The sequence below is a fragment of the Pinus tabuliformis genome, chromosome 4_1, assembly GCF_031772625.1.
Source record: "Pinus tabuliformis cultivar Carrire ecotype Pingquan chromosome 4_1, CPIR1, whole genome shotgun sequence".
Taxonomy (NCBI): Eukaryota; Viridiplantae; Streptophyta; class Pinopsida; order Pinales; family Pinaceae; genus Pinus; species Pinus tabuliformis.
This window is the reverse complement of record NC_142303.1, coordinates 521,967,553-522,039,641: the sequence shown is the minus strand read 5'-3', so window position 1 is coordinate 522,039,641 and position 72,089 is coordinate 521,967,553. Positions and strand designations below refer to the sequence as shown.

Below are 72,089 nucleotides of genomic sequence, written 5' to 3'. Positions count from 1 at the left end.
GAGTTGGTGAGGGTGAAGATGGAGGTGAAGCTGGTTGTGGTGTGGGTGGAGGTGGTATTCGTGGAATTCTTTGTCTTATCAGATGAATAGCACTTCGCGAGCTCTTTGTCGTCTCCTTGCGGAGGTGAAATCAAGGGGATATTTTCTGGACCCTTATTTCCTTCATTCCTATAAACCTTTCTGCTTTGCATAGCCCCGAACATCAAGGTAACTGCATAACCTGCTTTTCACAGAACAATATTTTAATCCAAGTATTCAAAGACTTTACGTACTTACCTCGCGGTCCTTTGAGAAAGCGTCGCTCTGCCTCGCTATAGCTGACTGAGGTGTCAACCGCGAACTTAGTAACGAATCCTCCTATAATACCATCGAGCCAATGATCGACGATGTGTACGATCTTATCCTCCGATGCTTCCAATCTCCGCACTAGCTCTGGGGTCCACACAATATGACCGTCAAGTTTCCACCTTCTTTGGCTATCTTCTAGCTTAGCGGTCCACTCGTATAGCTCAGTAGGGAAGGACACAAAAAAGATTTTGTGGATATCTGTATATAGGTAGTTGTCTGGCCACTCTTCTTTTGATAGTCACGGGTTTTTGTTCTCCTGTGCCGCGAACTCATGAATTCTTCTATCCAACCAGCCTTCAATTTCTTTCTTAGTTGGATTCCAATGATACGAGATCACACATCTCTCATGCAGATTCTGGTCCCAACAACAGAACCATTTTTAAGCTTATGGGGGCCTGACCTAGGTTTAGATTTATTTAGCCAAACAAATACCTACACTACTGGCCCTTTCGGCATCAGCCCACGGAGAGTGGACTGAAGTCTCACCCAAAGCAGTATGGGGGGATGCTAGAACCAAGTTTTCATACCCTTGAGATGGATGCGATGTCAATTCAGTCCACGTTTAGTCCAACTAAACTTGCCATCTCGCATGTCGCTTTGTGCACCGTACTACCCTTCAGTACCTTCATGATTTATTATAATCGACTTTCATGCAAACCTAACCAGGGGATGAAGTCCTTCGTGCTACTAAGGTAGTGAACTGCAATATCTCCTAAACTACCCCAAGTATCTTACTTATCTTATTAACAAGTCTTGATTATCTTCGCATAAACATATATTCTATCTTGCATTCACTTAGCTAATACAGTTATACACATTCGCGCATCATATAAGCATTAAAAGTGAAATTCATACCCAATATAACAGAAGCATAAAACATGAAATAAAGACGTGGAATTGATAGAAATTTCTCTTTATTAATACTTCCACTATTTACAGACTCGACTCGCCCTACGCACTCAGTTGCAAGGGTTCGTGCACTCAGCTGCGGACTACTAGGCCTCTGTGCACTCAGCTGCGGAGCCTCTTCCTATGCTACTACCCAAAACTAGACTTTACACTTCACAGATCTATCTCGCATAAATCATTCTTCCTTAGAAATTCTATGATTGATGCCTTAACTACTTAGAGCTTCGCTCTATTTATACAATCCCATGGTTTGCGAACCATGGGTAGATCTTCTATAGCTGACATTACATTATCAAAATAAGGGCGCACAACCCTATGACTCTTTAACAAACTACGCGCTCCGCGCCCACAAAATGTAGAGACTTTACATTGGAATTACAAAATTGACCAAAATCTGGGCTCTAAGCCCCAAAACTTCCCTTGGGGGATCCCACACCCAACAGAAGGAAGAAAAAGAACCAAGGAAGTCGATAAATTAGTGCATGATGTGAGGGAGAATGTGAGAGCTCCAAATTTGCGCAGGAAAATGAGGTCACCTAAGAGATACACTGGCTACATGGCTCTAATGACTGAGCCATCCACCTTGGAGGAAGCAGTAGAGAAACATGTTTGGGTTGATGTAATGGAAGAAGAATACAAATCCATCTTGAAGAACTGTGTTTGGAATGTGGTCCCAAGATCAGCAGTTGAATCAGTTGTGGGTTTGAGATGGATCTTCAAGGTTAAGCATGCATCATGTAGAAGCGTGGAGAAGTATAAGGCCAAAAGGATTCTATCAAGTTGAGGGAATTGACTATGAGTAAACCTTTTCTCTTGTAGCAAAGTATTCATCCATTAGATCAATTCTTACATTGGCTGCATAGATGGGGTGGAAGATCCAGTGAATGGATGTAAAAACAACATTTCTCAATGGTGTTATTGAGGAGGAGGTGTACATCAAGAAACTAGAAGGTTTTGATACATATGAATGGGAGACTCGTGTGTGTAGACTCAGGAAAGCATTGTATGGTCTCAAACAGGAACCCTTAGCTAGGTACACTAGGATCGACAGTTATCTCATTGGTTTCGGCTCCACCAAAAGTGAAGAGGATGCGAAACTATACTTTTCTAGAAGGAAATTTCTTATTATTGTTTATATGATGATGATTTAATATTAAGAGGTGATGAGCAACTTATCATCTCTTACAAGGTGGATCTTGCAAGGGAATTTGAAATGAAGGACATGGGTCTCATGCACTACTTCCTCGGGTTGGAAGTATGGCAAGGCGATAGGGAATTTTTTGTGTCTCAAGGCAAGTATGCCAACGATATACTGGAGAGATTTGACATGGATATTTATAAACCCATGGAGACACATCTAATGACCAATTGGAGGAAGGAGGAAGCCACTTTAGGTGAAGGGGTTGATGCTACCATTTACTGATAACTATTGGGCTCACTGATGTATCTTGTGAAAACACGACCAGATATGTGCTATGCAGTCAACCATTTGAGCTAAGCTATGGTTAGGCCGGCCAAATTTTATTGGAAGGCAGCGAAGCATGTTTTACGGTACCTCAGAGGCACTACCCAATATGGATTATGGTACAGACGGACAAAGGGAGTGAAGTTGTGTGGATTCACAAATGCAGATTGGGCAGAGAATCCATCCAACTAAAAGAGTACATCAGGTGGAATTTTCAATGTTGGGTCAACAATAATTTCCTAGTACAACAGGAAGCAAAGATCTGTGGTGCTCCGCTCGACAGAAGCTGAATACATGGTTGTCATTCAAGCAATATGTGAGGCGATCTAGATGAGAAAGATACTTGCGAGATTGTTTTGTCATATGTTGGATCCAACTGTGATCTATTGTGATAATCAAAGTTTCATTCAGTTCTCTGAGAACTTGGTATTTCACGATCGAGACAAGCATATAGATATCCAATATCATCATATACAGGATTGCGTGTAGAGGCGGAAAATGTTGCTACAATACATTGTGATAGAGGAATAAGATGCTAACATCTTGACAAAGGCTTTGTCAAGAGGGAAGTTTGAATTCCATAGGTGCAAGATGGGGGTGGCTGATAATCCCTTTCTTGCTAAGAGAAAGTGTTGAGAAGTGTAGCAAGAAAGTATCAATTTGACTTTGCCTTTGTCAAATTGAGAAAATTTGAATTTCCACATCGACAAACAACTTGGAGGTAGTTAACTTGTGTGACATGGCTCTTGTCACTTAGTTAGCTTAGTAAATTCGAGTAGGAGGTCTTGGAGTTCAGTTAAGCATGCGTGATTGCTAAATTTTAGTAATCCAGTTCAGTTATATCCCATTGTATTCATTTAAACTAGTTCTAATAGTTAATGGAAATAGTGGAAGGTCAGTTGTGTAGTGGGATAGTAGTCTAACTCAATGATCATCTAGTTAACTAATCAATCATCTCAAAATAGCTAGTGTATGCTAGGAATTCAAGTTCCCCAGTTGTGGTGGAGATTCCAAGGCAATGTAACAAGCAGTTATAAACTAGTTTGAGTGTACAGGTGTTGCATGTAGCCAAATGATCAATCCTTGGGAATTTCACAATCAATTGGAGGAAAACTCCTAAAAATAGGTGCTAATCCCTCAAGATTTGCGCAAGGAAATAAGGGCTCAAGAAGAGGAAGAAATTGACTAAGTCTGGGTTAGAGCTTCTCATTAAGTAGAGACAGAGGTTATTCACTTGCAGGTTGTGCTTAGAGAGGGCAAGGAATTATAATACATCTCTAGTCCTCTGATTAATACAAAGAGTCTTGAGGAGTTTTTCCCAGTTCGGTTCCCCTAGAAAAAAATATTGTGCATGTGTGTTTTTTCTTATTGCATGTTTGTGAATGTTGTTCTAAATTGTGAATTAAATTCCACAGATTAGTAGAGTAGAATTATGTATCTTGATTTAGATTAAAATTTCTTAAGCATTTGCAATTCTATCACCATAATTATACAACTCAACCCATTATTGGGTGTGAGAGCCACCTTTCTCTTAGAACTATACCACTCCTTTGCGACTTCAAACTTGTTGATAGGGCATATTTATGAAGAAACTACTTTTCCATGTTTGAGCTGAGTGATCGATAAAGTAAATGCATGGAGTGGTTGGGGAAGGAGCATTTACAAACTAGGCACATTTGTGAGGATTGGAATAGGGAATACTAGAATATGTGAGATTGTGTGAGGAGTTAGAAGTAGAAAAATTCATAAGATGCAATTAGGGTGGTGGGAAATATGAGTTTGTGACATAGGGCAGAGAGGAATTTGTTGGACATTCGATAAACCAACGCTCCTTGAGTGTTCCATGACATGGACTAACAGCCTCTCGTGGATCCTTATCTCTGGTGATGCGATCTGACTAACACCTGCAGGTTTTGGTTTAACGACAATCGTGATTCCCAATAGAATTCCCCAATCCCAACCACATAATATTTCTAGACAATTGATGTGAAAAAGAAAAAGGGTTAATTGGTTTACCCAAAGAGATAGGGAAACAAAAATTCAAAATTATTAGAACTAGAAGATCTATAAAGGAAGTCTAAGGAACTACTTAATGTGGCACTGGCTATATAGAACTGAACCTTTTCATGAGGAACCATAAAACTCATTGTAAATCTCTTTCCATGTGAAAACAAGTTCTTCTCCTATGTAGGATGATAACACCATGTAGCATGAGTGTTTGCCACCTTCTAAAATGACTAATACATATGCGAAGGCTAGGCCAAACTGGGACATTTAGTGACCAAAAAAAACATAGCAATCCCAACCAAGATATGATAAATCCCTAAGTGAAATGTCACATTAAACCAATATCGAAATGAGCATCCTCCACCATCATAAAACAATTAAAAGCCATATAAAACCATGGGAGGGGCAGTAAATGTTTCATTTGGAAAGATGCATTTCCATGTCTACTCTCTTGAGTCTCTAGTAAGATAGCGATAATACAACATCCACTTATTGTGGATTATACAATCCATCCTAAAATAGTTATACAATAATTATACATAAAATAAATAGTAAAAATATGTTAAAGTTTTCAAAATAAATAAATTAAAATATCTAATATAAAAATATAAAATTATTAATTTTATCAAACAATACTTAACATAGATATAATTGAAAAATATTCCCAAAATATAAATAAAATAAACTTATAATTTCAATTATAGCTACAATACTTATTAATACTCAAGGAAAGTGTAAATAATATTTAATGGTTTAAATAATGTGGTACATGGAAATTTATTGTAAAAAACTTTTGAAGAAAGTGGTTTAAATAATGCGTAACATGGAAATTTAATGTAATCATTATCTTCTTTTTACATGAGTAAAATAACGAAAATCCTTTTGGGTAAAAGAGTATAACTTCTATTATTCGTAGATGGGTAAATGTGTTAATTTTTGTTTTTCCCTCCTTAAGATAGAGCATTATATTTTTGTAGTTAATTTAATTTGTTATAATATTGGTTTAAAAATAATTAAATAGTATTGATTTTCAATCAGTAATTTTTTTTATAGACAAATATGGATTTATGAAATAAATTAACAATGAATAATTATCGTATACAAAGAGTTTAGATTTTCCAATGATATTTTAAATTCAAAACTTTATATATATATATATATATATATATATATATATATATATATATATTATTTACAAAATAAACCACATAATTCTAAAATCTATAAATGAAAAATTAATTATGAATTTTCAAATTAATAATATTACATATGTACTTTTACTTAATTTTATATTATATTTTAAAATTCAATATTTTACCATTTTTAAATTTGATATTTATATTTTCAAATTGTAATTTCACACATTTTAAATTAATAATACAAGCTTTTCTTTATTAAAAAAATATGACTATAATTTTGTTTCTAAATTCTTTTGTATTAATATCTCCATTAAAGGGTAAATTCTTTTGTATTAATATCTCCATTAAAGGGTGAGATTTCAATATTTAACTCTACTCTTAATGGGTTCTTGTCAATTACATCTCCTTTAAAAGGTGAGATTTCAGTATTTAACACTGCTCTTAATGGGTTCTTGTCATTTACTGGTGTATTAACTTCAAAAATAGTTCTCTCTTAAGCATAACATCTTTGTCCACGACATTCTTTTTCTCCTTTGCGGAAACAAACTTTTCATTTCCTCCGACATTGTTAATTGGATGAGCTAAGAATGTACTTTTAAACGGATGATAAAAGAAAATTTTAATGTGATATTTTTATTGGTGTAACACAATAGTGAATAATGCTCGCGTAAATTTGTCAAATGGATGGTGTGACACTACTGATTATGTAAATAATAGTTATTTACTTTCTTTTATTATGCAAAGACATGGTAACTCGTTATAGGTTGGTAAACGAACTTGAAAACAAAAGTATATTTATCATTATTTCATTGTGTTGTTATTTTATAGGGGAAAAGATTTTAAAAGGAAAATCTTTAGTTCTAGGTAGTTAGACAGCTATCTTTTTCCTGGGATTAAAAAAATCTCTTAGGTGGATGAGGCCACAAGTGGCCCGAGGAAAGAGGAAAAATAAGTGCTTGTGACAAGACGTTGTTCAAGCTGCAGTTGTATTGCAACGGAGGTCTTCTTGAGTTGATTGTAGCTAGTGGAAACCTTATAAGAATTTCTGGATTGGACCTAGGTTGTTGACGTCATAAAACATTTGTTGTTTTTTATTACCTTGGAAACTAAAGAGATTTAGGGGCAGACTTGAGTTGATTGTAGCTAGTGGAAACCTTATAAGAATTTCTGTATTGGACCTAGGTTGTTGAGGTCATAAAACATTTGTTGTTTTTTATTATCTTGGAAACTAAAGAGATTTAGGGGCAGACTTGGACATAATTGCTAGTATCGTTGGTGGGGAGGATACTATAGTCCCACCTTGGTTCTCTTCTCTTACAGGCTAACGGAAACAAATAATTGGGAGGATACTAAAGTCCCACCTTGGTTCTATTATTTTAGAGGCTAACTGAAACTACTTTGATTTGAATTTTGTCATGATCTTTATATAATAATAATAATAATATCCATTTTTAAGGTCACAGCCGAGCCACACCAAATTGGGGGACCCACCTTCGTGTAGCGATTTGACTGCTTAAGTCTACGAAGGCATACATACTCTACCCCCCTCTGGTTTTGAACCGTGACCTCTTAGGAGGAAACACATGCTCTTAACCATTAGGCCCACTCAAGCTGTATCTACAAATGATAATCTATGTGTTATTCCTTGTAAAAGAAAGGAAGTCTAAACAGATTGGTATATTGTTTCTTATGACTATTAGGTAAACAAAAAGAAACCAAGTTGACTGTTGAGAATAAATGTTCACAAGGGTAAAGAATATGCCATAAACCCTTTCTGTATTTGCATATAAAATTTGGCGAGTAGACTTCTTTTGTGAGATATACTTCCTCTCTTCGGTAAAATTAACTCTCTATGTTGGTTGAGTTTCTGGATATTAAAAGAAAGAGTCGGTATTAAGAAGAACTTAGACTCAAGTAATGCAATATGAGGGAGACAAATCTCTGAAAATTAAAATAATAATCGTAATAACTAATTCTTGCATGTACCAGGATACATGACTTCCAAAATATGTTGAAAATAATTATAGAGGGTTTCGATGGTTAGTTTTCCGATGGTGAGCCAATGGATTCCTTGGAAAATAGTCCCTCTCCACGTTAATAAGTAACTACACCAGAGTCATGTGGAACCAAACTGAGGAAATGTATGTGGTTTTTTTCTGTAGCATCTATATAAGTAGAAGATTAAAACAATAACAATAATAAGAACAAACATGCAGGTGAATATTTCAAAAGAAACTCAGAGATCCAACACCCCGCATTGCGGGTAAAAAAAGCAACGAATTCCTAAAATATGTGCTAGCAAAACACACAATACGGAACAGAGAATGTTTGTAGCCAATATATAAACATATAACCCTAAGTGACAGAGAACAATGTCCTATGCAGTTACCAAAAAAAATTGTTGTTACCACAGAGAAGAATCATGGATGGGTAAAGAATCCCAAGTAAGGCCAAGATAGAAGACGGTGAACAATATTACCCTCGAACGAGTCTAGGGGAAACCCATCAAACTCAAAACAAGATGGTAACTATTTAAGAAGGAAAACAACTTAACCATTTACCAACAATATAAAATGGAAAGAGTACAAAATGCATGAATCATAAATAATATTCTTGATATGAACTTGATAATCCCAGTGCATATAATTCCTTAAGAAAAAAAATAGTTTCTTAACTAACAGGAAAGAGAACCTCTACTGCAAATACATTTTTTTAATCAAAACTTGAATACTAAGAATCCACATGAGTAAAATATATGTTGACTTCTGTAACAGTACCACATTTAAATACCCTAAAAAATTACTTAGACCGTGATAGAAACATTCAAGGGGAGTAAAAGTAAAAGAAACCCCAAGAGGGATTTTTGTATGGTTGTTAAAATTCAACCAAAAATATACATAATCCATTTAAGTAATTGGGAGATATATTTGATGGCCCATCAACCTAAGACTACATGCAGAGAGCCAGTAAACCATGCAAGTCAGGCTCCTAACCTAGAACAAGGAACATTTTGGAATTAATAGAGGACGGATTGAGCTGACCACTGGAAAATAAGAAGGAAAATCAAGAATCCTTCCAAACCTGCAAACAAATAAAGAGACATATTACAAATAATCTCAGAGCGTCCACCTGAAATACTTAACTTGGGAAATGTTAAAAGAGTAATACCTGTAAAGACTGAGAGAGGAACTATGTAGGGAAAGTTGAACCCTGACACCCTCAAGACCATTGAAAGCAAGAAAAATATTGAACACCTTGTCGAGATACAAGATAAAAAAAAAAAATTTAATTAATATTTACCTTTGTGGAAGGAATAACTTGCACCGTCGTTGAGTTACCATTGCCGAGAACGGCCATTGTGGCTATAGAATGATTACAATGAAATACTTCAGCAAAACCATAATGACACTAAACAACTGTGAACCAAGAAAAGCAGTAAGTGATCTTACCATTTAGACAAAGCTCACTGAAGAGGAAACCTAGCGAGACGTTGCAGAGTAGAACTTGATGGGAGGTAGAGGAACAGTGCATTCATGGGGCTGGAGGGAAGGATGGTTACCCTTAACTGTCCTAGAGAAACCTGGACCACACTATTGAAACCCTAGCATCAGACGATGTGGATCACAACAAGTGTGAGTCGGTGCATAAATGGCAGCAGAATGGAGTAACAGAATGAACCACGAGCCAAACAAACATGAACCACGAGCCAAAAAGCCGCCTTCTAACCAAATAAAATATGGACGGAACGAAATTACAAATTCAAAATTCAAATTTGAATTCCTTTAGCGCCTTTACTAAATTCAAAATAAAACGGAATTTGGAAAACGGTGGTAGACGAGGAAGCCAACGGAGGTTGCAGGAGGAGACGGGACAGGTCTGACAGTGGTCGCAGATACATTGAATACTGGAGCTTGCCGGAGGTAGGGTGATCGAGTTGCCGGAATATGCATGGAGATGTATGGCTTTCATGCATATGTAGCATGCCTTCAGATGCACGAATGTCCTGTCACAGGTACTTAGCGCTCATTTATGTTTCTATAAGGTCTGAAATAGGAACTGCCTTACCATCCTTACCTGTGACTCTTTCCTTCTTCTATTTTCACTTTTTATTCTTCTAGCTTCCCCTTCCCACTATTTGAACTGTTCAAGCAATCCAAATCCAACATTTTCTGTTTGAAACTCAATATTTCACAAGCTCAATGGACTCCACCAAAATCACTAAGGAAATCATATGAAGGGTTGTTGAAAATACAAGTACCCATAATACAGACCAAACATGCAAATTAGACTACATGGATTTTTGCCTTCATTATCGTATTCAATGATACGTCATTATAGCCTTCACCTACGCAATTTCTCCCTTTGAAAATATTCAAAGGTATAATTCCATGTACCTTCCACTTTATGACTCATGTAACACAAATAATGATTTTCTCAAGTATCTTCCACTTTATGACTCACCTAACACAAGTAATGATTTTCTCAAGTATCTTCCACTTTATGACTCACCTAACACAAGTAATGACTTTCCCAAGGTATTCATGTACCTTCCACTTTATGACTCACCTAACACAAGTAATGATTAACACAAGTAATGATTTTCCCAAGGTAGTTTTTGTGTTCATTGTGTGAATAGTTTGTTATTGCTTCTCTTTCATTTCAATTTCAACTTATTTGTTTAATTTCCATATTAAACTAATAATATTAAAATTATGCAATTTAAAATAAAAATAGTGTCAAATCAATTTTCTGAAATCAATTTTCTTTGGGCTTTTCTGGGAAGTCATAGGATCCAAGAATTGGCTTGAAGTATGAAAACCATATCCACATGGCAAATGAGTATGGTAACAATTCCGCATGGAAAATGAGTATAGTAAAAATCCACGTGATTAGTCCAAGGAGATATTTTCAAATTGGAATATGGCCATTCTCATGTCAACTCTAGCGAACAAGTTAGAACATTTTACCGGAGTTGGGTGGCTTTAATTTAAAAGTTTGACTGGACTACTTGTTGGGCATTTAATTAATTTTGAGTATCCTAGAAGTGACCCCTAAACAAAAAATGTACTATTTAACCCCCTCAAAGAAACCTAATTGAAGAATATAATGCTTTCCTCACTTTGCCGTGCAAAAGGATTACTAACATTGTGTGCCAATTGGATTTTGATTCATTTCAACACATGCATATAATAAGAGTACTTATAAAATCCTAACGTTGTGTGCCAGTTGGATTTTGATTCATTTCAGCACATGCATATAATAGGAGTATTTATAAAAAGTTGAATGGAAGCAATGAAGTGAAAGATAATGAATCAGCACATGCATATAATAGGAGTATTTATAAAAGGTTGAATGGAAGCAATGAAGAGAAAGATAATGCTTTATTAGCTTTACTAGGTACCAAGACCACCAAGGTTTTACGGTACCTAGATTATAATTATTTTCAACATATGGCATGCAGAAGGAGTCTTTTAAATGCTTGAATGAGAACATTAAAGAGAAAGGTAATGCTTTCTTATCTTTACTAGGTATTGAGACCATTAATTTTTTGCAATACTTAGATTTTGATTGATTTCATCCCATGGCATGAAATAGGAGTCTTTTTAAAAGGTTAAAGAAGGCATTGAAAACACATAGGTTGTTATTTGTAATAGTGCATCCTTTGATATGTGAGGGTTAAATTTATTTTCTTCTTGTTTCAGGCTCATTCTGCATATAGATTCTCAATATGAAACATTTTTCACTATTTTGGCTTTAGTGAGTCTGTAGGTACGTTTTAGAGTTCTAGTTGTTAGTGTATTGTATAAGATCATGATTAAATTGTACAAAATTATGGTTTGAATATTATTTGAAATTCGTTATTTGGTTTGAATATTGTCTAAAATTCCTTATTTGGTTTGAATATTATCTGAAATTCCTTATTTGCCTGTGTGAAGGCTAAATTTATTTTCGTCTTGTTTCAGGCTCATTCCTTATTTCCCTGTGTGAAGACTAAATTTATTTTTTTCTTTTTTCACGCTTATTCTGCAGTAGATTCTCAATATGAAACATTCTTCACTATTTTGGCTTTACTGAGTCTGCAGGCTATGTTACCAGAAACGGGAAACGAAACGAGAAACGAGAACAAGATGAGAAACGAAATATAGAAGTTTCGCATTCAAGAAACGAGGAGAGAGAAAAAATAAAAAAATATAAAGAAAACATAAAACAAAACATTCATTTACATAGAGTAATAATCCCATTTATGATTTACCCATAATGGATTAGTGTGTATGGCCAGACCCCGGGCTGAATATATGATCCTACTGCAATGCTAGAGAGATACAACAGTGGACCCTTATGACCTACTCCAATGCAGGGAGATATAATAGTGGACCCTTATAGCCTGCTCCAAATTGGTAACTTCTAACATTAAAAATCTTTGTGGCATTGATGTTGGGTGTAAAGTTTGGCTTGATATTGTTGGCATTATGGCTAAAGTGTTGTCCTTGATGGCAACCCATTCAGGTGATAGATCACAGTACTTCAAGTCAGCAGCAGAGATTGATGATTAGCTATCAAATATTGAAGAAATAAGGGGTACGTAGGTACACCTTACATAAGGTGCGTACACGCAGGTCAGTGTTACATAAAGTGCATACATACCCGCAGTTATCCCGTTCAGGAGGTGCGTACCCCCAGTGCACACATTTCAAGGCAAAGAAATTCACATGTGGGGTTTTCTTATGTTTTACTCTTGGTATTTAGCCGACGGTATTGTGTTATTATGGTGTCGGCTCGTGGTATTGATCCATGATTTAAGGAAGAGCTTTCCTATATAAAGCAAAGGAGATCATTTGGCTTAAGCATGTTTTTGGTTGAATATCTTATGAGGGCTAGATCTGGTCTAGATCTAAATAAGGCGAATCTACTGATGGACCGAGATCTCTTCGGCGCATGTTCAGATCTGTAGATCTGACTGTCTGGGTTATTTCTGAAGTCTTGAAATCATCTATGCCCGAAGGTACGTAGGTACAGTGAGAGAAAAGTGCGTACATACGCAGGAACAAAGCGTTTCAGGTGCGCCAGTACGCAAGCACAAAAGGGTTTCAGGTGCGCCGGTACGTAGGCACAGAAGGGTTGCAGGTGCGCTGGTACGCAGGCACAGAAGGGTTTCAGGTGCGTACATACGCAGGCACAGAAGGGTTTCAGGTGCGTACATACGCAGGCACAGAAGGGTTGCAGGTGCGGAGGTCCGCAGGTAGTTCAATGGACTCAGAGCGAGGTACGCAGGCGAACAGTTGAGCAGGGTACGTACGTAAGCAGGCGAGCAATTGAGCAGGGTGCGTACTGTAAGCAGACAAGCAGTTGAGCAGGGTGAGTACTGTAAGCAGGCGAGCAGTTGAGCAGGGTACTTACATAAGCAGGCGAGCAGTTGAGCAGGGTGCTTACTTCTCTTAAAATCTTTGTTTATCATTGCTGTGTTCTGGGTTTAGTCCTATCATTGACTGGGTGATTCTCTTATACTTGATGAACATTTGATGCTTATGGATCCAGTTTGAAAATTTATGAAAAGTGGTCCTTGTAAGAAAAGAAGTAGGGGGTTGTAGCTCCCTTCCAGGAGAGACTGGAAAACGAGAGAGAGTTGTAGCTCTCTGCAGGTTGCAGCCTGCGTACTGGTAAAGGACTGCACCAGTACAAAACCATTGTAAAAGGAGTTTCTAATTTGAAAGAAGATAGAGACATATTGCAGGAGGTGGTTTTCACCCACATTGGGTTTCCACCTTACATCTTGTGTTCTTTAGTGTGACTATCTGTTTTCTTTTGTTCATGCTCATTATTTTATGGTGCTGACATGAAAAAATAATTCAAAGAACAAATAAAGAAGATTTATTAAAAGAATTAGATAATACTGATTCACCCCCCCTCTCAGTATTATTTCCAACAATTGGTATCAGAGCAGGTCCTTTAGAGAAGCTTGATCGCTTGAAGGTAGATCATTCATCATGAGCAACTACGAGAGAGAAGCATCAATCAGGCCACTGGTTTTTGATGGGACAAACTTCAATTATTGGAAGGTAAGAGTTACTGCCTATCTTCAATCTCTTGGTACAGAAGTTTGGGACATCGTAGAGACAGGCTACGCTTTTCCTTCAGCTACTCCTACAGATGCAGCTGAGAAAAAGAAGTATGAAACAAATGCGAAAGCAGTCAGTACTCTATTAGGATGTATATCTCAATCATAATTCATGAAGGTAATGCACTATAAATCCGCAAAAGAGATATGGGACAAAATTGTCACGAGCTATGAAGGAGATGAACAGGTAAAGCGTGCTAAACTTCAAACTCTCAGAATTCAGTATGAGACTCTCAAAATGTATAATGATGAAAGTGTGGCTAACTATTTTCTTCGGGTAGATGAGGTTGTTAACTGTATGAAAAAATTGGGTGAAGAAATAAAAGAGGCTATTATGGTTGAAAAGGTTCTAAGATCATTGTCCCCCAAGTTTGAATCGAAAGTATCTACAATAGAAGAAAAGGAAAATCTACGAATTCTTACTATGTCTCAGCTACATGGAATTCTAACTGCTTATGAAATGAGAAAGGGAGGTCCATCAGACAGAAGAGAAGCTGCTTTCAAGGCATCAGGCAAAGGAGATTATTATGAAGCGAGGCACATCCCAGAAGAAGAGGAAGAAGAATCAAATTTTGTCAGAAATCTTCAAAGGGGTTCTGGAAGGTTCAGAGGTAAGTTACCTTTTAAATGCTTTGCTTGTGGAAGAGTAGGTCATTATGCTGCAAAATGTCCTTATAAGGATAAAGGAAAGGAACCTGCTAGATGGAACAAGAAACAGAATGCAAATAAGAAAAGCTACTACACTCATGAAGATAGTGATGGTCTATCAAACAGTGATAAAGATGAACAAGGTAATGAATATAAGTTGTTAATGGCATTTGAAGATGATGATTATATGGATGCTATAGATGTGGATAACCTTTATGATGAAATTACTAGACTCAAGAGATGTATAGAAGAAAAGAACATGATCATTGATACTCTACAATTTCAAATTGATGAAAAGGAAAAACATCTTGAAAAATTAGAAGGTGAAATTGTTGGTCTTAGAAAAGAGATTGAGAAAACAAAAGCTATTAATCTCAAGTTTGTCAAAGGATATGAAACTTTGGATGAGATTATCAATGTGCAGCGGTCTCCACTAAACAAGACAGGTCTGGGCTATAATGGAGAAACTTCTCAAGCATCCACCTCAAAAAGTTATCTTGATGCAGCAAGAAGAAATGAGCAAAAGCACAATGAAGATCATCAGGTAAAGCAGGGACGAATTACAAATAGAAACTATCAGGGAAATCCATCTTAAGGGTGAACAAAAGCTACAACCAGCCACAGGTAAAATCTTCTCAATTTGGTTCAAGAATAGATGACAATAGAAATTACAATCAATTGGCTGGTAGATTCGATAACCGCAGAAGTTTCTTCAATGGACAATGCTTTTCTTGCCATAACTTTGGTCACAAAGTAGCTCAATGTGTTGCATATAAAACGATCATGACTAGGGAAGCTCAAAAACAAAGAAGTATGACGGGGATTACAAAAAGGACCTATAACAACTTTTCAGTTCTTGAAAATGAAGTTGAATGTTCTATTTGCAATAACTTTGGTCATGAAGACTCTGAATGCAGGAGCAGGTTTCAGCAGAAAAAGGAACAAGCCTCAAGCACCAAAACATGGAGAATAAAGGAACCTCAAACAGAAAGATGTGGGATAGCATTTTATGCAGAGGGACAGGAAAATCTATGGTACATTGACAGTGGATGTTCGAAGCATATGACAGGTGATAAAGAAAAACTTGAGTCTTATTCTAATCTATAAAAGGGAAAGAAAGTCTCTTTTGGAAATGATACTCCTGCAACTATAAAAGGAAAAGGAATTGCTCAGTTAAAAGAAAAGGTCAAGGCTGGAAATGTTTTGTATGTTGATGGATTGAAGCATAATCTTCTAAGTGTCAGCCAGATGTGTGATCAAAGAACCGAGGTTATATTCAGATCAAATGGATGTCTTGTTCGTGATCTTGATACAGGTAAAACAGTGATCAAAGGCAAAAGAACTCCAAATAATCTGTACATATTTGAAGAAGGACAACAACAATGCTATCTGAGCAAGGATGATGAGCACTGGTTATGGCATCGGAGGTTGGGACATCTAAGCTTTTCACAAATAAGGAAAGCATGCAAATATCAGGCAGTTCGCGATCTTCCAGATATCAAAATTCCTGACAACACCATATGCAAATCATGTCAGTTTGGAAAACAAACCAGAACTAACTTTCCAGAGAAAGAAGGATCAGCTAGCATGCCTCTTGAGCTAGTACATACAGATACATGCGGTCCTTTCAGGAAAAGAACACCTCGAGGAGAAGAATACTTGATATTATTCATTGACGATTTCTCCAGGTTTGTCTGGTTAGGACTTATGAAGCACAAAGATGAAGCATTCGAAAAATTCAAATCCTTCAAAGCCTTGGTTGAAAATGAATCAGGTCACAAAATTAAGTGCCTCAGATCCGACAGAGGTGGGGAATTTACTTCAAATGAATTTTTCGATTTCTGTGAAGAACATGGGATAAGAAGAGAATTCTCTACAGCAAGAACTCCTCAGCAAAATGGAGTTGTGGAAAGAATGAACAAAACAGTCCAACAAATGGCTCGTGCTATGCTTGATGAGTCAGGAACTCCCGCAACTTTCTGGGGTGAAGCTGCACATGCTGCAGTTGTTATTCTCAACAAAACAAATGTCCGGGTGAACAACACTCAAACTCCTCATGAGCTCTGGAGTGGTAGGACTCCTTCAGTAAAGCACTTCAAAATCTTTGGGAGCAAATGCTATATCAAGAATACTGATGAGCAGCTTGGCAAACTTGAACCTAGAGCAGATGAAGGCATTCTTCTTGGTTACTCTCCACATAGCAAAGCATACAAATGCTACAATAAAAGACTTGGCAGAATTGTTGACAGCATTGATGTAGTGGTTGATGAGAAGGGATACATTCCTAGGCAAATACATCATGAAGACATCGAAGAAGATGAAGGCTACCCCCAACGACAGAATGATGAAGAAGAAGAACATCAAGAAGAACCAGAGGAGAAAACAAGAATAGAAGAAAAGACTCCATCCAGATATGTTCAGAAGAACCATCCAGAATCTCAGATTATGGGGCAGAAAGAAGCAGGTGTACAAACAAGAAGAACAGTTGCAGAAGCTTCAAGCTATTTGGCATTACTCTCCTCTACTGAACCACAAAATGTGAAAGAGGCATGCAAAGATGAATGTTGGGTGAAAGCAATGGATGAAGAACTTGAGCAGATCGAAAAGAACAACACTTGGGAGCTGGTTCCTAGACCAAAAGATAAGAATGTTATCGGGACAAAATGGGTCTTCAAAAACAAATTGAATGAAAATGGAGAAGTAATTAGAAACAAAGCCAGACTTGTTTGTAAAGGGTATGCGCAGCAAGAAGGAATAGACTTTGAAGAAACCTTTGCTCCTGTTGCAAGACTTGAGGCCATCCGAATGTTCCTTGCTCTCTCAAGTTTTCAAAACTTCAAAGTATTTCAAATGGATGTGAAATCAGCCTTTCTGAATGGAGACTTGGAAGAAGAAGTGTACATTGAACAACCAGATGGGTTCATTCTTGGAAATGATCCAAATCTTGTATGCAGATTGAAAAAGGCTATCTATGGTCTCAAACAAGCTCCAAGGGCTTGGTACTACCGTTTGGACAAATATCTTCATCAACAAGGCTTTTCAAAAGGATCGGCAGATAGCAATCTTTATATAAAAGTTGAAAATGACAAATTGCTAATACTTGTTGTGTATGTAGATGACATTATTTTTGGGAGCAATGAAGAAGCTATGAGTCAAAACTTTGCCTCAGTCATGCAGAAAGAATTTGAAATGTCCTTGCTAGGAGAACTGACATATTTCCTTGGTTTGCAAATCCAACAAAAAGAAGGAGGAATCTTTTTATCTCAAACCAAGTATCTCAAACAGATTTTGAAGAAATATGGTATGGAAGATGCAAAACCAGTATGTACACCCATGGTCACAGGATGTAGCCTCAGTGCAAATGATGAATCTGCAGCAGTACATCAACCAACCTACAGATCTATGATTGGAAGTTTACTTTATTTGACAGGTACCCGACCAGACATCATGCATGCAGTTGGAATAGTTGGAAGATTTCAGGCAAATCCGAAGGAGACTCATCTTCAGGCAGTGAAGAGAATTTTCAAATATCTTCAAGGGACTCAAAATTATGGCTTATGGTATCCTAGAGATACAGATCTTACACTTCATGCTTATACAGATGCAGATTGGGCCAGAAGCGTGGATGACAGGAAAAGCACAAGTAGTGGTGCGTTCTTTATGGGTTCCAGACTAGTATCTTGGTTCAGCAAGAAAAAGAGTTCGATTGCCTTGTCTACAGCTGAAGCAGAATATGTTGCTGTTGCATCTTGTTGCACCCAACTCCTTTGGATGATGCAGACTTTGCAGGATTTTCAAATCACTTGTACACCACCAATCCCCATCTTATGTGATAACACAAGTGCAATCAGCATCTCAAAGAATCCTGTTATGCATTCAAAAACCAAGCACATACCAATCAAGTATCATTTTCTTCGGGAACAAGTGCTTGAACAGAAGGTCAAGTTGGAGTATGTTCCTTCTAAGGAACAAGTTGCTCACCAAACCATTGCCCAGGGACACTTTTGAATACCTCAGGCAAAAGATGGGGGTTGTTGATGCATCATCTTATTGCTGAACCTCTTCTCATTGATGGTACAGGTTCAGGGGGAGCATATAATGCATTGTTGGCATTATGGAGGATGTGCAGAAGGAGATCTTGGAAGTAGTTGCAATATGTCTCTATCTCTTTCATGGTGGATTATGGTTCTTTGTTGCAGATCTGGTTCATATTCAGGGGGAGCATGTTCTTAGGGGGAGCATAACCCTTTGCCCTTGATGTCAAAGGGGGAGAATGAAGTTGAAGTTTTGAGGTTGCCATCAAGTCCAAAGGGGGAGATTGTTGGCATTATGGCTAAAGTGTTGTCCTTGATGGCAACCCATTCAGGTGATAGATCACAGTACTTCAAGTCAGCAGCAGAGATTGATGATCAGCTATCAAATATTGAAGAAAATAAGGGGTACGCAGGTACACCTTACATAAGGTGCGTACACGCAGGTCAGTGTTACATAAAGTGCGTACATACTCGCAGTTATCCCATTCAGGAGGTGCGTACCCCCAGTGCACACATTTCAAGGCAAAGAAATTCACATGTGGGGTTTTCTTATGTTTTACTCTTGGTATTTAGCCGACGGTATTGTGTTATTATGGTGTCGGCTCGTGGTATTGATCCATTATTTAAGGAAGAGCTTTCCTATATAAAGCAAAGGAGATCATTTGGCTTAAGAATGTTTTTGGTTGAATATCTTATGAGGGCTAGATCTGGTCTAGATCTAAATAAGGCGAATCTACTGATGGACCGAGATCTCTTCGGCGCATGTTCAGATCTGTAGATTTGACTGTCTGGGTTATTTCTGAAGTCTTGAAATCATCTATGCCCGAAGGTACGCAGGTACAGTGAGAGAAAAGTGCGTACATACGTAGGAACAAAGCGTTTCAGGTGCGCCGGTACGCAAGCACAGAAGGGTTTCAGGTGCGCCGGTACGTAGGCACAGAAGGGTTGCAGGTGCGCCGATACGCAGGCACAGAAGGGTTTCAGGTGCGTACATACGCAGGCACAGAAGGGTTTTAGGTGCGTACATACGCAGGCACAGAAGGGTTGCAGGTGCGGAGGTCCACAGGCAGTTCAATGGACTCAGAGCGAGGTACGCAGGCGAACAGTTGAGCAGGGTGCGTACGTAAGCAGGCGAGCAGTTGAGCAGGGTGCGTACTGTAAGCAGGCAAGCAGTTGAGCAGGGTGAGTACTGTAAGCAGGCGAGCAGTTGAGCAGGGTGCTTACATAAGCAGGCGAGCAGTTGAGCAGGGTGCTTACTTCTCTTAAAATCTTTGTTTATCATTGCTGTGTTCTGGGTTTAGTCCTATCATTGACTGGGTGATTCTCTTATACTTGATGATCATTTGATACTTATGGATCCAGTTTGAAAATTTATGAAAAGTGGTCCTTGTAAGAAAAGAAGTAGGGGGTTGTAGCTCCCTTCCAGGAGAGACTGGAAAACGAGAGAGAGTTATAGCTCTCTGCAGGTTGCAGCCTGCGTACTGGTAAAGGACTGCACCAGTACAAAACCATTGTAAAAGGAGTTTCTAATTTGAAAGAAGATAGAGACATATTGCAGCAGGTGGTTTTCACCCACATTGGGTTTCCACCTTACATCTTGTGTTCTTTAGTGTGACTATCTGTTTTCTTTTGTTCATGCTCATTATTTTATGGTACTAACATGCAAAAATAATTCAAAGAACAAATAAAGAAGATTTATTAAAAGAATTAGATAATACTGATTCACACCCCCCTCTTAGTATTATTTCCAACAGATATATGCTATTTACGTTATAAAAACTATAGCTTCATCGGAAAAATGGAAGATAGTGGAAAATATATTAAATGTAATGGGAAATGCCACAAATCCCGATTGTAAATAAGCTTTGGTCCAAATTGGAAATTGAAACCACATTTGCAGTGAACTTTCAATTGAATTGTAGATTCCTTGTCTGGTAATATTATTGTAATTGCTCACATTGTTCTTATACATTCTTCGATGTGCATTGTTGAAGATACACACCCCAAACCACCTCCTAAACAGGTAATGAAATATAAATTCCGAGTGCTGACCATGAAGACCAGAATGGACGTAGAAAACGACGTTTTCCGTCCCGTTCCATTTCTTGTGGGTTTTTTTCCAGAAACCCTCACTATCGTCCCGTTTCTGGTAACATAGTCTGCAGGTACGTTTTAGAGTTCCAGTTGTCAGTGTATTGCAATAGATTCTTAAAATGAAACATTCTTCACTATTTTGGCTTTAGTGAGTCTGCTGGTACGTTTTAGAGTTCCAGTTGTCAGTGTATTGTATAAGATGGGCTTGTAGTTGATGCCATCATCTTTTATGTGATAGATAGTTATTATAATATTATTGGATGATGGTTTCATTACAGATTTATATTGCTTCATTCTAGCTTGGTGTTGGGCCATCCCATGGTTTATTATGTCTGAGGTAATGTACCTTCTTAGATATTCCCTATGAGATGACTGCTTCTTGGCACAAGTTAATTACTACATCTTTTCTTCAAATTGATCTAATTCCATTGTTCAACCAGTATCTTTATGCAGCAGTTAAAACAATAGATGCAATGATTTATTTTGCATGTGATAAATAGTTACTAGTATCTTTATGCAACAGTTAAAACAATAGATGCAATGATTTCTTTTGTCTGTGATAAATAGTTAATATTATTGGTTGATGGTTTCATTACAGATCTATATTTGCTTCATTCTCGCTTGGTGTTGGGCCATCCCATGGATTATGTCTGAAGTAATGTACCTTCTTATATATTCCCCGAGATGACTGCTTCTCAGCACAAATTAATTAGTACATATTTTCTTCATATGGATCTAATTCTATTGTTCAACCATTATATTTATGCATTTGTTTAAACAATAGATGCAATGATTTCTTTTGAATAGTCCTTTCCTATTGCAGATACTCCCCGTTAATGTGAAGGGTGTGGGTGGTAGTGTAGCTACTTTGTCAAATTCGTTGACATCATGGGTAGTAACAATGACTATCAATTTACTTTTGCAGTGGAGCTCTACAGGTAAGGCTTGCCAAATTTAATTATAGTTCCCTTGAATGCTTGCCTAAGCTAGCTACGAGCTACTACATCTTTTCTTCATATTGATCTAAAATCTTTATGCATCTTTTCTTCATATTGATCTAAAATCTTTATGCATCTGTTTAAACAATAGATGCAATGATTTCTTTTGAATAGTCCTTTCCTACTGCAGATACTCCCCCTTAATGTCAACGGTGTGGGTGGTAGTGTAGCTACTTAGTCAAATTGGTTGACATCATGGGCAGTAACAATGACTATCAATTTACTTTTGCAGTGGAGCTCTACAGGTAAGGCTTGCCAAATTTAAGTATAGTTCCTTTGAATGCTTGCCCAAGCCTCGGGCATCAGAGCTTTCTGTCTGGGCTTCCCTTGATTACAATGGCCCTTATGTCCTTCACATTATGAGAGTAGCCCCTGAGAGTCAATGTGCGACTATCATCGATCAATCTTGAATGATTGGGCTAGTCCTAAGGCCAACTTTTTTGCCTTTGGATTACAACTTATATATTTGATTATTTACTTGCCTATTTGATTATTGAGCTACGTCTTTTTTGCTGCAGGAACAACAAACAACAGTCATGATTCATGCTATTGTATATGTGCTATGATCCTGGCCTTTGTGACAGTTTGTGTGCTTGAGAGAGGAGATCCAGTCATCCTTCAAATGAATTGAATGCCTTGAAAGTCAATTACAGGGCAACGAAATGGTTTATATATCCAGCTCCATTTCATCCTTCAAGTGCTTCTAGAATTTCTATAACTGCATTGTTCCCTTCCCTTCCCCGTGAAGCTCACATTTACAGTAGAGCTCTACTTAAAGGCTGAATTTGAAGGTAGTCAGTGAATTCCATCGGTTCAAAAGTCTGTAAGAATTGAATTAATAAATTTTAAATGGATAATTTCATTGTTGCAACTCCAAGGATGGGAGTTGCAATAATTTCAGTCACAAATTTATTGTGAAATGTTCCAAGAGTGTTTTGTTGTTACTTTTTCTCTTTCCCGTGAAACATTCCAAGAGAGTTTTTTTTATCAAAATTTCTATGATTGCATTGTTCCCTTTCCGGTGAAACGTTCCAAGAGAGGTTTTTTTTATCAGAATTTATATGATTGAATTGTTCCTTTTCCGGTGAAGCTCACATTTGCAGTAGAGCTCCACTTAAGGCAGAATTAAGTATGTAAAAAGTGAATTAATAAATTTTCAATGCAGAATTGAGTATGTAAGAAGTGAATTAATAAATTATCAGTGGACTCATTCTTGCAATTCCAAGGATGGGAGGGTATCTGCAGTTCTGATGATATGATTTTATGCTAATGATTTCATGGGAGACACACTAGACCATAACCTACAATGAGAGAGAGTGGAGAGTTTTGATGGTATGATTTTATGCTAATGATTTTATGGGAGACACACTAGACCATAACCTACAAAGAGAGAGAGTGGAGAGTTTAATGTGCAATGAATTTTTTACCAATTTCATGATGAGATAAGGGGAAGAGATTAACCTGCAAAGGGGGATTTCTATATGAAAATACAATTTTGTGATAAGATTCGAGTAACAGACAATTGAATTTAAATACGAAAATACAATTTATACAATTTTGTGATAAGATTCGAGTAACAGACAAATGAATTTAAATATGAAAATACAATTTTTTAAATATGAAAATACAATTTTTTGATAAGATTCGAGTAACAGAAAAATGATTTTTTTTGGCAATCAGTTGATTACCAACTTATTCATTAAGCACAAAGGATTATTAATTAATTGGTTCTCAATTGCCATGCAGGTACATTTATATTTCTATTCATTTTAGTTTTTTTATCTATTTTTTTTCATTTTTTCCATTATCTAATTTTATTAATTTTTCCATTGAGTTTAGGACATAGGTATCTATTTTTCAAAAAAAATGAGGGGTAAGTTCCTCAGTAAAAGCTTTATATTAACCCCATATCACAATATACACAATATCCGAAGATTACATATCACAATATACACAATATCCGAAGATTACATATCACAATATACACAATCTTAAGATTATATTAACCCCATATCACAATATACATAATATCCGAAGATTACATATCACAATATACACAATCCTAAGATTACAAAGCTTCATATGGCAGAGCTTCATGGAAATATACACAATCCTAAGATTACAAAGCTGCATATGGCAGAGCATCATGGAACGGAGGGTCGAACCCTGGTGGGGAGGCAAACAACGCGCCATCCCAACCATGTGAGATATTTGTCCACATGGAATTTATGAGGTGGGGAGGCAAACAACGCACCATCCCAACCACGTGAGATATTTGTCCACATGGAATTTATGAGGCAGGGAGGCAAACAACATGCCATCCCAACCACGTGAGATATTTGTCCACACGGAATTTATGATATTAGCTTGTGGAAAATTGGTTTTCAATTGCCACGCGATTACATATATTTTCGAAGTCTATTTTTAAGAAAGGAATCACAATTCATTACCTATTTAGGCTACTCCATAATTTCTCTTCTCATAGGTAATCTCCATGAGAAGAAAGAAAGTAAAGTGTAATCACAATATACACAATCCTAAGATTATATTAACCCCATATCACAATATACACAATATCCGAAGATTACATATCACAATATACATAATCCTAAGATTACAAAGCTGCATATGGCAGAGCGTCATGGAAATATACACAATCCTAAGATTACAAAGTTGCATATGGCAAAGCATCATGGAATGTGTCATGCCCCTACACCAGCGGTAGTCTTTCAACCGCTTATAGCGAGGTGCGACACCACCGAACGCTTTCTTTTCACCAATACTCACCTTCGTGGACTACGCCTAATTCACTTGTCCTTACTTAGTTTGTTTTTCGCAACCAAGTAAAATGCATTTATCCTTTATACTTAATGAAGCCCATACTCATTCATTATCCATATGCAATTAACCAAGAACATCAACAATTACAAACAAGTATAAAGGGAGGGGCAACTCCCGAACAGTCTGCCCAACAATATATTATAATAGTTTCTTCAATAGTACATCATCAAGTATACTTGGCAAAACTCCAAGTCTATACTTAGAATAATTTTACAATCAAGGCATAGAACAGCCTTTTATAACATCAATGCCAACCTATACGGTAGGAGGGTGATCACCCGATACACCTAAGGCTCCCCCTTAGATTCTGCACGATTCCACACTCAAACCGCACTCTAAACGACCTACGAATGACCTTCGGTAAATCTACGCACTTACACCTTGGAGCGCATGAGTTATGCGCACTCCAACCTTTTCTGCACCCTTTTTACCCCTTGTCCAATGCGTAGAAGAGATGCCAAGTTCGTTGGTTCCAAATGAGCTCAAGGCTCTCCTTACTTATACATAACTCTGCATGAGTTTTGGAGGGGTGTCTAACCTCATGGCCGACCCCATAGTCCATCGCCACATGCCCACAAGTATCCTTTTACAAGTCGGCCTTGCTCCATTATTCATCGCATATAAGTGGGGGTTACACACTTAGTCATTTTAAGCGTTTTCCCTTATCGTCGCATTTGTCATGCATGCTTTCGTCGCATCTCTGTGTGTGCTCACCCGCCCGTGTGTGCTCACCCGCCCGTCGTGCCGACCCGCCCGCCGTGCAGACCCGCCCGCTTGTCTTGCAGACCCGCCCACCGGTTGTGCAACCCGCGTCCGCCCGTGCGCCCGTGCACGGTGACTTCGCCCGGCGCCCGAACGCGCCCGTAGCCAAGGACCTTACATCCTCCTCCACCTGAAATCGTTGTCGTCCTCGACAACATACCATCCCGGTAGCTCTCCACCAAGATCATCATCAACCATGATGTCAACTCCTCCACATAAGGCAAACATCCTTGCAACATATGTAGAATTCCATCTCCATCATGCTTCACCTTAGTGACTAACTGCCACCAAGACAACCATACCAAGGTATACACCTCTACGGTATGTACTCCATCGGATATCATCTCGATCCATGATCATTGACCCCTTTGCCACAATCTCCACTGCAACATCTCATGTCAAACTCATCATGTGTCAACATGTGAACCTCTGTCATGATACTCCAACAAAATGCCAACACATCTCTGCACACTTCGCGACCCCATGTCTGAACTAGTTGGGTAGCTAATCCAACTGTCACGCTCAAATCATGAGAGTGAACATCCTCATGCCATCATCTGTTGTTCCTCAAACATCTGCCACATCCTTGACTCATCAAGAATCTATCTCCATAATCCATGCTCAGGTCCATGGAAACTCCATCCATCTGCAACATGTCATGATGCTTGATGCCAAGCCATCTCTGCACCATCAATCATACCTGCTCAAACATATTTAAGGACTCATTGCCATGAGCAGCTAACAATGAGCCCCATCTTCTTCATCCATCTAAGAAGATGTAGAGGGAGTAGAGCCTGAAGGCTCTCCCTCACTAATCAACTCAATCCATCTATCAGGATCCTCAATCTCCATCCTTTGTAGATATGCCTCCCGGTCTTCCTTCTAGACATCCGGCCTCACATACACCTCATCATCATCATCATCCTCCACCAGCTCTAGCCTTCTTGTCAAATCCAAGATGCTATCTGAAAGTGATCTAATGACCAATGATTGCTCCACAAGCTTTGCCTCAATAGTGGACAACCGCTTGTTCACCTTCTCCTTATCTTCCATTTGCATCACTCCCAATTTACAATCAGGCCTTGTCACACCAATGGTTGGAACACCAATGGGTACATCTTCCCTTCCATCATAAATCTAGAGCTTCCTCAAATGTGGTACAACCATAGCCTCAAATTGTTTCATAAATTCCATCCCCAATACAGCCTCATAGTCATCAATCCGCACTATAGTGAAGTCCACCTTCCCGGTCCATTCACCAAGTGTAGTGTCCACCCTCTTAGCTATACCAAGAATCTCCATAGGAGGAGAATTCACTGTCTTCATTTGTGCCTTTGCCGGTACAAATTTTAGCCCAATTCTTCTCACAGTATCTTCACTCATGAAGTTGTGAGAAGCCCCACTATCCACCATAGTGAGTATATCAGCATCTCCAACCTTCATCTGAACATACTCCAATCTGTTCCTTTCAGGATCTCTCCTAGAGTCCACCTCCGTAGTAGCAGAAGCACCAAGTATCTGCATCATCCCCACAGAAGCACCTTCATTCTTTCCATCAGACTCAACCTTCTTCTTCAAGGCTTTGAGATGCCTTACCTCAAGAGCTAGGCAATCCCACTTTTTCTGATTCAATTCATGTCTTATATCTAGTTCCTTGAATTCTGCTTCAAGCAAGTCCATCTCCTTTGCAAGCTGAGAGGCTTCCTCCTCATTCTAGTCAGAAACCCCTTCCTTAGCCAAGGCATGAAGAGCACTCCTTGTTTCAAACAACCTTTTGCTACATTCTGCAAATCCCTGTTTTACTTCGTTTGACTCTTCAAGTAGACTTCCTTCAAATTCTTCAAAGGTAGCATAACCCAATTTCTGCAAGATAGACATCTTCACCAAGTCACCTGCAATTAGAACCAACCCTTGTTTCACTTGTGTGAAACGATTTCCTTCACCTGCAAGTACCCTTTCCACTGTTATGAACTTCAAACCTTTATGAGAAAACCTTGCTCTGATACCAACCCTGTCAAGTTGTGTAGCAGCTTCAATGCTTCAACACCCGAACCTGTTCACAGCTCTAATACCAACTTCACTTCGATGAAGTTGTGTAGTAGCTTCAATACACGGATCAGCTGCTCTGATACCAACTGTCACGATAGTGCAGTGGGATCAGCACTTCATCATCAACCTAAACACGAGCAAACCTTGCTCTGATACCACCTTCACTTCGGTGAAGGTGTGTAGCAGCTACAACCTTCAATACCCTGAATCAGCTGCTCTGATACCACCTGTCATGCCCCTACACCAGCGGTAGTCTTTCAACCGCTTATAGCAAGGTGCGGCACCACCGAACACTTTCTTTTCACCAATACTCACCTTTGTGGACTACGCCTAATTCACTTGTCCTTACTTAGTTTATTTTTCACAACCAAGTAAAATGCATTTATCCTTTATACTTAATGAAGCCCATACTCATTCATTATCCATATGCAATTAACCAAGAACATCAACAATTGCAAACAAGTATAAAGGGAGGGGCAACTCCCGAACAGTCTGCCCAACAATATATTATAACAATTTCTTCAATAGTACATCATCAAGTATACTTGGCAAAACTCCAAGTCTATACTTAGAATAATTTTACAATCAAGGCATAGAACAGCCTTTTACAACATCGATGCCAACCTACAAGGTAGGAGGGTGCTCACCCGAGACACCTAAGACTCCCCCTTATATGCTGCACGATTCCACACTCAAACCGCACTCTGAACGACCTACGAATGACCTCCGGTAAATCTGCGCACTTACATCTTGGAGCACATGAGCTATGTGCACTCCAACCTTTTCTGCGCCTTTTTTACCCCTTGTCCAATGCATAGAAGAGATTCCAAGTTCATTGGTTCTAAATGAGCTCAAGGCTCTCCTTACTTATACAAAACTATCCGTGAGTTTGGAGGGGTGTCTAGCCTCATGGCCGACCCCATAGTCCATTGCCACACACCCACAAGTATCCTTTTACAAGTCGGCCTTGCTCCATTATTCATCGCATATAAGTGGGGGTTCAACACTTAGTCATTTTAAGCATTTTCCCTTATCGTCGCATTTGTCTTGCATACTTTCGTCGCATCTCCGTGTGCGCTCACTCGCCCGTCATGCTGACCCACCCGCCGTGCAGACCCGCCCCCTGTCGTGCAGACCCGCCCGCCTGTCGTGCAGACCCGCCCACCGGTTGTGCAACCCGCGTCCGCCCGTGCACCGGTGCCCGCCCGTGCGCCCACGCCCACCCGTGCGCCCGTGCACGGTGACTTCGCCCGATGCCCGAACGCACCCGTAGCCAAGGACCTTACAGAATGGGTCGAACCTGGGTGCGGAGGCAAACAGTGCCCCATCCCAGCCACGTGAGATATTTGTACACATGGAATTTATGATATTAGCTTGTGGAAATTGGTTTTCAATTGCCATGTGATTACATAAATTTTCGAAATCTATTTTTAAGAAAGGAATCACAATCCATTACCTATTTAGGCTATTCCATAATTTCTCTTCTCTTAGGTAATCTCCATGAGAAGAAAGAAAGTAAAGTTCTTCATTTTTATCAAATGATGAATAGATTTTTAAGAGAGGAAATTTGATTTAAAGTTATAGAAATGTTTTGATGAATATATGCCTAAGAGAGGAAATTATTTAAAGTTGTAAAAATGTTTTCACAATATTATATTTAAATATTTATAAAAAGAAATGTTTTCACAATATCATTTCTAAATATTTCTAATATGTTTTAGTAAAATTTCTCAGTTTTTTATTTTTTTTTAATATAGATTTTACCAAAAAATGTTTCACAATATCATTTCTAAATATTTCTAATATGTTTGCTAGTAAAATTTCTCAGTTTTTCTTAAAAATATAGATTTTGTAAAAAGTATCTAAAGCTTTAATAAAATCCTAATTTTTCTTACCATTGTAGATTCTATAAAAAGTGTCTATTGTGCTAATAAATTTAAAAAAAGGAACATAATCTTATTAGAAAATATGGTGGCTTTTCTTGCAGTTGTAGATTCTATAAAAAGTGTCTATTGTGCTAATAAATTAAAAAAAAAAAGAACATAATCTTATCATAAAATATGGTGGCTTGAGGCCTCTTCCCAATATTTTGGTTGTCACAAATTTATAATGTGCTAATAATTAAAAAAAAAAAAGGCAATCTTATCAGAAAATATGGTGGCTTGTGGCATCTTCCCAACGTTTTGGTCACCACAAATTTCTAATGCGCTAATAAAAAAAACATAATCTTATTAGAAAATATGGTGGCCTGCGGCCTCTTCCCAACATTTTGGTTGCCACAAATTATTGTTCACCTTTCCCTAACATAGTTGAGTAATGATATACTTGACATAGTTGAGTAATGATATACTTGATGACTACGTTGATTAGGCTACAACAATTATATAGGGAAAGAACTTTTGTTAATGCATCACATTGCTCTTCTAAAAAAACATTTGATTTTTTCACTACTTGAATTGATTCTTAATAGATATTTCTCTTGCATGTAGAGTTGAGTTGATTCTTAATAGATCTTGCTCTTGCATGTAGCCTAAGAGTCCTGCAAGTAACTGTGAGTGATAATTATATTAATATTAATCCAAATCCAATAGAGATTTATAGATGTTGCAATTTTTGTTAATGCATCAGATTGCTAAGTAACTGTGAGTGATAATTAAATTAATATTAATCCAAATCCAATAGAGATTTACAGATCTTGCAATTTTTGTCAATGCATCACATTGCTAAGTAAATTCTTTCACTACTGGGATTGATTCTTAATAGATAGTTCTCTTGCATGTAGCCAATTGATTCCTAATAGATTTTGGTCTTGCATGTAGCTTAAGAGTCTTGCAAGCCACTATGAGTGAGGAGTAGTCTACCCAGGCGGAGGAATTGCCCGATTTCCATCGCAGCCCGGAAAAACCTCCGGCTTCGATTGCCGGAAATTCCTCTACACTCCACCACCCTCCGCGACCTCCACACCCTCTGCACTCTTCGCATTAATATCAACGACTGATAGATCCCTGACAAACATTCTGATTTCCATCGCGTCTTAACGCAGGGAAGTTAATTCACCATGAAATTTGAATTCGGAAATAACCCGTGAGCTGCTCCCTCACCAATTCCTCTGCCTGGATAGTCTACTCCCTGCCTTTCAACTTGCCAATCCCACGAATCCAGTGAACACTCATGCCATGCTCGACCACGCAGATTCTTTTACTTATGTCTTTCTCTTGTAGGCTTGCATTCAGAAAAACGATTTGGCAGAGAGCAAATTACTCCATGCACAAATCACTCGGAGAGGATTTACAGTTGTCACACATTTACACAACACTCTCCTCAACGTCTATGTCAGATGTGGGAGCCTGGCGGACGCTCGCAAAGTTTTTGATCAAATACCCGAACGTGATGTATGTTCGTGGACTGTGATGATAGCGGGTTATCCCAGGCAGAGGTAGCCCACGAGGCTTTAGGGTTGTTCTTCCTCATGCGGCGAGAAGGCGTCCAACCCAATAAGTTCACATTCGCCAGCATACTCCCTGCTTGCGCCGACTCTGCAGACATCAGAGAAGGACTGGACATTCATGAAGAGATCAGAAGAAGCGGATTGCAGAGTGATGTATTTGTGGCGAATGCCCTGACAGATATGTATGCAAAATGTGGCAGCATAGAGGATGCACGACAAAATGTGTGAACAAGATGTCATATCCTGGACAGCGTTGATTGCAGGGTATGCGTAGAATGGGCAGGCAGAGGAGGCCATGGAGCTTTTCAAGAAAATGTGGCTTGTGGGTATGAAGCCAAACTCCAAAACATATGCCAGTGTTCTGCTGGGATGTGCCGATCTGGAACAGGGTATGGAAATCCATGGGGAAATAATCAGAAGTGGTTTCCGGTCTCATGTCTTTGTTGAAAGTGCCCTTGTAGATATGTATGCAAGATGTGGGAGTGTGAATATGCACGCCATTTGTTTGCCAAAATGCATAAACGGGATCCCGTGTCATGGGCACTGATGATTACAGGTGTTACGTGGAACGGCTGGGATGAGGAGGCCCTGAAGCTTTTCCAAGAAATGATATTCGCAGGTGTGAAGCCAAACTTGAAGACATTCCAATGTATTCTCTTGGAATGTGCTAATTTGGGAGCTTTGGAACAGGGTATGGAGGTACATGAAGAAATAAATAGAAGGGGATTCCAGTCTGAGGTATCTGTTGGAAATTCCCTACTATACATGTATAGAAAATGTGGGAAAATGGACAAGGCACGTGAAATATTTGACCAAATGAATCTCCGAGACATAATATCCTGGATGGTGATGATTGCAAGGTATTCCTAGAATGGGCGTGCCGAGGAATCCCTAAAGCTTTTCCAGCAAATGCAATGGGCTGATGTGAAGGCGATAACAAAAACATTTGCTGGGGTTCTCTTAGCATGTGTAAAATTGGCAGCATTGGATCATGGTATGGAGATCCACAAGGAAATAATTAGTAGTGGATTGCAGTCTGATATCTTTGTGGAGAGTGCTCTGATAGACATGTATATAAGTTGCGGGAGTATAGAGGAGGGACACAGATTATTTGATAAAATGCCATTACGAGATGAGGTATCTTGGACAGTAATAATTGCAGGTTATGCACAGAATGGTTCGGGAGAAAAATCCCTGAAGCTTTTCAAAGATATGCAACTGGCGGGTGTGAAGCCGACTACAAAAATCTTTGCCAGTGTCCTTTCTGCATGTGGCAACTAGGCAGCTTTGGAGCAAGGTGTGGGCAAATTTGGAGCAAGGTGTGGGCAGCTTTGGAGCAAGGTGTAGAAATCCATGAACAAATAATTAGAAATGGCTTTCCGCTGGATGTCATTGTGGTCACTACCCTATTAGACATGTATGCAAAATGTGGTAGCTTAGACAATGCACGCCACCTGTTTGACATGATGTGACATCGAGATGTTGTCTGTTGGACGACCATGATTGTAGGATATGCCATGCATGGCTATGTAAGTGAGGCCATCACACTCTTTGAAAAAGTGAAAGCCTGTGATGTAAAACCAAACCATATCACAATGGTTTGTGTTTTGTCTGCCTGCTGTCATTGATGCCTAGTCTATGAGGGCCTTCAATACTTCAATTGCATGAGGGACTATCATCACATCATACCTGCGATGGAGCACTACTGCTGGATGGTTGACCTGATTAGCCATGCTGGGCAGCTAGATGAAGCAGAAGGCTTTATCAATAAAATGCCAATCAAACCCGATGCATCTGTTTGGATGTGTTTTCTTGGAGCCTACAGAATACATAACAATATAGAGTTAGGAGAATCCGTGTCAAAACACCTTTTTGAGTTGGATGTGAGAGATGTTGCACCTTATGTGCTTCTCTCAAACATATATGCTATGGCTGGTAGATGGCGTGACATTGAAAAGGTTAGAAATATAATGAAAGTCAGACAAGTTAAAAAAACTGCTGGATGCAGTTGGATTGAGGTCAGCAAATAGGTGCATGCCTTCCTTCTGGGTGAGAGGTGACATACATGACCAAAGAGGTTATAGATATTGTTTTCAGAGATGAAGTGAACAAGGTATGTTCTGATCTAGTTTTCAAGGCCGTATGCAAAAATGAGGAGCAGACTTTAATTTATATAGCAAACGACTTCCATACTTCTCTCAATCAAAAGCCCAAATGGTCTGCAAAACTAGAGATATGAATTCCCTCTACCCACCTTGCATGGTTCAAAACGTAAAGATAAGATTCATTCTTAAGACAAGGAGCAAGCATTTTCACTCAACATGTTTTAATCAAACCAATGAAATTGTTATCATAACTGTCAAATAATTCAACTCCAGTCAACAACCTTCTCATTCACTCTGCAAGACTTATCACTGAGATGACATGCCCTAACTGTATCATGCAACTTCTGAGGTGGCCCACTTATGAGGGATAAAATGTCTATTCCTTGTCATGGAAAAGGAATAAATATAGATCCAAAAAATCTAATCACGTGGTACTTGCTACGGGTGTGCTTTGAATCTCATCTAGGGTAACTAGAACAAGAAATTCATCAATCCCGCAATTAACATATGTTAAACCTTGGAGAAGTTTCCCAGCACTCGTTTTCTCCCCTTGGTCTTTAAAAGATTATCCATGGTAATCATGGAAGTGGAAAAGTTACATGAATACATTTACTGGCCCAGCATGCAAGCTGGGGAGTTTTAGATCCAGCTCAATGATACATTTAGCATTAAGAGCTAAACCAAATACATTGTTGATTATACTAGAATAAATTGTTTACTCTGAATAGTTTGGAGAGCCCTCGAAAGTTAGTGTATTTGATGAGATTAGACTGACAAGAAAAGGAGTGACCTTGATATTACATCTTGGCAATAGTCCTGTTTTGCTAACATGCTGTTTGGTGGACTTAGGAGTCTCCCTATTTGGATGAGTGAGGAATGAAATGTAACTTTCAAAGAAATTGCCATTTCAACAATAACTAGATTCAATGATTGGTTGTATTGTTGAATATAATTGGCAAATATTGAAATATCATCAATGATGTTTATCGTACTGCTAATATTGTTGTCCATGTCTGACTCCCAAGTTCTCCAAGTCATCTTTTTTTTTCTTTATTGCTTTGTTCCTGTTATCCTTTGACTTGCTGGGGTAGCTAGAGAATCAATTCACTCGTGTTTTGTATTAGAACCAGTAGTTCCATAAATGAGATCTATGGAATTTCCATGGGCATTTGCCAGAGATTTTTTTAACATACTTTGCTGACCCTTGTGATGTCAGGTGTTTGGGAGAGAGAGATTATAACAAATTGTGATGCACTCTATGTTAGTCCTCTCACACATGATGTTGCTTTTTGGATGTGGGTTGTGATATATGGTAATCACTGGTATAGTCTACACTGGCTCATAACACTTTAAATTCTTGTCTTTTACCATGTTGTACCATGGTTTGTTCATAATTTAACTCTAGATAATGTATCACCTTATGAATCAAGTTGAACTACTAGAAACCAAGGTAGGTGTTTTATATCATTTTCCCTACTCATTTTGCACACCCCATCACTTCATCAACATTTTCATGCATTATCATCACTTCTACTTCCATGCTTGAGTTATCATATGTATTGTAGCAAGGTTCAAAATAAAAAGGAAAATTATTAGGTATAAGAATGTCTAAATAAAAATCAAAGAGCTAAAAAAAATGCTCGAGGTAGAAGCAACTAAAGTCACATCATGCACATGAGACATGCCACCTTGCTATAAAACCTAGGTTCTCCCAACCCCATTCTCAGATTAAAAAGAAGGAAAGAAAGAACTAAGCATATAAAAAGAGAAAAAGAAAAATAATCTCTAGCTCTTGAAACATCATTTCCCTTGTACCACATTCACCATCATCACTTGCACCCTATTTAGAATCCTAAGAAATACATCTTGTCTTAAGGGTTTTCACATGTAATTAAGGTTAATGATGTCCACACGATGGTCAAGTTAGGAAAGAGTTAAAGATTAAATTAGTCATCGAGTATTAAGAGATTTCACTTGATTGTAATGATTCGAATTTATGAAGGGAACGATACATATTTATAACCAAAACACAAGGATATAGTGAAATTAAACTTCTATTAATAAATGGAAAATGTTGAAATTGTATCAATGGTATCTCTATCTTTGAATGGAAATTGATGCAAGTAAAAGGAAGCAAGAGTTATGGCCCTGTTGTGGCCAGCAACAACCCCCCTTTTATTTAGTTTTAGAAATAAAACTAAATAAATGGGGACCCTTCTAAAAATTAAAAACTAGTGCTTATCTTTCCCTTAATTTATTTTCAAGATATATTTGAAAAAAAATAATCATTCCTAATTCTTTTTTTTAACAAAGTAATATTTTTTTATATAGTTGAGATGTTAAATGTGAATTAGTTACTTTATGTGAATTTAATATTCTTGAAATCTAAAGGTTCAAATTTATGGAGAAATATTTGAAATTAAAAACTACTTACAGAAAGCAAGTAGATTCAATTAGTTTTTAAAAAAGTGAATTTATTTATATATTTAAAATTATATTTTTAATAATAAAAAATTATTTAAAATATTGACAAATATAAAATAAAAATTAATAACTTTAAAATTATAAAAAAAAAGTGAGAATGTTTGTAGAGTTTGTTTTAATACTAACAAAAATTATTCATAAGATATATAAATAGTTTGTTTTTTTTTTTAATTAAGAAGCTTCTCTTTCATGTTATAAAATATATTAATGAACCAAAACCCAAATATATTAGAAAAAGAAATGGAAATTTACCTTCCATTAGCTCCAAAAAACGAATCCATTCCATACTTTAAATAATAAAAAATTAAAAATAAAAGTTCGATCTTCCAAGGCAGAGCAGTATTCTAGTTTTTTTCTTGTAATTGAAGAATTTACCATCCCAATATATAAAGATACTATCAATTTATAAGAAAATATAGAGACAGACAAAAAAAAACAACCCTCCTGTAACAAAATTGCCACATATAAGCGAACATTACACACTCCATAAAACAGAAAAAGTGTAACTTCCCATTCCATTCATAACACAGCTGATGCTTAAAAGGTGTAACTTTCCATAATGGTAAAACAAATAGGAGGAACTTTCATAATGATAAAACAATTCCAGAGTGTGAGGTATCCACTTTTTATTCCCACACAAAACAGCCCATCAACAAAGCTTGCTTTCACTTTTCCTTGCAAGGAATCATGAATTTGATTTTACTTCAGAAATTAACCAAAAAAAATGCATATGGTAGAGAGCCTTAGTCACATGCTTAAACTTTAATGCTGGTCATTATGGAAATCGACTTAGGGCTATTGCCAACTATCAAATGAAGGTCGGTGCTCGTAGTGAAGGAAATTGACTTATTTCCAACTATCCAACAAACCTTGAAGTGAAAATTACATTACATTATGTACAAAAATTGATATAGTTTGAACATGTAAACTCCCTAAGTTTTCTTGTGCCCCTCATTGATGGCTGCTGTTAAGCTATAACATAGGGAAAAGCTCCCCCCTTCCCTTATAGTTCGCTACTTAGGGTTGCATGGTTTCCATATCCAACCATTAATCCAGTCAGCTTCTTATTACTTAGATGCTCTTAGCAAACTATCTAGTCTTCAAATCTGTTACCAAATTATGAAAAAAATCAAATAAATAATGAATTCATGACCATCTTTGGACAGTGTCTATGTATGATTAATTTCATTGTGACATAATAGCTAAGATAAAATATCATTAGGTAAGCAACCCAATTTAAATCTTGAAGATACAAAATCTTTAGTGATTTTAATATCTGAAGAATAATTAATTGCTCTTTACCTATCAGGGAACGGTATTAGGTGTTGCAAACTCTGTGCTAAATTGACAGCATCTTCTGCATTACTGACTATTTGATTGAAACATATATATCTCCCATAGGCATATGGATCTTCATAAGCACATATATGTGCATCCGCTAGAAACCTTATGTCTACACTAGCTAAAGTGCCCTTCTCATACATTTGTGCAGCGCTTGCGATCATAAAGACTAGCCACTGTAAATAAACTAGCTAATATTTTGCACTTCCATAGATTAGATCCTCTCCAAGGGATTACTACACCATATTTGTACGTTCTAGAGCAGAGTCTATTTGATATGCAGATCTCTCACCCTCACCTTTAAGATATGCAATGGTAGATCCTGAGCTTTTGTATGTGATACCAGGTCCCACAATCAGAGATGAGTTGATTATCACCATATTCAACCCCCTACCCATGGCCATCACCCATGCAACCTTCTCTGATAGTGTCTTGGCTAATGCGTACCACAACTGTGAACAAGAAATATTGTATAATTAGAACATAATACCATAGATCACTGCAAGGTTTGGAATACTATTATTAGACTGTATAGCTTTGAACTCCACAATATTTGATAAACACCCAAATTTTATACATATACCCCTTCAAAAAAATGATGAATACCGCACCATAATGTATTTAGGTTCTCTCTGTAAAAATATATATACTTAGCACAAAGCCATTTTAGCTCTGATTCAGTATGCACCAAAGATTTAGACAAAGGTTACATATCTATACTTTCTCATTATTTGATGAATTTATAACTTGGGAAACTTCAAGGACAAAAATGAATTGGATATGGATTGTTGCATATAGAGAAGATATATGCATTCTGTTGCCTATGATGTGGTATCACTTCAGCAATCTTAAGAGGCGAAAGATCAATTGGATATGGAATATTGTAGGGTTATTTGCAATGTGTAGCATGTATTATCATTTGAGCAATTTTAAAAAGCCAAAAGATAATTGGATATGGATTCATGGACTAAGAGAAGCAAGATGAATATGTAGCATGTATTATCGTTTGAGCAATTTCAAAAAGCCAAAATCTAATTGGATATGGATTCATGGACTGAGAGAAGGCTGAAGCAAGATGAATTGTATATCTCAGTAAAATGATGGTGGACAAACTAAAATATGAAAGAGTCAATTGGATTTATTTCTTTAGATTGGAAGGAGCAATTATGATTTTCCCCACCCAGATACAATGGTAACAAATGACATGTTTAGCTCATATTAAATATACTACTGCCATGGATTCCATCGCCTTGGAAAACTACTATTGTAGCTGGCCTTGAAAAATTGTAGATGCAAATGTTGAAGTTATTTATTAGATTAACTAATTTGATCAAAGCAGCTTTAGATGCAAAGTTATGAGTTACTTACTATATTAAGCAACTAATCAAACCAACACTATCGAACATACCATTCAGTTAGATATTGTTAACAAGTTAAAAGGAAAAAGTGATAAATCAGTCCACTTTACTTCGATTGTTCACTAAACTTAACATTTTGTCATTTAAAAATTATATATACAGACCTTCAATTTCCTACGAAGATTTGCATCACTCCAATGCCTCTCATCAAGGGAATTAACCTTGTAGTCTCCATCTTCTCTCCAAATTTCTGCAGCCACAGAAGAAGTGAACACAACTTTCTCAATGGTCTCGGTCTGAGCACACGCTTCCAGTGCATTGTGCGCTGCTTGTACTTCAAGTTCTGCCATCACTTCCTGTATTACACAAGTCCACATTTATCAATATTCAACCCTTCCAATACATATACCAAAATGCTCACATCTTTAATTCAAAGGTTCACTAACTTACATCATAAGCTGCAGCACTCTAAGAGTGTTCAAAGGTATAGAACAAAGCAGAATAGCCCATGAGCACATCAGTAATGTTGTGATAATCCAAGATGTCTGCATAGAAGATCTGCAATCGATCCCCATGCAATTTTATGAGAGACTCAACTTCGCCTGCCACCATTTAAAATCATCATTGAAGAATGCCAGGATACTATAAGTTCAATCAAAAAGAAATGTGAAAACCTTCATCTCAATTTCAAGGTGACTAGGAATTCAAAATAGGGATGGGATGGCGCAACTTTCCTATATTTATTCTTAGGGGTTTTAAAAAAAGGTAATGCATCAAACTTGGGTTAAAATCTTAAATTCATAGATTCATCTTAACGTGAAATTTATCAAGAAACTACAAAATCTTGTTCTCTTTTCAATAAATAAACATACCAGCGTCTCTCTGCACAGTGGCGTGCACTAAATAGCCTCGTTGCGGAAGACCCTGAATAATCCACAAGCTTACATAATTGGACGCATCCATGACATAGACGACCTTGTCATTGCCCTTAGAGGGGTTCAGACTTGAGGTAAACACTAGCATGGCTGCTCTCTCCACAAATCGTTTTTCCGAATGCAAGTCTGCAAGAGAGAGACATAAGTAAAAGAGTCTGCTGGTCGACCATGGCAGGAGCGTTAACTAGATTCATGGGATTGGCTTCTGTGTGAAGTTGAATGGCAAGGAGTAGTCTACCTAGGCGGAGGAATTGGTGAGGGAGCAGCCTGTGGGTTATTTCTGAATTCAAATTCCATGGTGAATTAACTTCCTGGCAGCAAGACGCAATGGAACTCAGAATGTATGTCAGGGCCCTGTCAATCGTCGATATTAATGTGGAGGGTGGCAGCGCTGGGCAGAGGCTGCTGAGGGTGGCGGACAGCGGAGGAATTGTCAGCGGCTGGGGCAGAGGTTTTTCCGGCCAGCGACAGAAACCGGGCAATTCCTCCCCCTGGGTAGACTACTCCAAATTATGTTTCCTGTCAACCGAAAATGTCGATGTCACCAAGTGCATGGGGATCACCACATACATCCACATTGTCAGACTTAGAAGGTGACGAGCATTTAATACTTCGGGCGGATCCATGTTGTCAGACTGAGAAGGTGACGACCATTTAATACTTTGGGTGGCATGTAGGTGGATACATCCACATTGTCAGACTTAGAAGGTGACGAGCATTTAATACTTTGGGTGGCATGTAGGTGGATACATCCACGTGGTCAGACTTAGAAGGTGACGAGCATTTAATACTTCGGGTGACATGTAGGTGGGTGACCATTACTCACCACCCGTCACTCCATAATGGATACATCATGCTCACCATAGTTCAAGTTTGAAATTTGAGGTGTTTTTATTGTATTTTTTGGAAGTTCTTTTATGGGTTTTTTATTTTAATTATTTTATTGTGTTTTTTTGAGTTTTTTCGGTGGGTTTTTTTGTCTAATTTCTTTAAAAATTGGCAGAAATTGATTGAAATCACAAGTTTAATGGGTAACCCTTGCACAATGGAAGTGCCTAGAGATTTTCAGGACGCTGAATCCATATGTACAGTCAAAAACCAATTTAAATAACACAAATCAAGATTTCACCTCAAAAATTTTCACTATATTCTAGAAAGTCCAAAAACTCACACTAAAGACAACTCCATTTAAATTTTCCAACTTATCCCTCCAAAATTGAAACCAAACAAAGTTTCTGTTACACCATTTCCCCATTTTCGATCATTTCGTTTTTGAATTGCTTCAATGATGAGTCACCCACAGGATGCAAAGTTTAATCAAATATTGAATGCCTCTGATATTTCCTTAACAAGAAGAATAAAGCAACTCGAGCCAAAGATTCTGAAGGACATGGAGTTAAATGGAGTTTTATCTGATACACATGCGGACCTCAAGACTTATTACAGATATCCAATTCCCTAACTATTATGAAATAAAAAATGGATGGAATAATACCTGGATGACACTATAAATCTTTTACACCTTTGTATTGCATTAAATTTTTTAATTTCAAAGGTTCCAACTTCTAGTTCATTATGCTTTGCATTTCCTAGAATTTTCAGATGGCGTTTAGTCTAATGACAATCTCTTTCATGTTAAATTTTCTCTCCCATAGTTGAAGGAAAAAAATGGACCCAAGGGGAAAAATGGTCCAAACAACCGATGGAATAGTGGAATTGAAAATTTCATTGTAACATTGCAAAAGCCTTCAAGTTGGGAAGGTAAAGTCATCATCAAGGGGCAGTGTTTTCATGAGATCGATTATGGAGTGAAAGCAACAAATCATATTTCTCTATAATGTGGTGGCTTTTTCTCATGTTGGGAACTTTAGCTCATTAATTGAATTGCATATTTCTGAACAGTTTTCATGGTCCACCACATTCATGAGTTTGTAGAAAGGGATTAATGGTGAAAACAAGAGATGTTTTTCGCATGACCCAGTTTGGGTTTTGAAAGATATAGAGTTGTTGGATGCAGCCATTGAAAATGTTTGTCTTATAGTTAATAAATTATCTCCTGGTGACATTGTTTATGGAACATAGAAAGTGGAACTCTACAGGAATTACAACAAATTGTATGATTGCTTGTCCAGGGGTTAAATTCTCAATAAACATGTTAATGACTTCTTCCATGTTATTTTGAGTGGAAGGAATACATTGCTCGATAGTCTCAGGTTATCCACAATCCAAGGAACACCCATTAAAGATGCTCAGAAATGAATATATCAATAAATTTTAAAAGCATTAAATGTTTAACTTTTATTATTTAATGACAGCAACTATGCTAGAAAGTCATTGTATGACTAGTAGGGATTGTATGAATATCTGGTCTATTAATCATATTATATGTATGGCTCTTGTAACCATATCATTGCATGTAAAAGTCTTGTTTAAGTCTATTTATTGGAAAGGAATTTATGGCTATAATCTCTGTAAGGTGAATTACATACCCTGTTTATGCCAAGTTATAAGGATATTCAATCTCATCTCTATGTACTCAAACACCTAGCTCTTTATTGTAAAATAGAATATTTCAATATTATTCTAATATATGTTACTACTATCGAATTATCTTTTTTTTTATTTCAGCACTTAAACGCTGAGCCTCTATATGTGCGTGGGGGTGAATGTGGTAAAGAAGTAATACAATTTCTGCGTGTGGGTTTATATTGGAATGAAAAACTACTGTGATAGAATGATTACAACCTCTAACATGATATATGATAAATAAAAGGGTTGAATTTGTTTAGTTCCCATTTTCTTGAGAGATAATTTAAGTAATGCAAAGGTGATTTTGCAAATGAAGTGATTCTAAAATGTATATAAGTGAAAATTTATCTTAATTAGCATAAATTCATCTTAATTATGGAATTTTTAAATATTCAATATTAACATAGATGGCCATGGTGTGATTAAGACATTGCCTTCACTGGCATTATCATGTGGAACTTTTATGCAACTTTCTTTCAAGAGAAAAATGAGAAAACACAAGGTATGCTCAGTTTGTCTCATGTGTTTTATGTGCAGAATTTCAACTGAGAAAACAATTGTTTAGTTATAAAAGAAAATATGATTTATGAGAGGAACTTAATTTTCATTATTGAGTAACTCTACTCTTACCAAGTTACCAACATTTCTTGTATTGAATTTTTGTTTTTTTGCCCAAAGCATTGTCTATATTTTTTCTGCATTTTGTGTGTGTGTGTGTGTTACTAAATTAAATCTTCTATGAATGGCATGCAAGTAATTGTTATGTGAAAAATAAAATGTACACTTAGATCGTATTATATTACAAAAATATTTTCCATTCATCGAATATTGCACCCAATCAACATTTCAATCAGAACTTATGGTAAATTGAATTAAGGATTGAAGAAGCGTGAGTTTCTAGAAAATTTTGTAGGCATGAAACCATTAACCATGGCATTCCTCAAATAAATTAGCTTTAGGTTATGTAAGCTTCTAATACTTTCCAATGCTAACAAAACAACATCTAAGATTGGACAATATGAGACATCCATATGCACAAATACCATCGATTTCAATGTTAAAAGGTTTTCTTCCATTCAACAGATATATAGGGGAGGATGAATTGAGATTTAAATATGGCTCAACTCTTGAAAATTTTGATAGAACATGGATACAACCAATATTTCAACATCATCCACACCGTAGCACCTTTTTATATATAATTTAGAGATACATTTACATCTTAAAGAAATTTTAGAAAAAACAATAGAACAACCTTGAATTTCAGGCTAGTGAAATTTTTGCAATTGAGGAAGAGATGTCAAACCATTGTCAACACATGTATGTAGTAGGAAACATTAATACTCTTGAAATTTGGGAAACCATTGGAAATTTCTACTAATCCAACATCTCCAACTCCTATAGATCTGGACATATAGTTTCCATTAGTAAGCTGCAAACATCTTCAGAAAACATCATTTTGATAAACAAATTTTAAATTTTCATTTCTAATAAAATTTTATTAGAAATGTACGAGCTCACTTAAATAATGGTATCTACCTGTACAAATCAAGTTCTTAAAGATATGAAAAATGGGCCCCTATATGGGAAATCCCTTCATTGGATATATTTGGGCAGAATCCTAGTTTCAATGTGACCAATTCCAAACACTTAGATAGGGATTTCAATCTTGCAGGAACAAATACAATAAATACAAAGGCATAGATGAGAATAAAAATAATATCCAAAAACTAATAAAAATACTAATTACTATTCACATAATTACTGTCAATATTCTCTTCATATCTAAACAATGTACAAAACATATATTATTTATGTTACAGTTAGTAAGGTCAAGCTCTTGTGCAAAAGGATAATCATCTCCTAACATAGTCAAACTTCTTTATGTGTCCAAGCTGTAGGATTCCATCTTAAGAGATGAAATATATATGTTGATGTTTCAATCTCTAAGAGAGAAATATTGGTTACATCACAATGATGAGTAAGATCTTAGTTTTTTAACTATCTACGACATGCCACAAGAGTAAGAAACAAGAGCAAGAAAGATGGAATGACTGTTTACATATCAACCTGTTATCACCCAGTAATTTCCCAAGGTTAAAGAAGGAGATCACCGGGGTAACCACTAACCACTTTTGGAGATCAAGACCTAGCCTTCCTAATGCTCAGAGAGGGCTCTCTCTATATGATTTAGCTTTGTTTGTTTGGATATTAGGCTAGTTATAAAAGTTCAAGGGGGGTTTTGATTTGTATTGAAGATTGGGTGGTGGAATCCTTGAAACAGATGGATAGAATGATGTCTCTATACGATTGGGCATATCGAGTAAAAAAAAAAGGGCAACAGAACTAGATCAACTCATTAAAGGGAATGTTCGAAGGGCAAGATAGCATAACAGAGCGCAGGTCTTTAGGCTAGGGGGATGGAAAAGGTTTTAACTAGGGTGAGAGAGCAATTAAGAATTCTCATACTGGGATTGAAACGAGGAACAGGGGGAGTAATCGAAAACAAACGGAAATCAAGAATCCTTTGCTATAGATTAAAAAAACAACCTAAACTAAGGAGCAATTAAGAATTTCTTAACTTAGATTATCTGTAGAAAACATATATTTGCTTCTATTATAGTGTAGTGTAATTAAACAAATTCTAATACAATATTATGGCATTTAGATTTAGATCAATGGTATGAAAAATTTAAGAGATAAAAACAACGTGAGAAAATACTTGTCTACACTTCACTCTACACATGAATCCTTTGAAATATCTTGTCTTTATTCACCAATCTAGTTTGTTGGCTCAGTCAATGCTCCAATAGATTTTACAGTCTTTCAATCAAGTAGTTTATAGAAATGTCTAAGAATCCACCCTACATACTTCAAATTGTGAAGTATTTATACTAAGGTGTTATTACAAATATCTCAAACTAACTTGAGATTTAATCTAGGAAATAGAAAATATCTTCTCGTAGGAAGATAGAGGCAACTAATGAACTGCTTTCATGATGTCCCTTTTATTGTGGTGTTGCCGGCTTTTATGGTTTGTTTTAGCTCTTTATGTTCTTACTGTTTGAATCATTTACACTGGAGGTTGTATTCACTTATGTCTTTCATCTGATACTCTTTATCACTAATACTCTTTCACTTTGATGACCTGTCTTTATCCTTTCTGTGTTTCTTCCTTTCACTGTTACAATTTACCTTTTACTATGTATTTCAACAATAAATTCTTATGTTTTTTATGTGTCTCAACATCGGAAGTGGATATTGATCAAGTTTCAGTGTGTTTTATTTGTTTGTCTTTTATCTGCATCTCTGGTGTGGTTACTTTGTTCTGAACTGTCACTGCTATGTTCCTTGTCTTCTTCTCGGTTCTGGGTATATTGGTATTCTTCTTCGTTCCTTGTATAATTGATCTTCTTCTTCTGAACATTGGCTTTTAACTGGTTTCTTGGTCGAGTCTTGGAGTAAAAAAGTTCTTTGACTAGTATCAGAATTGTTTATCCAAGCTCTGATCTTAGTCTGATAACCTGGAAAATTCAATAATATTTAAGAAATCACTGGTTGGCATAAAGGGCACTTGATGGCTCTCTTGCACAAGGATGCGTGGGAAATGTCTCGGGGCAGTATTTTAGACATAAACGGAAGTGAAATTGAATCACAGATGTTCAAGGGTGGTGATAAGGGTTTTATGGGTTTCTAGTGTAACACTGGCAAAAAGTGAGAAAACATGGGTTTTCGGGGTTTAAACTTTGATGGGCAAATTTTTGAAAATGGCACAAAGTTTCATATTCACGGAGGATAAGTGGTTTATCGGAATGGCGGGGAAGCGGTATTGGGAGGTTGTCGCACTGCTTTAGAGGCGTGGGCAGTTTTTAGGAGGGGTCACTCGATGTGCTTTAGGGCGTGACACGTAGCCATCGGGGGTCAGGGGAAAACCACCTTATCGTGCAGGTAAAGGCAGTCCATCAGGCGTGATCGATATGGCTTTGGGCCGTTGGATCCGCGGGATTGCGATCCGACGGTGGTTAGGTGGAGAAACTACATGGAGGAAATGAATGAGGATTGAAGGGGGGCCCAAGGTTTTAATCATGATGGTATGGGATTAGTTTAGGCTTAAACCCTAGGTTAAGTGATCGGTCTGGGCTTAATGAGGGATTAGGGAGTCAGGTGAGACTGATGTAGGATTAACTTAAGTTTTACCGGGGTTAGGTAAACTTAAGTGAAGTTATAGTGGGATAATGGGTAGCTTATATTAGTTTTTATTTAAACTAAGGGTCAAGGTATTTTATATAGGGTTTTAATTTACTTACAGGAAAAGGGTTACAGGGGAGTTATATAATAAAATTAGTTTAATTAATATGAAAAGAGCGGAGTGAGGTTTTCTTCCTAAGTCAAAAGGGAAAAAGGCATGTGATTGCGCATTTAGCCTTATACTTAGGATAAAAAGGATTTTAGTGGGTTTTTTGTGTGAAAGGGATTTACTTGTGGGGTTTATTATTTTTTCTAGGTAAAAGGGGTTTTCTTAGGGTAATGAGGGGAAATGGTTTTTATGGAGGGGGGATGTGTTTATGAAGGGGATTCTAGTACTTGCATCCATAAGTCATTAAGCCGAGGGTCTGGTCCCTCCAAAAGTTAGAGAAATGCTCTGAGCCTCTTTAACTTGTAGGGTTAAAAGTACTTAGAATATAATAGGAAATTAGTAATTAAAGGGGAAAAGTGAATGAGGGGGAGTTAATCATATGAACTTTTAAACCTTTGTTTTTGCCTTCATAGTTGGCCATACACATTGAAAGATGTATCTAAGAAAGATGCATGTGTTTTGATCTAAGTAACTTTGTAGTTTAGCAACCTTTCATCTACTTAGCCATTTCTTACCTCTAAAGTATTTTCTTCATTTCTTAGGGTGCATTTAGGCTAGCAAACCCTTATTCATCTATTTTTCTTTTGAAAAGTAATCTATCTAATTCTAATCTTATATCATCCAAGGGCTTAGATTAAGCTTATGAGCTCCTTTTGTTTTCTCTACCTAACTATGATCTGCCAAGATTAAATTGTTTGGTCAGATTTTATTTTCTAATCTATAAACATGAAATTCAAATCATGGAATAACCAAAATTAAATAGTTTGATTACCATAGATTGTGGCATGAATAACAAGTTGCACACAATCATTATTATGCATAAAAGTAAATAGTAGTGGCATTTGGACTTGCACACTTCCATGGTCTCTTTGTTTTTGGGGTTCATATATTTTCATCCTTTTGACCTTCTCTTATTCTTTTGTCCATTGATTTATCTTTTAGGACATACCCTCTTTACATTTTTTAATTTTTATAATATGGAAAACATTTTCAGAAAGCAAAGGTATGTAAAATATTACAAGGCTTAACCTTAGTCATTCAAAATTATGACTCCTTTTGGTGTAGGAACCTAGGAGTGGCTCCACTTAGGGATGGAATTTCCTTGTGAAATGTCAAGAACACTGTCAACTAGTAGCCTGATCCATTGGGCCAATCCCACACATGTGTAAGCTCTGTTGTATAATCTTTGTGACTAAAAATTTTGAACTGAAAATACACCCTTTTCTGGAAAATGAAATTTGATCTAACATAAACTTGCTGCTGAAAACTAAATTTATTCAAACTGTAATCCTACCTACTTACTCTAATAAGTTTTCTGACTACTGGTTAGGTAAAATGAAACAACTAATGCAACCATTCAAGCATTATATACATTGATGGATTTTTCTTCTTGGGCTTGTTTGTGATTAAAACTGAGGTTCTAAAGCCAAATATAACCTTGTCAACCAATGAGATGGTAAGGAAATACTTGATTTCCTTTGTAGACTCTAAAAATTGTACAAAAGGATCTTCCAAAATATATACACTATTGTTGAACTGATTTACGCAACTGTGCAATTGTTTTGGATGGCTTCCATGCCATGAAACTGAAATGTCACTTTTATCTTTAACACCCTACAGAATTTCAGATGAGATTTGTGATGATACTTCTACTGGTTGAAATGTCTGTCTGGTGAAACCATTATCATCTTGATTTTGACTCTCATAGTCTGTTAATGGAGAAAAATTATGATTGCATATGTCATCCAACCTATCAACTATTGGATCATAAAGAACTTGAAAGGATTGTTGCAACTTATTGCACATGGGTTTGAATGGAACTTCATAGATTTCTACAAGTTGCTCCTCCTTTTCTTTAGAAATTTTATACCATGTTTCCTTTAAAAACTGAAATGATTCAAAACAAAGAGGCAAAGAAGCTTCACTTATTTCCAAATTTTCAGCACTTTCTTCTTCACTTTCATAGCTGACATGGATTAGATGGTCATTGTTTTCAAGATGGTGAAACTGAATTTCCTTATTACCCAAACTAGCTTCTGATTGCTATATAAAGTTAGTTTGGATTTGAAGAACATGACTATCATCATACTGATCATATTTGGGCAAATCATCAAAAGAAGTAATGTCATCAAACATACACATTAGATCAGGAGATAGCTCTTCCAAATATTTCTCTATGAATTTATCTTATGACCTATGGTAGTTGGAACTAGTAGGACCTTGTTCATGATTCTCAACCTCTTCCTTTTGTGAAATAAATGTGTCATGGTGATTTTGAGAAAAAAAATCATCTTTCATGGTGAACTTCTGCATCCTTTCCTCTATTTTCTTCATGAAAATGTCGAGTTTTTCCTCTGCAGTGTTGTTTTCCTATGTTTTTTCTTTCAACTTTTATCTTCTAATTTATAGATTAACTTCTACATCTACTACAATGTTCTGCATCTGTTCCATTGTTGAGGAGTTTCTTTCTCTTAGCTGAAATTCTATCTCTGGATCAAATTCTCTTGGATAATGCAAAAGAATTGAATCAGGGGGAGGTCTTATATTTGATAGCATTGAATAATAGGCTTGATTAAATCTGTCTGAAAATTGTTGTATTGTTTCATTTGGCTATCTTTTTAACTGATTATATTCTTCTATGATCACAAGAAGATTGACTTTGATTATCCATCTATCAAGGAAAATTTTGACAAACTATTGGAAATTTGAGATGCTTGCAATAGGTAAATTCTTGAACCAACTCTTTACTCTACTTTGCAAAGAAAGAGCAAAAAGCCTAATAATAACATCATCTTCATCAATTTCAAATAAGTCTAGATAATTCTCAAAACCTTGAATATGTTTTTTAGCAGTGACACCATTCTCTCCATCAAACCTAGGGAGATACTTGTAATAATTGTTAGGGAAAGCATGGAGTGTAGGAGGTAAGATGAGTGGCTTATATCTATCAGGAACTTTATGAGGTACTGGAATATGTACATGGATTGTATGATTAGTCTTGATTGTTTGATGCTCCTCAATTGGAAAATGATCTTCATAAGAGTTAGAAGACTGCTATTCAAATGTGTAAGGAGACTTTATATCTACAATTTTCAAAGGGAAATAATAAAAATTTAATCTAAAATCTTCTCTAAAATACAATATACATTGAAAAACTTTATCGATGAGAAAGAACATAATGTCTTGGATAACAATCCAAGTTAAAAGCCTGATATTTTCATACAGTTCTTTCAGGTTCATTCCTCCAGTGGGGTCTTGCTTGTGGAATTGATTTGGAGTCGCCAGGTGGATGATTTTAAACTTTGTGTGTCTGATCAGTGTCCAACATCATAGATCAGATCTAAACCTGTAAAGGTTTCTGAAGAAAATGTTAGTTCTCCCAGCGGAGTCGCCACTATGTTATCACCCGGTAATTTTCCAAGGTTAAAGAAAGAGATCACCAGGGTAACAACTAACCACTCTTGGAGATTAAGACCTAGCCTTCCTTATGCTCAGAGAGGGCTCTCTCTATATGATTTAGCTTTGTTTGTTTGGATATTATGCTAGTTATAAAATTTCAAGGGGGGTTTTGATTTGTATTGAAGATTGGGTGGTGGAATCCTTGAAATAGATGGATAGAATGATGTCTCTAGACCATTGGGCATATGGAGTCAAAAGAAGGGCAGTAAAACTAGATCAAATCATTAAAGGGAATGTTAAAAGGGCAAGATAATAGAACAGAGTGTAGGTCTTTAGGCCAGGGGGATGGAAAAGGTTTTAACCAGGGTGAGAGAGAAATTAAGAATTCTCAGACTGGGATTGAAACGAGGAACAGGGGGGTAATCGAAAACAAAGGGAAATTAAGAATCCTTTGCTATATATTAAAAGAAACAACCCAAACTAAGGAGAAATTAAGAATTCCTTAGCTTAGATTATCTATAGAAAAAATATATTTTCCTAACTGTTATAGCAGAGTGTAATTAAACAAATTCTGATACAATATTCCAATTATGGCATTTAGATTTAGATCAATAGTATGAAAACTTTAAGATATAACAACAACGTGAGAAAACACTTGTGACTTGTCTACACTTTGCTCTGCACATGAATCTTTTGAAATATCTTATCTTTATTCACCAATCCAACTTGTTGGCTCAATCAATGCTCCAATTTCTTTTACAGTCTTTCAATCAAGCAGTATATAGAAATGTCTAAGAATCCGCCCTACATACTTCAAATTGTGAAGTATTTATACTAAGGTGTTATTACAAATATCTCAAACTAACTTGAGATTTAATCTAGGAAATAGAAAATATCTTCTCATAGGAATATAGAGGCAGCTAATGAATTGCTTTCATGTTGTCCCTTTTATTGTGGTGTTGCTATCTTTTATGGTTTGTTTTAGCTCTTTATGCTCTTGCTATTTGAATCATTTATGCTAGAGGTTGTATTCACTTATGTATTTCATACGATACTCTTTGTCACTGATACTCTTTCACTCTGATGACCTGTATTTATCCTTTCTGTGTTTCTTCCTTTCACTATTACAATTTACCTTTTAGTCTGTATTTCAACAATAAATTCTTATTTTTTTTATCTGTCTCATCATCGGAAGTGAATATTGATCAAGTTTCAGTGTGTTTTTTTTTTTGTCTTCTATCTGCATCTCTGGTCTGGTTACTCTGTTCTAATCTGTCACTTCTCTGTTCCTTGCCTTCTTCTCGGTTCTGTGTGTATTGGTCTTCATCTTCATTCCTTGTATAACTGGTCTTCTTCTTCTGAACATTGGCTTTTAACTAGTTTCTTGGTCGAGTCTTGGAGTAAATAGGTTCTTTGACTAGTACCAGAACTATTTGTCCAAGCTCTGATCTTAGTCCGATAACCTGAAAAATTCAATAATATTTAAGAAAACAACGGTATGCATGAAGGGCGCTTGATGGCTCTCTGGGACAGGGATGTCTGGCAAAGGTCTCGAGGCAATATTTTAGACATAAACGGAGGTGAAATCACATCGCAACTATTCAAGGGTGGCGATGAGGGTTTTATGGGTTTATAGTGTAAAACTAGCGAAAAGCAAGAAAACATAGGTTTTCGAGGTTTAAACTTTAACGGGAAAATTTTTGAAAATGGCGTGAAGTTTCATATTCATGGAGGATAAGTGGTTTATTGGAATGGTAAGGAAGCGATATTGGGAGGTTGTCGCATTGCTTTAGAGACATGGGTAGTTTTTAGGAGGGGTCACCCGATGTGCTTTAGGGCGTCACTCGTAGCCATCGGGGGTTGGGGGAAAGCCACCTTATCGGGCGGGTAAAGGCAATCCATCGTGCATGACTGATATGGCTTTGGGAAATTGGATCTGCGGGATTGCGATCTGATGGTGGTCGGACGAAGAAATTGTGCGGAGGAAATGAACGAGGATTGAAGGGGGGCACATCGTTTTAATCGCTGTGATATGGGATTAGTTTAGGCTTAAACCTTGGGTTATGTGATCGGGCCGGGATTAATGAGGAATTAGGGAGTCGGGTGAGGACGATGCAGGATTAAATTAGGTTTTACCGGGTTTAGGTAAACTTAAGTGAAGTTATAGCGGGATAATGGGTAGTTTATATTAGTTCTTCTTTAAACTAAGGGTCAGGGTATTTTATATAGGGTTTTAATTTATTTACGGGAAAAGGTTTATAGGGGAGTTATATAATAAAATTATTTTAATTAATATGAAAGAGTGGAGTAAGGTTTTTTTTCCTAATTCAAAAGGGAAAAAGGCATGTGATTGCACATTTAGCCTTATACTTAGGATAAAAAGGCTTTTAGTGAGTTTTTTGTGCGAAAGGGATTTACTTGGGGGTTTATTGTTTTTCCTAGGTAAAAAGGTGTTTAACCTTAGGAAAAGGGGTTTTCTTAGGGTAATGAGGGGAAATGGTTTTTATGGAGGGGGAATGTGTTTATGAAGGGGATTCTAGTACTTGCATCCATAATTCATTAAGCCGAGGGTCCAGTCCCTCCAAAAGTCAGAGAAATGCTTTGAGCCTCTTTGACTTGTAGGGTTAAAAGTACTTAGAACATAATTATGGATAGGAAATTAGTAAGTAAAGGGGAAAAGTGAATGAGGGGGAGTTAATCATATGAACTTATAAACCTTTTTCTTTGCCTTCATAGTTGACCATACATGTTGAAAGATGTATCTAAGTATGATGCATGTGTTTTGATCTAAGTAACTTTGTAGTTCAACAACCTTTCATCTACTTACCCATTTCTTTTTTTTCTTTTTTTTTAACATCATTGGTTGCTATATTGCTTTTCGAAAAAAGAGGGAGATGGAAACTGCTCCCCTATAGTACATAAGTATTCGCCGAGTGATCTACTTACCCATTTCTTACCTCTAGCATACTTTCTTCATTTCTTAGGGTGCATTTAGGCTAGAAAACCCTTATTCATCTATTTTTCTTTTGAAAAGTAATCTATCTAATTCTAACATTATATCATCCAAGGGCTTAGATTAAGCTTATGAGCTCCTTTTATTTTCTCTACCTAACTATGATCTGCCAAGATTAAATTGTTTGGTCAGATTTTATTCTCTAACCTATAAACATGAAATTCAAATCATGGAATAACCAAAATTAAATAGTTTGATTACCATAGATTGTGGCATGAATAACAAGTTGCACACAATCATTATTATGCATAAAAGTAAATAGTAGTGGCATTTGGACTTGCACACTTTCATGGTCTCTTTCTTTTTGGGGTTCATATATTTTCATCTTTTTGACCTTCTCTTATTCTTTTGCCCTTTGATTTATCTTTTAGGACATGCCCTCTTTACAATTTTTAATTTTTTATAATATCGAAAACATTTGCAGAAAGCAAAGGTATGTACAATATTACAAGGCTTAACCTTATTCATTCAAAATTATGACTCCTATTGGTATAGGAACCTAGCACAACCATTGTGGGTAAGTTGTTCTTGGCCTATCTCTTTGTTCCATGTTTTCATAATACATGGATATATATCATTTCAACTTGCCTTGTTGTCATTTTCTTGTGTAATCTTGTCAATAGCCTTGATTATGTCCTACCCTATCTCTTAGTTAGGGTGTCTTTGATTCTAGCAAGTGTGGATGTTGAATTGTTTCAAAAGCGTAAGGTACGTAACAAAATAACATTCCCAAAAAAGTTGGAATATGTGTTTGTATCACAAATATGATGGCTTTGGGACATGAATTTTATGAGATAGAGTTTCATACTATGTTCCAAATACCCATCTAATCTCCCTCCCTCAAAATTTTCTCCCATGGGTTAAATTTTCTTATTATAAAAAATAATGATGTTGAATTGTTTCAAAAGTGCAAGGTACGTAACAAGATAACTTTGCCAAAAAAGTTGGAATATGTGTTTGTATCACAAATATGATGGATTTGGAACATGAATTTTATGAGATGGAGTTTCATACTATGTTCCAAATACCCATCTAATCTCCCTCCCTCAAAATTTTCTCCCGTGGGTTAAATTTTCCTAAAAGCAAAAATAGAGTCATTTTAACTTTAGTCATTTCTCTAAAATATCACATTATCGATTCAATAATGTTAGATATAGTTTTTTTTTTGATGTTCAAAATGCTCATTCCCTCCCTATTTGTCAAATTTGGATAAATTCATTGTTTATGTGAAATTTTCCATTTCCTGCCTGTTTAGCAAATTTGGAAAAGTTCATTGTCTATGTGAAATAGTTTGGCATGTCCAGTCCATAAAATTGCTTTTAATAGATCTCTATATATCTCCAAAGAACTAGCAAGTTCATTCAATGCCTAGAACTTCATATCTGGATCAAACTGGTTTCCACTAACTCATATTAGATTTGAAGAGCTAACAGGACTTCTCCCTCAACAATTATGTTGTTAGTTATGTTGTGACATGTTCATGTCATGTCATAAAGAAATAGAGGATGTCATATAAGCATTCTTGCGTGGGTACTCTCATCACCTGTTGTACTGTACCTATACCACATCCTGATGTAGTCATCCTTTACAAAGGAAATCAACATACCCATACCCATACCCATAGTTGAAAAGGTTTTCATCCCTATACCCATATCTCACTAAGCTATACACCCGCAACATAGGTTAGAAGATTTAGATTCAATAAATGTTTAGTGCACTTTTATTAATAGAGAATGTTATCCTGTGTCAAGTCAATGTGGATGCAGGATGTGAGACAATTACTGAGGCATTCAAGGAAATTTTAGAGCTTTGCATTTATTACAGTCAAAATGTAATTTTAGCATTATTGGTTGTGCCTTTAAGTTAGCTATAGAGTTTTCTAAATGTTTTGGTTTTGCTAATGTTTAGTGGTAATTTTGGTATCTTTGAATTTACAAGATCCCATCATTCATGTGTAAAAGAAAAGAAAAACAATGAACAAAGAGATAGATCATGTGGTCTCCTCTCATTATCACAAAGATAGTGTTATGTAATAATACATAAGATATTGAATGGTTCCTGCAGTTATGTAACTTGAAAAGACAAGTAAAAGAGCTAATCTTACATGCATTTCTTGCATCTAGAAGGATCAATGGATCCCTAGGATCAAGCATGTAATGAACTACATTATAATGGAAACAGTAACGGAAAATAATATGAACGCAAACGCCATCTCTAGGAGAAGCCACAAACATATTATGTTACTTGAACTAAATAACAGTGCAAGAGGAGATACAACTGTAGGCAGGGTTTCAATTACAATTACTAAGTATATATCTATACTTTGAAATGAGGCCCCAAAAGTTAAATTATAGTAAATATGGATATAACTATTTTTTTTTTTGTTGGCATCCTTTAGTTATTGCATCTTCTCGCTCTACACAACATGGATTGGTTTATGTCCCAAGAATAACTGCAACAATCACATCTTCATTGTAATAACGTGCTCCAGCTATTGTTTCAACAAGATCAATAACCATTGAAAGCTTCCAAACATTAGGGGAATTTTGAGGTCTAAAATGGGCCTCCTAAGAAAAATGTACAAACAAAATAAACTTTATAAGAACCAATAGGATTCAACATGATGATGTCAACCATGGGAGATCATTCACCTTTTTTGGAGCAAAAGAGAAAAGAGATTAAAAAGTAATAAAATAATAAAACTACATTTTCAACTCGTATTTTCAACTTATCTCCCTAAGGACTTACTCAAATTACGAGTGGGAGTACTTATTGGATGAAAAATGTAATTCCTCATCCAAGGAGTACCCATTTTGCATACTTTCGATGGTCCCTGCTACATGAAAAATGTGAAATGTATGAAAAAACATGACTGCAATCACATTTATCATGTATTTTTCATTTTTCATGTAGTAGGGTCCATCGAAAGTATGTAGCATGGGTAATCCTTGGATGAGGAATCAAATTCTGCATCAAACGAGTGTTTCCGCTCGAAATTTGAGTAAACCCATAGGGAGATAAGTTGAAAATACGAGTTGAAAAAATCGTTTTTTCTTTTTTCCCTCTAAAATCTAATGATATAATCTAATGTCCTTTTATTATTTCCAGTATTGTTTTATAATTTCCTTAGGAGGCTCATTTTAGACCTCAAAACTCCCCTAATGATCCAAAAACTATTTCCCTGAATAATATCTTCCATTGGGATTTATCACTAGGACCCATGATTATTGATTGCCAATGAAACATATCTTCAGCTACAAGCCCTATCATGTATAGACAATAAGGTAAGGATTAAAAAGTAATATATATTGCATATTGTGAAACTACTCTTTTCTGATATCAAGTTACCTTTGAGAAAAAAATTCAATCATAATAAGAATGAATTCAAGATATTAATTCAAACATTGATCCCTCTACATAATGGTTAAAACTTAAGACTGGATTCCCATAGACAAATATACAATCTGCCAATATACTAGAAATAGAACGATCACTAATGAATGAAAAATTAATATTAAAATCCCTATGAAAGATTGAATCCACACTTAGTCACCCTTCACAAAGGAAAATCCTATTTGACGCATCATAGGATCCTTGCTTATAAGAACAATTATATACAGCGTGTGTTGATTTTGGGCCTCATATTGTAATTGAGGTCCCTCTTTCAAGACAAATCTAAAATAGAAGAGGGAATTCCATTCACAATGGACATGTATAATGGACACTAGACATGATTATCATAGAAAGATCTCATTTCTTATAATTTTCAACTTCACCATTTTCCATCTATTAGGATGTTTAAAAGAAAGGAATAGTGTAAATCTCAATTTCAAACATGATTCCAACCTTATTCATATTCATGGATACAATCTGATTTAATGACTCCACAAAATTATATGAGAATTATTCGTGAGTGAAAGGAAACTATCAAGTTATCAACTATAGTTAGCCAATATTCCTCAATGATTATAAGTAAAACATCTTACTCAACTTTAATTTCCAGCTTATATAGTTACCCTATTATAAGTTCCACATTGGCATTGAAATTAATATTTTGTTTTCATGCAAAGACTCAATTGGATTGAAATAATGATAATACTAAAACAACTTCAGACTTGAGTTGTAACATATTAGTAGCATTAAGGATCTATCTTGAGTGTGCATGCAATGACTTAAAAGATGAATTATTACTACGGTCTTTCTCTAGATGTTTATATGGTGAGACTGCAAGTGCCATACCTATTTTCATGGCAAAGTATGTAAAAAAAATTACACTTTGAAGGCACCAAGCTAAGCCTAGTTTATTTATTCATCTACAAATTGTAGCACTACAGCTTACAAGTAGCTCCACCGTAATCCCAAGGGGTTAGCTCAACTAGTTTTCACTTGTTGGAATTTGGCTAGTACGAGCAACTATCCAGTTTAATCCCCTAGATTAGGCTTACTGATCTACATCAATGGGTTTACAAGGGATGTCATGCACAAATCCTGGGAAGCACCCCCTGGGTCTCCTAACAGAATTTTCCAAGAGCAGCTCCACCAAAATACTTTAGTGGACACATATTTACAGGGTCTGTGTTTCGATATGTACTTCATGTGTTTGGAGGTGTCAAACTTGTTTCCAAAGTGAAATCACAATTACAATAACAATTCTTAGAAAATTCATGGATTTTATAGTACCAAAATCAGACCCTATGGGCATTGGAAATGTGATGATACGCAAATGAATCCAGCATAGAGAAGCTACCTAATCCATTAAGCATAATTTTCTATAGAAAAATTTTTTCTTCTACCATTCCTGCACAACAAAACACATTGTAACCCATTTGGATGTTGAGAAGCAACAAAAGAAGTCAAGAGATGTTTAAAAAAAAATCATGTTTTGGGAAAGGAATAGTGCAGAGTAGAGAATATCAATTACTCAAGTTAGTAAGTTTCTAACCGGAAGATGAAATGCAAAAAAGATCCCACCCATTGGCAAAAATAAAAAACCTACAAAATTATTGTAGGAATTACACAAAGTATACAATTTAGAACACAAAACAAAAGATAAAATAGAGATGCTACAAATACCATGAACTTTGATCATTAGTCGAATAACACCAAAATTGTGACCATATTAAGAATATTTTACCTCTCAAACCAAATAAATGAAAGAACCCTATCCAAGTTACCTATGCATTTAATTGGGTCATCAATTCAAAAAGTACATGCATACAGTCTCTGGAAAGTACATACCTATTGTTTGTGCCTAACTCATTGATTCCCACTAAAGTTGAAGCCCTTCCATGGATGATCAACCATTGTAGATGATGATGCTTCACCACCTGTTCCATAGTTACCTAACAAAGTGTCATGTGTTAGCACAATGAAATTTGTTAAAGCATCAAGGTATATGTGCAAACATAATTATATTGAGTGGATGGGAGGGAAAAACTATAGGGAAGGCCTAAATGTTGAGTGGGTGCTCTTTCCATATTAGATTTATAAGTTTTGTCATTTTCATTACCACATCTCACTTTTTTCTCCTTTATTTAGGATTTACTTAGATGCACATTCATTCAAATGTACCTGGCATGGCAGGAAAGGTTGGATGGTCTTGCATCTCCCTTTGGTCTTGGTTTATCGCCATAGTTGTGGATTGTTGCATCGCTGTAAAAATAAACATATCAAATGTTAAAGAATGGTGATGAATAAATACACAAATCTAAAACCATCACTCTATTCAATACATGAAACAATCCTGGAACCATAGACAATGCATTATTTGATCGAGGACGTCCTTGCCTATTGAGGTATTGAAATTCAAATGGTTCATATTTTGATGGATGGACATTTAAATCAATTCCCAAACCATTTCTTTTTTTTATCCTTATTTTTTTCTTTGTAGGGCTAAGGAAACTATTCTTCATCTTCAAATATGAATCAAGAGAACCCAACCCAGGTGTGAAGTCAAAATCCATAATGTACATATTTTTGGCTTCATCCAACATTTTTTTAACTAGAATAAGCAATTGGTTGGTCTTTGTTAATGTAGTAGGAGGGTTATCTAGAATCAAATTCACGTGTTTAAACAACTCCTCTCTTTCCAAATGAAGCGCTCCAACAATTGCATCAACAACATATGTGGCCATAGGAGTGGCATCAACATCTACATCATGGCTCTGGGTCTCTATATTGATCTGAGGAGGGTCATTGAATATGTTATCGATTGATGTTGATTAAGTAATTTATCTAAATTATCCGAGTGGAAATACAACCAATTAACCTTTATGGCATGCTTTCAAATGTTGCCACAAGTAGACCATGGACATTCACACGTGATAAAATCCATGCAATACCAAGTGACAAGGTAATTCTTATCTCGATCTGTTTGACTTATCACCCAGTAAGCATCAGTTATGCTCTCATGAGGAGAACAATCACTATCCAATATTTTTATTTCTCCTTCCACTGATGATTCAAGTTGTTTCTCTTTCTTGTATTTGTTTAGAAATCCTTTTTATTTCAATATTTCCATGAATCAATAACAAGTTTCAACAATTGTTAGTAGTAATACAACAACCAATCCATCCTACGGGCACATTTTTTTCTTCTATCAGATAGAAAGTTTATTTTCAAGTAACAATGGTATGACTCAACAACATTGTTGGTCTCCTGATTTGCATGAGGAAACTCTCGAAAACCTTTCACCCACATCCCTAAGTGCAAAGAGAATTAATTTAGTTTAAATATATCACTTTTATAGAAGACAAACATGGATACAATACGAAGAGTTTGTTTACATACGAATATTATCACCAACAACCCAATTCTTGTGGAAATAGTCTAAGAAATTCTCTTCCTTTGCAATTTTGATAAAAAATTGATTGATTGCATCATCCACTTCAGTATTGAGAGTGTTTTTCATGATGAAACCTAATTCATTGAACATCTCATTGCATTTTATGAAATTAGTGACCAACCGGTTTGTCTTTTTTAACCAATCCATCCATACATGCCAAACACATAAGATCACATCACAACATGTGATCCTCCTACCATATTCAATGCATTTTAGTGGAATGTTTTTTATAATAAATGAAATTTGGATTATATCATGACAATATTAAAGTTACCTCAAGGCAGTCTTTTCAACCAATGCATCATTGACCATGAATGCATTGAATTTCTAATCAGGAAAATTTGGAAACATTTATGCATGATGTACTCCAACCATAATGCAATATCATCTGATGTGTTTCGTGATGCCATGACCCATGAAGCTGGTACCCCACTTTGTTTTTCATATAATTCCACAAGCATATAAAACTAATACAGTCATATTCAACGTTACATAAATTCAAATACAAGTTATTAATCATATTTAATGTCTACAAATTAAATAAGTAAATTCAATTAATCATTGGCAACCGACTTAACCCATATTTATTTGTGTTAAATGTTGAATCCACGTCTATTAAGCTATTGAGTGATAGCTTAACCATTGTCTCCAACATCCACTTTGTTTGAATCCCTATTATAAAAGGGACCTCCACACCATCGGGCTTTTGGAAAAAGAAAAAATATTTCTAGTGCTTTTGATACCAAAGGTTTACACTCATTTCATCCTTTTTGTGGAGTTGATAATTACCATTTTCCAACATATTATATATGATTGGAAATATATTTCCTGGATAAGAATAAATCCTTATCTTGAGTTGTTGCATCCATGTCAACATGTCTCTTAAATGTGGGTTCTATACACCATATCAATATGCACTCCCAAAAAGAAACAACTCTCAACATAAGCAACAATGTCCCTTGAAATCCTTGGCCTATGCAAGGTCCTAGCCTCACTTGAATTGTCATGTCATCCATGACAAGGCCAACCTTCTCCATCTTCATGTTCATACATATTGAAAGTTAGTATTGCTATATCAGGACTTTCATTCACAACCTTCACAATAAAATGGCATTGACAACCCCTCTTTTGCACAAATGAGGTCCTTCATTTAGTTGAAGGCTCTCTTCTTTTGTCCTCTGGGCCAAATGAACAATAATATCTACACCAAAAAATTTGAAATGTTAGTACATACAAAGAATGATAAATGTGGTTTTAAAGGACCTAGATAATAAATTTTTGAAATAATTACACTTCATATCATGATGCAGCAGTGGCTCTTTGTCTTGGTTCTTTGTTATGTCTCTGTATGAACTTAAATGGAGTAATAGGATTCACTTCCTCCCCGCTAATAAAATAAAAAACTCTTTTTTGAATGGATTACAACAACCTGATCAATACTATTGTTATTTTGATTTATTTCAATCCAAACTAAGTCTTTACTAGAAAAGGTTGTCTTGTCTTTCAGGTCTTGCACCTCAAGATCCATGATATGTTCCCATTTTGTTCGTTTGTCCATTTTGAACTGTTTGTTAGAAAATATGTAAACACATCAAAGAAATAACCTATGCAAAAACATGTTAGAAACAAATCTATCCATTCTAGAGAAAAACAACTAGAGAAAATTGATAAAAGAAACAAATGAATGGACAATGGCCATACAATAGTTAAAAATCAATCTCCATAGGTCAGGCATCCATGAAGAAAGATACCTATTACCTTTTTTTTTTACCAATATATATATCTAATGGAATACAATATATAACACATGCAATGCAACAATCTCCTTGACAATGCTTGCCTCTGGTGGTTCTATAACTTTGCCTACGTCTCAAGTGGTAGTGTCTTGGGGGTTGTTGGTTGTTGCCCAAGATAGTCATGATGCCAACTCAAGTGACCACACCCATTGGAATTGACTCTTGACATCATGTCCAGTTCAGGTTTCAAGGGTTTCAAAAAGAGGTTCAAAATTGAATTCTAGGCATCCTTGTTACACAGTAATTTGTCACCATTGGTCACCGTCCCTGTTACCCCTTTCCCGCACTTTGGAGGACTCATTTCGGGATCTGTGAGAAGTGACATGGCTTGAAAACACCTGCATTATGTTCCCCTAAGTATGGACTTCATATGCCTTGAAGACATCTCCTGCAGAATATCCTTAAAAAGTCCCCTTTTTCCATTAGCGCGGGTCCACAGTGTATCACCCGCGCCAATAGGGGAAATTCTCCAAAGAGGGCACGCCCATTGGCACTCTGTCTCAGAGTCTTACCTGTGCCAACCAAGTTTGGAAAAGTTTTTTAACAAATGCACGCCCGAGAGTTTTTTCCTTTTGACTCACGAGGCTTTTCAAGGATAATGCCAATCTCATGGATGTTGAGATTCATTGTATCTCTATCCACAATAGCTTTTCAAGGATAATTCTTATCCCATGGATGTCTGGATTCATTGTATCTCTTCCTCCTCCTCCATCTATAAAAGCTTGTTCTGATGCATTTGACAAGCTAGTTTTTGAGCATAGGGAGAATGATACTGTCAGAAGTCTGAGAGATTGTTGTTGAGTCTTCTTTGCATTCATAATCAAAGAGAGAGAGAGGCTTGTTCTTGATCCTGACAAGCTTTGCAAGACATATGTAGCTGATCACCCAGCCAAAGGAGGATTTGACGTCAGAACTTCGGTTGTATACTCCTTTGTTGATTATCAATAATAGATGACTATCATTATGGTTCCATTCTTGCTGTTCATTATGATGATGTTTGGATTATATCTTTTTTGACTGATATATAATTGCATCTATTGGATTTTATGCTTGTATTCGTGTTGTTCTTTGCATGTGCAGGTGTCCATTCACGGAGATCGTGAGGATCGTGACCGGCCGGAGAAAAGGAACGGGAGTGTCAACTCCTCTACAACACTAGCGTTGGAATCCAAGTAGGTTCTCGTAATCCACCTTTAATTTGCAATTAGGAACCTGCATGATAGCATTGTTTGATTGTTGCTAGACCCATTTCGGGCTAGTGGGATCGCCTCTGTCCGCAGAGGGGATTTACATCTCCAACAATTTGGCGACTCTGATCTAGGTGGATATTAGTGGCCACCTGCCAAGTCCACCTGGCCCCCCACCATTGTTTCTCTTAGCATTTTCACTTTCCTTAATTGTAGCACAACTTACTATTTTTAGCATTTTTTCGGGTCCTGAACTTCTGGAGCCGTTTTGAGGCCCTAAATGACGTTTTTTGGGAAATCTAGGGGCAACATGGGTCCATGGACCGATGTTGCCCTTCCCAAAGTGGTAGTGCTCGGATAGATCTTTCTAACAAGCTATTGTACGCGTCAAACGGAGATCGTATGCCAAAGTTACGACCCTAGGAAGTTGATGTACCAATTTACCCAAACAGGGCCCACAGTTTGGCGTTTCATCTCCTAGGGTTAGGTTTTGGAATGTTAAGGGTTTTCCATTGTTTCTCAACAATAAATAGGCCTTCGAGCCTCATTGTAACATAGTTTAGAGGCATGTAGCCACCATATCTCTTCTCAGAGATAAGCTACCATCGCCCTAGCTAGTTTATTTCCATTTCTAGTTGTAAGCATATTTCAGTATTTTCCATTAATGAAATGAAGTATTATTTCCGCTGCATCTTTGTGTATATGGTTATCTCTGTAATTTTTTGCGTTCCTGTTTAAATCCGGATCAGTGGTATCAGAGCGGTCTGTTTTTTCTCTGTTGTTCTTTGCATGTCCCGAACAAGGTCGGGATATAAGGAGTTAGGGCTTGAACTGGTTGAACCTTTGCAAGACCAGCCTCGTAAATCCCGACGGCCTCCCATGGCGGATGAGAAGAAAGACGAGGGGCAGGAGATCCCATCAAAATCTTGATCGAAGAAGCCCTCGAGTGACAATGGAATGCGATGATGGACAGCTTTGCCTAGATCCTTCAGCGGCTACCCAGGAGCGACGCATCGGCTTCCAGCAGCTACTCTGGAAACGCCACACCCTTTAAGGTACATGTCAATTTTGAAATCCCCATATTCGAGGGTCAGATAGATGCAGATGCTGTAGATAAATGGTTAAATCTGCTAGAGGGTTATTTTTCTGTTCATGAATTTTCGAGTCGGGAAAAGATTGTTTTTGCTCTTCTCAAAGCAGCCCCCCACGTTAAGGACTGGTAGGAAACCTACTGCGAGCAGAAGGATGAAAGTACTGGCTCACTATTTTCAGCCGCACCCACCTGGAATTCATTCCGGGATGCCATCAAGGAGCAGTACTACCCTGTCTGAAGCTATGAGGATGAATACATAAAGTGGACCACGCTGCGGCAGGGAAGGGACCAAGACGTGCCGGAGTTCACCGATCTTTTCCATACCCTTCGAACAAAGTTGGGTATCAAGGATTCGGAGCAACATTTGATACTCAAATACCATGGCTGCCTGGACAAGTACATCCAGGAAGAAATGCAATTCCTAAACATCTCCTCGCTCAGTGCAGCATACCGATATGCCGTCAAGGTCGAGCAGAACTTTAAACAAAAGAAGCGAGACTTTGGATCTGCGAATCCAAAGCAGGGGAAAGGTGCCCTTAAACCACAGAACAAAGGAAAAAGCCAAGGCGGGACAGCCCAAGACAACCCGCCGAAGCTACAAGCAAAGAATAGCGCCGTGAAGCCGAAAAAGGACACTGGAAAATGGTGTGAGTTCCATAAGAGCTCCACTCACAACACAAGTGAGTGTCGGGCCAAGCAGTCACTGGTGGCTGAGCTAAAGGTTTAAAAATCAGATGCATGTTCCGACTCTGAGTCAGAACCCAATAAGGGGAATGAAAAAGGGAAGCAAATCATTGATGCGGATCCCAATGCCACTGTTGCTACCGCCAAGATCCAGAAAAATGAACCCAAAGAACCAGAGGAGGAGGAGCGTCTCATCCACTCCCAGATGTGGGTAAAGGGCTCCCCGATACAGTTCATTGTTGATAGCGGGAGTCAAAAGAACCTCATTTCGGCAGAGGTCGTGAAGCGGTTGGGCTTACCGACCACAGCACATCCACAACCATACACCATTGGGTGGCTTCACCAAGGACAAGATCTTTGCGTGAGCCAGCAGTGTCGCCTTCCATACAACATCAATCCCTTCAGGAATGAGGTATTGTGTGACATTGCTCCCCTTGAATTTTGTGATGTATTATTAGGACAACCATACTTGTGGAAGCGACATGCTGTGTATGAATCAAGGCCTCGTGCTGTTATTATTACATTGGGAAATAAGTTGTACAGGATACCAAAGGTAGCGCCACCTACCGCCATCTCTTTGATTACTCCAAAACAATGCAGTAAGATCATTTCCAAAACTAGGAAATTTGTTTTCCTGATGATACGCCCTCAAGGAAAGAAGAAGACGGTGGCCACGGCCTCCAGACAGGGTCCCTCTGCACGACAACTACAGATGGACAAGGTTGTGGAGGAGTACGAGGACATCTTCACCTCCCCTGCAGGGGTTCCTTTGCACTGTCAGGTCAAGCACTCCATCGATCTGACCCCAGGTGTGCCGCTACCCAATGGACCAATTTATCGGCGCTCCGTTCTGGAGAACAATGAAATCAAGAGGCAGATTCAGGAGCTCCTGCAGAAAGGTCACATCAGTCCAAGTTCATCACCTTGTGGGAGCTCGATCATGTTGGTACAGAAGAAGGATGGGACTTGGAGACTCTGTATTGACTATCGGGTGCTGAACAAGATCACTGTCCGTAATAGGTGTTAGCGCTTGAAATTTCACCTCAGGCTGAGAAAGGTAAACTTCAAGGCAACATCAAACCACTTAGCCTCGTAACTAGCCCTACGGGGCAGGAGAGGGCTCTCTCCGATCTATCTCAGTAAAGATCTTCAATGTACGAGATGGCCAATAGGAAAACACTGATTTTAGGCTAGTAAACTAATCAAGAGGTTTAAATTTGGGATTTTTAAGGTTTTGGTGGAAAATTGGGGAATGGCAATTTCGGGTGCGGGGATTGGACACAGTTTTCGCAGGGAGTTCTTTGGGGCGAGGTAGGAAACAGTATTGATGCCTTTGATAGAGATGGATGGATGAGAATGACTGGTGAGGAGTTAAGGAGAGCAAGCAATAACCTTGAATTCCCCTTAAACAGTTGAAAACATTGATATTAAGCAAACTTAAAAGCAGAGCATGACAGTCATGAATTCTACTTTAACACTTCATTTGCCTAATTTGCAGAAGAAAAAGTAAGGAAATGATTCACATAACACACTTACAAGTACAAAGAGAAACACACCATCAATACATGTGACCACAAGAATCCCAAAAAGGACTGCAAAACCCTGGTCTTCCTTTGCCAAAAATTGCAGAGATATAGTGAATAATACAATAAGAGCTTCTCCCTCAAGAGTCCAACCATGAAAGTGAGCAAGAAAGTACATAATATAGGCCATCTAACATCTTTCCCTGCCTCTAGGTGTCGAGCTCACTATCCTAGGAGCTGTTTCAACCAATTCTAAACTAAGCACTGAAAACTAGGCAATCAAAACAACTTGCCTCTATAAGCTAGGAAACCAATTCATTCATTACATTTTACCTATCTGATGAATGAATCTTCTAGAAGAGATAAATAAGTGTCTAAACATAATAAAATTACATCATTTACAGCAAGGAGGGTGAAAATAAACTCCCAAAAAGTCAAATCCAGTCAAACTGCGCTTTGCTGAGCTGTAGGCTGAAATCCTGAGCCATTTGCCTGATGGGTCGCGCGCCATTCCTGAACGGGTCGCGTGCCTTTGAGAGCACTTTTGGGGCACTTCCAGGTGTTCAAATGGGGCAAGAGTAGGCATTTTGGAAAGGTATGGATGTCTACTTTCCAACCCAAGTAGAATTTCTGAATTTGGTGGTCATTTACCCCTCCAAAATATCAATCTCCCAAGACTGCTTTCTGTGTGTCAAAAATGTGGCAGAAAGTCATTTTTTGCTTGTTTTTCGGCTTTCTGGAGGCCCAAAACTTCATAAAATATCTTGGAAATGGGTGATCATGTGTAAATTTTCATGAAAAATCCATAAATGCTGAGTTTTCCCGGAATGGAGTAGCCAAATGAAAGGGTCACGCGGGGGGTGAGACCCGTTGAGGGGACAAAACCTGTTTTTTCCCTGAAAAAACCAAAAATGACCCAAAATGCTCAAAATTTCTTGGAATTTGTGCTGGGAGTCCCCAATAAAGTACCATGCTCAGTCAAAGAGGCTTTGGCCAAAATTTGGAGTGGATCGGGCATTTTCCGTCGTTTTAGTGCCTTGGCCAACCTCCTTGGATCTTGCGATTGAAATTTTGACATTTTTCTAAAACCATGACACCTGTGCAAAAAGTGAAGGAGGTTGTTCTTGTTTGGCATGTTATGGACAAAAACCTCTCTCAGTTTTCCAAAATTAATCTTTTATTGCTCTGGAACATCATTTGAGTGCGACTTGTCCCGATGTGTGAAACAAGGAAATTTGTCGAAATGGAGCGAAATGAAGGGGATAGGGGGCTTCTAAATTCTTGGGGAAATTTTTGGGAGTGGGGAGGGATGTTAGGAAGCAGGAGAAAGTGGAATCTTAGATATTGAGCGAGGGGAAGGGGTCCAAAAGGGCAAAACACAGGCCAAACCTAGAAAATTGCCAGGTTGTAGATAGAAACTAGGGTTTGTGCAAAAATAAGGAATTTGGCGGATCTAAGTGATGAGAAGCATTTGATAAGGTACTTTAAGGATAGGGGAAGGTGTATGAACATCAGGATACAAGTTTTGCCGATGATTTGACCGTCCAAGCGAAATTGCCTTCAAAACCCTAGGAGAGGGAAATGACCTTACCTAGGCGCAACTGAAGCATGAACAAGGTGTACAATGACTCATTAGACACTGATATGATAATGAAAACCCTATGAATGATGATAGACTCAGCTAAATGATGACATGGACTGACATTTGGACAACTTTAGAAGGAGTGAAAGCAAACCCTAGACCTAATGCCTAGTGACCAAATTTTGCTTGAAAACTCTTTGAAATGACAAAATTTGACTTGGAAACTCTGAGACCACTTTGTAAGAGCATATTTGATCACTGGAGGAAGGCTGGAAAGACTGACACTAACATTGGCTCCAATGGGGATGGTAGCTCCTTGGAGGTGCCAAGAACTGTAGACCTCTGGGAGAGCAGACCAGTGCTTTCAACCATTGGGCGATGGAGTCAAAAACTCAAACTAAAATGCATGACTGAAAACTGATGACTCGGATGACACAAATTGACTCTCACTCAACTAAAAACTGACTCAATACTTAAAAACAACCGACAAACTGGTAATGATGCTCAAAGTGGAGCTTATTCATCACAACCTACTCTAACAGTTTCATTCATCACCTGATCAAGTGAAATGAAACAACCAATGTAACCAAGTAAGTATCCCGTCTGTTGTTCGAAGTCTCCGCAAGTGCTCACTTATGAACAACAAGAGAGAACTACTGAAAGGCAACTCCCATGACAACTTAGAAACAGATCTGTGGAATGATATGAATTCTCTATCCGCCTCCAAAAACACTACATAAGGATATTGAAGTTCATGCACACTGGAACTTAGCTCATCCAATGAATTACTTTGCTTCTCCTCATACCATGAATGCAAACTTTGATCTAAGCCTTGTGATGAGACCTCTGTTGAAAATGACAAAGAAACCGGTTGCTGGATCAAATTCATATCAGCACATGTTTCAAGCTCACCTGTAATCAATGGAGAAAGACTTTGACTGCAAACCTCATCCAAAACATCAGCTATTGGATCATGAAAAACTTGAAAAGACTGTTGCAATCCCATTTCTATTGGTTCCATTGTGATTACATGATTGCCTACATGTTGCTCATTCTTCACTGAAGATGGACTATGCAAATTTCCCTTCAAATACTGAAATGATTCAAAACAGAATGGTAGGGAAACTTCTTGTATCATTTGATCAAATATGTCAGCTTCCATGCCTTCATCTGCAACTTGATAACCAATGGCATTTGGGGGCTGCAAATCTGAATATGAGAAGTCTGGAACAAGGTTTTTATTGCCTTCAAGATGGTCTAGATCAAGACTTGTTGACAGCTGATTTCTAAGGTCATGGAAGTTGTCTCTAATGAACTAACATGAATCAAAACAAAAAGGTAAAGGTCCTTCACTTACTTCAAACTTTGCTACACTTTCCTCATCATTGTCATAGCTGATATGTGATGGCCGAACATTGTATTCGAGCTGCTGAAAATGAACTTCCTCCTCGCACAAACTAGCTGTTGATTCATCTGCAAGATTAGCTTTTGTTTGGAGAACATAATCATCATCATACTGATCAAACTGAGGAAAATCATCAGTATAAAAGACATCATCAAGCATACGTGTCATATCAACAAATCTCTCTTCTCGAAGGTGATCTACAAAACAATCATTATAAGATCTATGACAACCAGGATAAGAAACAAAATGTTTTGGATCAGCAACTTGCTCTTCTTCAATCAGCGAGCCTTGAACATCATAATCATTCCTTGTGTTGATCTTGTCCATCATCTTTTCCACTGCACTTACCAAAATGTCAAGCTTCACCTCTAGAGATGTTGATTTTTCCGGATCTATGTTTTTCATCTCTTCTTCCTCCAACCTTGCCCGTCGGATCAGCAGATGCGCCTCTACATTTACTGCACTGTTTTGCATCTCGTGAAGTGTTGCAATATCCCTTTCCCTCAGCTGAAACTCCATCTCCGGATCAAAGGCACCCGGATAGTGCAAGAGAGTAGATCTAGGAGTAGGCCTTATATCAACTAGCATCGAATAATAAACTTGGTTAAATCTGGCAGAAAATTGTAGTATTGTCTCCCCTCGCAATCTTTTCAGCTGGTTATACTCTTCTACAATCAAGAAAAGGTTCTGCCCGATCATCCACCGGTCGAGAAAAACTTTGACGAACTGCTGGAAATCTGAGATGCTCGCATCAGGCAAGGCTTTGAACCAACCCTTCACTTTGGCTTGCAAAGAAAGAGCAAAAAGCCTTATACTGACATCCTCTTCATCAACTTCAAAAAGGTCTAGAAAATTCTCAAAATTCTGCACATGTTGCTCGGCATTGACATTCTTACATTCACCATCAAACCTCGGCAAGTATAGATCATAGTTTTTGGGGAAAGCATGAAGAAAAGAAGGTAAAACAATAGGTTTATACCGATCTGGAATTTTACAAGGTGTAGGGGTATGTACAGCAGGTATAGAATCTGTCTTGGTCTTTTGAGGTTCATCAATCTGAAGATGGTCGTCACAAAATTTAGAAGATAGGTCTTGATCAAGCTCAAAGGTATGCAAATCTTTGGTATTCAAAATCTTCAAAGGGAAAGAATCAACTGTAGGCCGAGGATATCTTCTCAAATACAATATACTTTGCAAAGCCTTCTTGACATTCTTAGGAAAAGAGAAGAAATAATTTATAACAACGAACAAAATGTCTTGGATGCAATTCCAACTTGAGTACCTGATTTCTCCATGTTTTCCTTTCATGTTTTTGTTGGTCAGGATCATCCTCCAGTGGAGTCTTTGGATCTGATCTCGAAAATGATTTAGAGTCGCCAAGTGAATGATTTCAGCCTTTCAAGTGTCTGATCGTTGTTCACCATCAACAATCAGATCTGAACTTGATACATGTACTGGGGTAAAATGCAAATGAAGTGCTGTATTCACAAGCTCACGGAGATGGACTAAAGCAGCGTTTATCTACTTCTGCTTATGCAAAGCAAAAGCGTTTCGAAGGCTACCTGGCATAACTTCACGCTCCGTCTAAGACTTATGAAACAAACACATCAATCAACAAACAAGTTTGTTCTTCCCCAGTATGGTCGCCAATATGTTAGCGCTTGAAATTTCACCTCAGGCTGAGAAAGGTAAACTTCAAGGCAACATCAAACCACTTAGCCTCGTAGCTAGCCCTACGGGGCAGGAGAGGGCTCTCTCCGGTCTATCTCAGTAAAGATCTTCAATGTGCGATATGACCAATAGGAAAACACTGATTTTAGGCTAGTAAACTGATCAAGAGGTTTAAATTTGGGATTTTTAAAGTTTCGGTGGAAAATTGGGGAATGGCAATTTCGGGTGCAGGGATTGGACACAGTTTTCGCAGGGAGTTCTTTGGGGCGAGGTAGGAAACAGTATTGATGCCTTTGATAGAGATGGATGGATGAGAATGACTGGTGAGGAGTTAAGGAGAGCAAGCAATAACCTTGAATTCCCCTTAAACAGTTGAAAACATTGATATTAAGCAAACTTAAAAGCAGAGCATGACAGTCATGAATTCTACTTTAACACTTCATTTGCCTAATTTGCAAAAGGAAAGGTAAGGAAATGATTCACATAAAACACTTACAAGTACAAAGAGAAACACACCATCAATACATGTGACCACAAGAATCCCAAAAAGGACTGCAAAACCCTGGTCTTCCTTTGCCAAAAATTGCAGAGATATAGTGAATAATACAATAAGAGCTTCTCCCTCAAGAGTCCAACCATGAAAATGAGCAAGAAAGTACATAATATAGGCCATCTAACATCTTTCCCTGCCTCTAGGGGTTGAGCTCACTATCCTAGGAGCTGTTTCAACCAATTCTAAACTAAGCACTGAAAACTAGGCAATCAAAACAACTTACCTCTATAAGCTAGGAAACCAATTCATTCATTACATTTTACCTATCTGATGAATGAATCTTCTAGAAGAGATAAATAAGTGCCTAAACTTCATAAAATTACATCATTTACAGCAAGGAGGATGAAAATCAACTCCCAAAAAGTCAAATCCAGTCAAACTGCGCTTTGCTGAGCTGTAGGCTGAAATGCTGAGCAATTTGCCTGATGGGTCGCGCGCATTTGAGAGCACTTTTGGGGCACTTCTAGTTGTCCAAATGGGGCAAGAGTAGGCTTGTTGGAAAGGTATGGATGTCTACTTTCCAACCCAAGTAGAATTTCTAAATTGGGTGGTCATTTACCCCTCCAAAATTGCAATCTCCCAATACTGCCTTCTATGTGTCAAAAATGTGGCAGAAAGTCATTTTTTGCTTGTTTTTCGACTTTCTGGAGGCCCAAAACTTCATAAAATCTCTTGGAAATGGGTGAGCGTGTGTAACATTTCATGAAAAATCCATAAATGCTGAGTTTTCCTGGAACGGAGTAGCCAAATGAAAGGGTCGCGTGGGGGGTGAGACCCGTTGAGGGGACAAAACCTATTTTTTGCCTGGAAAAACCAAAAATGACCCAAAATGCTCAAAATTTCTTGGAATTTGTGCTGGGAGTCCCCAATAAAGTACCATGCTCAGTCAAAGAGGCTGTGGCCAAAATTTGGAGTGGATCGGGCCTTTTCCGTCGTTTTAGTGCCTTGGCCAACCTCCTTGGATCTGGCGATTGCAATTTTGACATTTCTCTAAAACCATGACACCTGTGCAAAAAGTGAAGGAGGTTTTTCTTCTTTGTCATGTTATGGACAAAAACGTCTCTCAGTTTTCCAAAATTAATCTTTTATTTCTCTGGAACAGCATTTGAGTGCGACTTGTCCGATGTGTGAAACAAGGAAATTTGTCGAAATGGAGCGAAATGAAGGGGATAGGGGGCTTCAAATTCTTGGGGAAATTTTTGGGAGTGGGGAGGGATGTTAGGAAGCAGGGGAAAGTGGAATCTCAGATATTGAGTGAGGGGAAGGGGTCCAAAAGGGAAAAACACAGGCCAAACCTAGAAAATTGCCAGGTTGTAGCTAGAAACTATGGTTTGTGCAAAAATAAGGAATTTGGCGGATCTAAGTGATGGGA

General features: G+C 37.3%; 1 protein-coding gene, 1 long non-coding RNA gene and 2 pseudogenes across 3 annotated transcripts; 1 reads left to right on the top strand and 3 right to left on the bottom strand.

Annotated features, from left to right (window-relative positions):
- Positions 1-8,655: 8,655 nt before the first annotated feature.
- On the bottom strand, positions 8,656-9,366 carry LOC149176887 (uncharacterized). Of its 2 annotated transcripts, none has more exons than XR_016258679.1 (2): positions 9,169-9,366; positions 8,656-8,949 (listed from the first exon to the last, which is right to left on the bottom strand). It is a non-coding gene; the product is annotated as an uncharacterized LOC149176887 (long non-coding RNA). The 2 variants fall into 2 exon arrangements; XR_016258680.1 differs by lacking the exon at positions 9,169-9,366 and adding an exon at positions 9,037-9,125.
- An 11,098-nt stretch (positions 9,367-20,464) lies between these two features.
- Positions 20,465-32,918, top strand: LOC149176886 (pentatricopeptide repeat-containing protein At3g16610-like; annotated as a pseudogene).
- A 4,106-nt stretch (positions 32,919-37,024) lies between these two features.
- On the bottom strand, positions 37,025-39,169 carry LOC149176885 (phenylacetaldehyde reductase-like). The gene is made up of 4 exons (XM_089421603.1): positions 39,019-39,169; positions 38,663-38,748; positions 38,311-38,502; positions 37,025-37,240 (listed from the first exon to the last, which is right to left on the bottom strand). Exons 1-4 carry the CDS (start codon positions 39,167-39,169, stop codon positions 37,025-37,027), a joined length of 645 nt encoding a protein of 214 aa, XP_089277729.1.
- Positions 39,170-42,404: 3,235 nt separating this feature from the next.
- Positions 42,405-43,519, bottom strand: LOC149176884 (F-box/LRR-repeat protein 3-like; annotated as a pseudogene).
- Between the last annotated feature and the right edge of the window lie 28,570 nt (positions 43,520-72,089).

Coding starts and splice junctions, on each gene's coding strand:
- LOC149176885 (XM_089421603.1), bottom strand. CDS start 39,169: ATGCTAGTGTTTACCTCAAGTCTGAACCCCTCTAAGGGCAATGACAAG. Junction 38,503..38,662: donor ATTATCACAACATTACTGAT/GTGCTCATGGGC, acceptor TGTGTAATACAG/GAAGTGATGGCAGAACTTGA. Junction 37,241..38,310: donor ATCTTCGTAGGAAATTGAAG/GTCTGTATATAT, acceptor TCTTGTTCACAG/TTGTGGTACGCATTAGCCAA.